The following is a 72,089-nucleotide window of genomic DNA, read 5'->3' on the forward strand; positions in this document are numbered from 1 at the left end:
TTAAATTTTTTTCTTTCTTTCTTTTTTTTTTTTTTTCTTTTTTTTTCAGAAGCTGTTTTTATCCCCTTTCTCCCCCCAACAATTTGGGGTCTCTTCTGATTTGGTTACAGCGCATTTTTCCGGGGTCTTTGCCACCCTTTTAGTAGTTTATTTGATCCTTCATATCCTCTTATCTGGACAAAATGACAAGGCAGAAAAAATCACCACAAACAAAAGAACAAGAGACAGTACCGAAGGCTAGGGACCTAATCAACACAGACATGGGTAATATGTCAGATCAAGAGTTCAGAATGACGATTCTGAACATTCTAGCCGGGCTCGAAAAAGGCATGGAAGATATTAGAGAAACCCTCTCTGGAGATATTAAAGCCCTTTCTGGAGAAATTAAAGAACTAAAATCTAACCAAGTTGAAATCAAAAAAGCTATTAATGAGGTGCAATCAAAAATGGAGGCTCTCACTGCTAGGATCAATGAGGCAGAAGAAAGAATTAGTGATATAGAAGACCAAATGACAGAGAATAAAGAAGCCGAGCAAAAGAGGGACAAACAGCTACTAGACCATGAGGGGAGAATTCGAGAGATAAGTGACAGCATAAGATGAAACAACATTAGAATAATTGGGATTCCAGAAGAAGAAGAAACAGAGAGGGGAGCAGAAGGTCTATTGGAGAGAATCATTGGAGAGAATTTCCCTAATATGGCAAAGGGAACAAGCATCAAAATCCAGGAGATGCAGAGAACCCCCCTCAAAGTCAACAAGAATAGGTCCACACCCCGTCACCTAATAGTAAAATTTACAAGTCTTAGTGACAAAGAGAAAATCCTGAAAGCAGCCCGAGAAAAGAAGTCTGTAACATACAATGGTAAAAATATTAGATTGGCGGCAGACTTATCCACAGAGACCTGGCAGGCCAGAAAGAGCTGGCATGATATATTCAGAGCACTCAACGAGAAAAACATGCAGCCAAGAATACTCTATCCAGCTAGGCTATCATTGAAAATAGAAGGAGAGATCAAAAGCTTCCAGGACAAACAAAAACTGAAAGAATTTGCAAACACCAAACCAGCTCTACAGGAAATATTGAAAGGGGTCCTCTAAGCAAAGAGAGAGCCTAAAAGTAGTAGATCAGAAAGGTACAGAGACAATATACAGTAACAGTCACCTTACAGGCTAATAATGGCACTAAATTCATATCTCTCAATAGTTACCCTGAATGTTAATGGGCTAAATGCCCCAATCAAAAGACACAGGGTATCAGAATGGATAAAAAAACAAAACCCATCAGTATGTTGCCTACAAGAAACTCATTTTAGACGCGAAGACACCTCCAGATTTAAAGTGAGGGGGTGGAAAACAATTTACCATGCTAATGGGCATCAGAAGAAAGCTGGGGTGGCAATCCTTATATCAGATCCATTAGATTTTAAGCCAAAGACTATAATAAGAGATGAGGAAGGACACTATATCCTACTCAAAGGGTCTGTCTAACAAGAAGATCTAACAATTTTAAATATCTATGCCCCTAACGTGGGAGCAGCCAACTATATCAACCAATTAATAACAAAATCAAAGAAACACATCCATAATAATACAATAATAGTAGGGGACTTTAACACTCCCCTCACTGAAATGGACAGATCATCCAAGCAAAAGATCAACAAGGAAATAAAGGCCTTAAATGACACACTGGACCAGATGGACATCACAGATATATTCAGAACATTTCATCCCAAAGCAACAGAATACACATTCTTCTCTAGTGCACATGGAACCTTCTCCAGAATAGATCACATCCTGGGTCACAAATCAGGTCTCAACCGGTATCAAAAGATTAGGATTATTCCCTGCATATTTTCAGACCACAATGCTCTGAAGCTAGAACTCAATCACAAGAGGAAAGCTGGAAAGAACCCAAATACATGGAGACTAAACAGCATCCTTCTAAAGAATGAATGGGTTAACCAGGAAATTAAAGAAGAATTGAAAAAATTCATGGAAACAAATGATAATGAAAACACAACAGTTCAAAATCTGTGGGACACAGCAAAGGCAGTCCTGAGAGGAAAATATATAGCAGTACAAGCCTTTCTCAAGAAACAAGAAAGGTCTCAAGTACACAACCTAACCCTACACGTAAAGGAGCTGGAGAAAGAACAAGAAAGAAACCCTAAACCCAGCAGGAGAAGAGAAATCATAAAGATCAGAGCAGAAATCAATGAAATAGAAACCAAAAAAACAATAGAACAAATCAATGAAACTAGGAGCTGGTTCTTTGAAAGAATCAATAAGATTGATAAACCCCTGGCCAGACTCATCAAAAAGAAAAGAGAAAGGACCCAAATCAATAAAATCATGAATGAAAGAGGAGAGATCACAACTAACACCAAAGAAATACAGACAATTATAAGAACATACTATGAGCAACTCTACGCCAACAAATTGGACAATCTGGAAGAAATGGATGCATTCCTAGAGACATATAAACTACCACAACTGAACCAGGAAGAAATAGAAAACCTGAACAGGCCCATAACCAGTAAGGAGATTGAAACAGTCATCAAAAATCTCCAAACAAACAAAAGCCCAGGGCCAGACGGCTTCCCAGGGGAATTCTACCAAACATTTAAAGAAGAACTAATTCCTATTCTCCTGAAACTGTTCCAAAAAATAGAAACGGAAGGAAAACTTCCAAACTCATTTTATGAGGCCAGCATCACCTTGATCCCAAAACCAGACAAGGATCCCACCAAAAAAGAGAACTACAGACCAATATCCTTGATGAACACAGACGCAAAAATTCTCGCCAAAATACTAGCCAATAGGATTCAACAGTACATTAAAAGGATTATTCACCACGATCAAGTGGGATTTATTCCAGGGCTGCAGGGTTGGTTCAACATCCGCAAATCAATCAATGTGATAGAACACATTAATAAAAGAAAGAACAAGAACCATATGATACTCTCAATAGATGCTGAAAAAGCATTTGACAAAGTACAGCATCCCTTCCTGATCAAAACTCTTCAAAGTGTGGGGATAGGGGGCACATACCTCAATATTATCAAAGCCATCTATGAAAAACCCACCGCAAATATCATTCTCAATGGAGAAAAACTGAAAGCTTTTCCGTTAAGGTCAGGAACACGGCAGGGATGTCCATTATCACCACTGCTATTCAACATAGTACTAGAAGTCCTAGCCTCAGCAATCAGACAACAAAAAGAAATTAAAGGCATCCAAATTGGTAAAGAAGAAGTCAAACTATCACTCTTCGCAGATGATATGATACTATATGTGGAAAACCCAAAAGACTCCACTCCAAAACTGCTAGAACTTGTACAGGAATTCAGTAAAGTGTCAGGATATAAAATCAATGCACAGAAATCAGTTGCATTTCTGTACACCAACAACAAGACTGAAGAAAGAGAAATTAAGGAGTCAATCCCATTTACAACTGTACCCAAAACTATAAGATACCTAGGAATAAACCTAACCAAAGAGACTAAGAATCTATACACAGAAAATTATAAAGTACTCATGAAAGAAATTGAGGAAGACACAAAAAAATGGAAAAATGTTCCATGCTCCTGGATTGGAAGAATAAATATTGTGAAAATGTCTATGCTACCTAAAGCAATCTACACATTTAATGCAATCCCTATCAAAATACCATCCATTTTTTTCAAAGCAATGGAACAAATAATCCTCAAATTTATATGGAACCAGAAAAGACCTCGAATAGCCAAAGGAATATTGAAAAAGAAAGCCAAAGTGGGTGGCATCACAATTCCGGACTTCAAGCTCTATTACAAAGCTGTCATCATCAAGACAGCATAGTACTGGCACAAAAACAGACACATAGATCAGTGGAACAGAATAGAGAGCCCAGAAATCGACCCTCAACTCTATGGTCAACTAATCTTCGACAAAGCAGGAAAGAATGTCCAATGGAAAAAAGACAGCCTCTTCAATAAATGGTGCTGGGAAAATTGGACAGCCACATGCAGAAAAATGAAATTGGACCACTTCCTTACACCACACACGAAAATAGACTCCAAATGGATGAAGGACCTCAATGTGAGAAAGGAATCCATCCAAATCCTTGAGGAGAATGCAGGCAGCAACCTCTTCGACCTCAGCCATAGCAACATCTTCCTAGGAACAACGGCAAAGGCAAGGGAAGCAAGGGCAAAAATGAACTATTGGGATTTCATCAAGATCAAAAGCTTTTGCACAGCAAAGGAAACAGTTAACAAAACCAAAAGACAACTGACAGAATGGGAGAAGATATTTGCAAACAACATATCAGATAAAGGGCTAGTATCCAAAATCTATAAGGAACTTAGCAAACTCAACACCCAAAGAACAAACAATCCAATCAAGAAATGGGCAGAGGACATGAACAGACATTTCTGCAAAGAAGACATCCAGATGGCCAACAGACACATGAAAAAGTGCTCCACGTCACTCGGCATCAGGGAAATACAAATCAAAACCACAATGAGATATCACCTCACACCAGTCAGAATGGCTAAAATTAACAAGTCAGGAAATGACAGATGCTGGCGAGGATGTGGAGAAAGGGGAACCCTCCTCCACTGTTGGTGGGAATGCAAGCTGGTGCAACCACTCTGGAAAACAGCATGGAGGTTCCTCAAAATGTTGAAAATAGAACTACCCTATGACCCAGCAATTGCACTACTGGGTATTTACCCTAAAGATACAAACATAGTGATCCGAAGGGGCACGTGTACCCAAATGTTTATAGCAGCAATGTCTACAATAGCCAGACTATGGAAAGAACCTAGATGTCCATCAACAGATGAATGGATAAAGAAGATGTGGTATATATACACAATGGAATACTATGCAGCCATCAAAAGAAATGAAATCATGCCATTTGCGACGACATGGATGGAACTAGAGCGTATCATGCTTAGTGAAATAAGTCAATCGGAGAAAGACAACTATCATATGATCTCACTGATATGAGGACATGGAGAAGCAACACGGGGGGGTAGGGGGATAGGAGAAGAGTAAATGAAACAAGATGGGATTGGGAGGGAGACAAACCATAAATGACTCTTAATCTCACAAAACAAACTGGGGGTTGCTGGGGGGAGGTGGGATTGGGAGAAGGGGAGTGGGCTATGGACATTGGGGAGGGGAGGCGAACCATAAGAGACTATGGACTCTGAAAAACAACCTGAGGGTTTTGAAGGGTCAGGGGTGGGAGGTTGGGGGAACAGGTGGTGGGTAATGGGGAGGGCACGTTTTGCATGGAGCACTGGGTGTTGTGCAAAAAGAATGAATACTGTTACACTGAAAAAATAAATAAAATGAAAAAAAAAAAGAAAAAAGATATAACCAAAGGTTCTGAAACATATGCAATAAATCAAATAGCACCATCACCATTGATTCTTTTCACACCAAACGTATGAGCTCTTGTTTACACTACTGCATTTATTTTCTGCTTTGAGATTAAAAAAGGTGCATCTGTGAAAATTAGCTGAACAGGTTGCTTTAAAAAAGAATTAGAGAATGACGCCAAGAGAAGATTCCTGGCATTTTTCTCTGCTTGTTAATGCATGTGTTCTGCATATCTACGACAAAACCAAAACCAAAAAGACTCACTTGTTTTCTTCTTCAAGACATTAAGATTCTCTCTACCTCCCTTCTTTCCTCACTCTCTAAGGAAGTCAAGATCTGGGCAGGACTACGAGGCTGGACAAGGGGTGAGGAGAGGGGGATGGTGTGGAGTCCAGGCTCAAACTCTGGCTACCGCTGGATTAACAAATGTTCACCATCTCTGGTAAATGAAATCAAAGATTTTGTATCCTCCCTCTCCCGCCCCCCCCGTGCCCCTCTCTAATTTTCCCTTGAAGATCAGGAACCCTGGAGTGTATTTAAAAAAAGAAACACAGATCAGCTTTTGACAATTAAACAGATATTTTTTTTCTTGGTTTTAAAGACAATTTCATGGGGCACCTGGGTGGCTCAGTCGGTTGGGCATCTGACTCTTGATTTCAACTCAGGTCATGATCTCAGGGTCATGAGATAGAGCCCTGCACTGGGCTCTGAGCTCAAGGCATAGTCAGCTTGAAGATTCTCTCCATTTCCCTCTGCCCCTCTACCCCCAGTGTGTGCTTTCTCTCTCTAAAATAAATAAACAAATCTTTAAAAAAAAAAAAAAAAAAAACTACACACGCAACTACCAGATGACCCAGCAATTGTTCTCTTTGGACTTTATCCAAAAGAAATGAAAACTTACATTCAGACATATACCTGTCTACAAGCATTTGTAGCAGCTTTATTCAGAATAGCCAAAATCCAGAAACAACTCAGTAGGTGACAACTACAGAAACTGGGGTACATCCATACCCGGTAACATTACTCAGCAATGAGAAGAAACAAACCATCAACACATGCGTATTGATACATATTGAAAAAAAAGTCAATCCCAGAAGGTCACATACTGTTAATTTCATACATATGACATTTTTTAAATGACAGACTTACAGAAATGGAGAACGGATGAGTGGTTGCTAGAGGTTAGGGCTAGGTATGGAGGCAACAGGGGCATGGATGTGACCATGAAACTGTTCTGTATCTTGACCATGGTGATGGATACATGATTCTACATAGGTGATAAAACCACAGAGCTAGGGGCACCTGGGTGGCTCAGTCAGTTAAGTGTCTGCCTTCAGATCCAGTCATGATCCTGGGGTCCTGGAATCAAGCCACACATCAGGCTCCCTGCTCAGTGGGGAGTCCGTTTCTCCCTCTCTCTCTCTCTAACCCTCCCCCACTGCTTGTGCTCTCGAACACTCTCCCTCAAATAAATATATAAATAATCTTTAAAAAAACAAAAGAGGGAGGAGCAAGATGGCGGAGGAGTAGGAGACCTAAATATCATCAGGTCCCAGGGGTTCAGCTAGATAGTTACCAAACCATTCTGAACACCTACAAACTCAACAGGAGGTTGAAAAGAAGAAGAACAGAAAATCAACCACTTTCTGGAAGGTAGGACGTGCGGAGAAGTGAATCCAAGACAACATTCAAGAAGATAGACTGTACGGGGAAGGGCCGGCTCCCAGCAAGCAGTGGAGCAGCGGAGCACAAAATCAGAACTTTTAGAAGTCTACCAAGGGACATCACTTCAGAGGCTAAGCGGGGGCTGGAGGCTGTCCCAGGAACAGTGTGGTCTGAGTACCCACAGGGCCACAAAAAGACCAGGGTTGTCTAAGTGTGGCAGAGCTCCCAGGTATCAGAAAGGAGAAGCCAGTTGCAGAGACAGAGCCAAGGAGTGCGCTCTCAGCTCAGAACTACCTTAAACTGTGACCCAAGGCACAGTCGGGCCACTGCTCTTTGAACAGGAACTGACAAGTGACAGATCCAGAGAGACCGCCTCCTTCCTCTTCTGGGAGGAGTGGCGCAGGAGTGCATGGCGGGAATCTCCTGGGTCTGGAGACTCCAAACAGGGCCTTGCACCAGAGACAGAAATGCTCGGTCACAGGATGGGTGAGCTCAGAATGTGGCCAGAGACCAGGGAGACAGGAGTGATTGACTGCTTTTCTCTGAGGGCACTTTGAGGAGTGGGGCCCCAAGCTCCCAGCTTCCACAGGGCCAGAGATTGAGAGGCTGCCATTTTCATTCCTGTCCTCCAAAGCTCTATGGAAAGTGTTCAGGGAACAAAAGGTTCCCAGAGCAAACCCAAGCAGATCACTTAGCCTGGCCCCTGGTATGGTGGTGCAATTCCACCCCAGGCAAAGACATTTCAGAATCACTGCAACAGGGCTCTCCCCCAGAATATCAGCAAGAACATCCAGCCAAGACCAAGTTCACAGATTAATGAGAACTGCAGAACTCCAGAGCTAGGGGAAATCAACACGCAGAATTCATGGCTTTTTTTCCCATGATCCTTTAGTCTTTCAAAGTTAAATTTTTTTAATTTTTATTTTTTCTTATTCTAATTTTTTACATTTTTCCTCTTTCCTATTTTAATATTTTAACTATTTTATCTTATCAATACCTTTTTTAAAATCTTTTTCATTTTTCATTGTTATAGTCATAGTCTATCCCTTCATTGTATTTAACCTTATTTTTTGTATACATATAGGTTTCTCTTTCTTTAAAAATTTGGGATACAGTTTCTTCTAATAGATCAAAATATACCCTAAATCTAATGCATACCTTTGTGCTAGTCTCCAGCCTGATCACACACTTTCCTCTTCTTTCTTTTTCTTTTCTCAACCAACTTCTTATCAACTTCTTTTTTAAAACCTTTTTTAATTTTCATCTTTACAGTCATATTCCACCCCTTCATTGTGCTTACACTTATTTTTGTGTGTATATATATAAGTTTCTCTTTCTTTAACATTATGGGAGGTAGTTTCTTCTAACAGACCAAAATACACCCAAAATCAAGTGTGTGGCTCTGTTCTATTCACCAGTCTAATATATTTTTTTTTCAGTTTTTCCTTTTTTCTTTCTTTCTTCTCCCCCTGGTTTCAGGTCTTTTCTAATTTGGTTAGTGTATATCCCTCAGGGGTCATTGCTACCCTTTTAACATTTTATTCTCTCATTCGCCTATTCTTATCTGGATAAAATGACAAGGTGGAAAAACTCACCACAAAAAAAGAACAAAAGGCAGTACCAACAGCTAGGGACCTAATCAATATGGACATTAGTAATGTGTCAGAACTAGAGTTCAAATGACGATTATCAAGGTGCTAGCTGGGCTCGAAAAAGGCATGGAAGATACTAGAGAATCCCTTTCTGTAGAAATAAAAGAACTAAAATCTAACCAAGTTGAAATCAAAAAAGCTACTAACAAGGTGCAATAAAATTGAGGCTCTTACTGCTAGGCTAAATGAAGCAGAAGAGAGAATTAGTGATACAGAAGACCAAATGATGGAACATAAAGAAGCTGAGACAAACAACTACTGGACGAGGGGAGAATTCAAGAGGTAAGTGATACCATAAGAAGAAACAATATTACAGGGGCGCCTGGGTGGCTCAGTGGATTAAGCCGCTGCCTTCGGCTCAGGTCATGATCTCAGGGTCCTGGGATCGAGTCCCACGTCGGGCTCTCTGCTCAGCGGGGAGCCTGCTTCCCTCTCTCTCTCTGCCTGCCTCTTTGCCTGCTTGTGATCTCTCTCTGTCAAATAAATAAATAAAATCTAAAAAAAAAAAAAAGAAACGATATTACAATAATTGTGATTCCAGAAGAAGAAGAGAGAGAGGGAAAGAAGGTATACTGGAGTGAATTATAGTAGGGAACTTCCATAATATGTCAAAGGGAACAAGCGTCAAAATCCAGGAGGCACAGAGTATCCCCCTTAAAATCAATAAAAATGGGTCCACACCCCATCATCTAATAGTAAAACTTACAAGTCTTAGTGACAAAGAGAAAATCCTGAAAGCAGCTTGGGACAAGAAGTCTGTAACATAAAGTGGTAGAAATATTAGATTGGCAGAAGACCTATCCACAGAGACCGGGCAGGCCAGAAAGGCCTTGCACGATATATTCAGAGCCCTAAAGAAAAATATGCCACCAAGAATACTTATCCAGCTAGGCTGTCATTGAAAAGAAATAAAAGGCATCCAAATCAGCAAAGAAGAAGTCAAACTATCACTCTTTGCAGATGATATGATACTTTATGTGGAAAACCCAAAACTCCACACCAAAACTGTTAGAACTCATACAGGAATTCAGCTGTGTCAGGATATAAAATCAATGTACAGAAATCAGATGCATATCTATACACCAACAGCAAGACAGAAGAAAGAGAAATTAAGGAGTCGATCTCATTTGCAATTACACCCAAAATCATAAGATACCTAGGAATAAACCTAACCAAAGAGGCAAAGAACCTATACCCAGAAAACTATAAAGTATTCATGAAATAAAATGGAAGAAGACACAAAGAAATGGAAAAAGTTCCATGCTGATGGATTGAAAGAACAAATATTATGAAAATGTCCATGCCACCTAAAGCAATCTACACATTTAATGCAATCCCTATCAAAATACCATCATTTTTTTTTTCAAAGAAATGAAACAAATAATCATAAAATTTATATGGGGCCAGAAAAGACACTGAATAGCCAGAGGAATATTGAAAAAGAAAGCCAAAGTGGGTGGCATCACAATTCCAGACTTCAAGCTCTATTACAAAGCTGTCATCATCAAGACTGTATGGTACTGGCACAAAAACAGACATATAGATCAATGGAACAGAATAGAGAGCCCAGACATGGACCCTCAACTCTATGGTCAACTAATCTTCAACAAAGCAGGAAAGAATGTCCAATGGAAAAAAGGCAGTATCTTCAACAAATAGTGTTGAGAAATTGGACAGCCATATGCAGAAAAATGAAACTAGACCATTTTCTTACACCACATACAAAAATAGACTCAAAATGGATGAAGGACCTCAATGTGAGAAAGGAATCCATCAAAAATCCTTGAGAAAAACACAGGTAGCAACCTCTTCAACCTCAGTCACAGCAACTTCTTCCTAGAAACATCACCAAAGGCAAGGGAAGCAAAGCCAAAAATGAACTATTGGGATTTCATCAAGATCAAAACCTTTTGCACAGCAAAGGAAACAGTCAATAAAACCAAAAGACAACTGACAGAATGGGAGAAGATATTTGCAAATGACATATCAGATAAAAGGCTAGTATCCAAAATCTATAAAGAGCTTATCAAACTCAACACCCAAAGAACAAATAATCAAGAAATGGGCAGAAGACATGAACAGACATTTCTTTAAAGAAGACTTTGAAATAGCCAATAGAAACGTGAAAAAATGCTCCACATCACTCGTCATCAGGGAAATACATATCAAAACCACAGAGAGATACCATCTCACATCAGTCAGAATAGCTAAAATTAACAAGTCAGGAAATGACAGATGCTGGCGAGGATGTGGAGAAAGGGGAACCCTCTTACACTCTTGGTGGGAATGCAAGCTGGTGCAGTCTGGAAAACTGTATGGAGGTTCCTCAAAAAGTTGAAAATAGAGCTACCCTATGACCCAGCAATCACACTACTGGGTATTTACCCTAAAGATACAAATGTAGTGATCCAAAGAGGTACGTGAACCTGAATGTTTATAGCAGTAATATTCACAATAGCCAAGCTATGGAAAGAACTTAGATGTCCATCAACAGATGAATGGATAAAGAAGATGTGAGATATAGATAGATAGATAGATAGATAGATAGATAAACACATATATAGTAGAATACTATCCAGGCATGAAAAAATGAAATCTTGGGTGGGGGGAGGATGGTAAGAAAAAGGAAGTGAATGTCTATGGAATACATAGAAAATTCCCAAATAAAATGTCACTGATGGTTAAAAAAGAAAAAATGAAATCTTGCCATTTGCAAGGATGTGGATAGAACTAGAGGGTATTACGCTAAGCGAAATAAGTCAATCAGAGAAAGACAATTATCATATGATCTCCCTGATACGAGGAATTTGAGAGGCATGGTGGGGGGTCATGGCGGGTAGAGAGGGAAAATATGAAACAAGATGGGATCCGGAGGGAGACAAACCATAAGAGACTCTTAATATCAGGAAACAAACTGAGGGTTGTGGGGTGTGTTGGGGGGAGGGATAAGGTGGCTGGATTATGAACATTGGGAAGGGTATGTGCTAGGGTGAGTGCTATGAATTGCGTAAGACTGATGATTCAGAGACCTGTACCCCTGAAGCAAATAATACATTATATATTATATTTTAAAAAATCTTTAGGAAAAATGCACAGAGCTAAATATGCTTGCAAATGCATGCATGCCAACACACATACAAATAAAACTGAACATATCAGAATAAGATCAATGGATTATATCCATATCAATATGCTAGTTGTGAAACTACATTACAATGTTGCAGATATAAACCAAGGGAGGCTGAGTAAAGGGTATACAAGAGCTATTGGCATTACTTCTTACCACTGCATGTGAACTCACAATTATCTCAAAATAAAAGATTTGACTTTTTTTTTAATCACCCAACATATTCTCACATTAAGAATAACATCAGGGTGCCTGGGTGGCTCAGTGGGTTAAGCCACTGGCTTCGGCTCAGGTCATGATCTCAGGGTCCTGGGATCAAGTCCCGCGTTGGGCTCTCTGCTCAGCAGGGAGCCTGCTTCTCTCTCTCTCTCTCTCTCTCTCTCTCTCTGCCTGCCTCTCCATCTACTTGGGATCTCTCTCTGTCAAATAAATAAATAAAATCTTTAAAAAAAAAAAAGAATAACATCAAAAAAAAAAAAGAATAACATCAAAAAAAAAAAAAAAAAGAATAACATCGCACACACCTGGGCAGTGAGGTCGGTTAAGCCTGGGACTCTTGGTTCCACTGAGACTCTGATCTTAGGATCCTAAGATCCAGTGCTCAGAGTGGGTTTCTGCACTCAATGAGGAGTCTGCTTGGGATTCTCTGTCCCTTTCCTTCTGCCCCTCTTACTCATGCACTCTCTCTCCCTCTCTCAAATAAATAAATAAATCTTTTTTTTTTTTTAATAAAAAGAAGGATAACAACATTGCCATGGTGCCTGGATGGCTCAGTCAGTTGGTCTCAATCTCAAGATGGTGTGAGTTCTGCCAGTAATGGGCTCCATGCTGGACATGGAAACTACTTAAAAAAATAATAAAGTAGCATGGAAAGCATGTAGTGGGAGCAGAGAGCTGACCCCAAAGAGTCAGGAAGCCCCACCACCTCTGCAGCAGAACTAGTTACCATCACACCCAGTAGTGAGCCAAGCTGCTCCAGTCACCATCACCTGTAACCAAAGCCAAATTCCAGCAGCCCCCGCCTCAGCCCTGCCCACATCCAGCCCCCCACCACTAGCAGCCGCTCCGGGAGCAGAGTGCTCGTGTGGGTGGTGCCTGCCTCGGGGGACAAAAAAGTCTTGGCAAGGATGTTTCGGGATCTGTAAAGGATGAAAGAGATGTGTTTCCATCAACAGAGATGACACCAGAGAAGACATATTTGTGCGGCAGCCTTCCGGACAGAACCACCTTGACAAGTAGCTTGGCATGCATGTGAAACAGAGACTATGGAGTCTGATGTGGAGGAGAAAAGGTGCAGAAGTGATCAAAGTCATAAGCCCTGGTGGAGTTCAAGGCAGGGCACCAAATATGCTGCAGTCCAGAACTGGTGTCGATGCTGCCCTCCCCCTAACACACATCCTGAGGCCTCCCACACAATCCCGACAGCATTACCCAAAGACCCGGAGAGAAGAGAATGAAAGATCCAAGACAGAGCTCCTGAAGGCCAGGCCCAACTGCAAGGCCCCACCGCACGACCCCAACTTTCTACCTACGGAGACCCCAGGGGCATCACCAGGATTCAAGCCCTCCCCTACAGGGAGGAAGAATGGAGGGGGCTGATAAGCAGGGTGCAGGAGAGCAAGGCAGACCAGTGAGGCAGAGTATGCAGGGTTTGGAAGCTACAGACAACAATGAAGGAGATGAGGACAATGAAGGAGAGGAGACCCAGTGGCAGCAGCCACCTTGGCGTGGGTACCACTACAACTCAACTCCCAACACAGATGCCAGAAAACCCTAAACCTAACCTAAAAGATGGCAGAGACTAGAGCAGCTGATCCACCAGCTGACGATTCATCTACCCCCCAGCCTGCTCACCATCTCTACCATCATCCTGTATAGTCATCCAAACAGAAGAAATGAGCAGGAAATTTCAGCAATAAGAAGCAAAAGATTGCAGCCAGAGACCTTAAGTGCTTGCTTCTTGCCCACTGATCAGACAACCAGAACTACCTGCATTATCTATGCGGCATGTTTTTTTTGTTGTTTTGTTTTTACCTAAAGATACCTTTTTGGGGTAATGACAATCATGGTTTCATTTTTCTTTTAAATCTTTTTTCTTTTTAAATTGTTTTATAGCTGGTCAAGTTGAGGTTTCTAAGGACATCACTTTCATTTGTAATAAAAGTTTGCAACTTGATTTCTTAAAAAAAAAACCGGGGGGCGCCTGGATGGCTCAGTGGGTTAAGCCTCTGCCTTCGGCTCAGGTCATGGTCTCAGGATCCTGGGATCAAGCCCCGCATTGGGCTCTCTGCTCGGCAGGGAGTCTGCTTCCCTCTCTCTCTCTGCCTGCCTCTCTGCCTACTTGTGATCTCTCTCTGTGTGTGTCAAATAAATAAATAAAATCTTTAAAAAAAAAAAAACTACAAATACCTGTTTACAAAGATCTTAAATAATTACATGTAGATAGATAGATAGAGAGATAGATGCCATTGCATTACTTGCCGTGGCCCACAGAGCCCTACCCAACCTGGGCCTGATCTCATCTTGCCATGCCTTTACCCTGCTCCTGAAAACATCCCAAGGACCTTGGCAAGAGTTGTTTAGGAACTCTAACTTCTGAAGGACTAGTTCCTTCCGGTCACTCGGTTCCCAGCATGTTTCCTTCTCAGGGAGGCTCCTCCTAACTACACACTCAGAGCCATCCAGCCAGCCTATTACATCACCCTGATTTTTTTTTAAGATTTTATTTATTTATTTGACAGAGAGAGAGATCACAAGTAGGCAGAGAGGCAGGCAGAGAGAGAGGAGGAAGCAGGCTCCCTGCAGAGCAGAGAGCCCGATGTGGGGCTCGATCCCAGAACCCTGAGATCATGACCTGAGCCGAAGGCAGCGGCTTAATCCACTGAGCCACCCAGGCACTCCTACATCACCCTGATTTAATTATCATTCTGGCATCTCATATTCATTTCCTTTTTCATGTCATTTATGTTTTTTTCCCTTCACTAGAAAGTAAGCTCCTTAAGAGCAGGGATTCTATTTGTTATCTGTGGTTTTCTGCTATATTTCTGTCATCTGAAATAGTATAACATACATAGTAGGTGCTCAATAAATGTTTATGGAGTGGATATAGATATGCATGCATGGTAAGTTGTGGAAAGAGGTCTTGTTTAATACCTAGTCATGTCCCTCTTGGTGTTCAAGATGCCCTCCTATCTCCAAGGAGTTCAAAGTCCCCAACTAAATATTGTACCTTAACAAAGATAAACTCGAAATGGATAAAAGACCTCAACGTGAGACAGGAATCTATCAGAATCCTAGAGAAGAACATAGGCAGTAACCTCTTCGATATCAGCCACAGCAACTTCTTTCAAGATATGTCTGCAAAGGCCAAGGAAACAAAAGCAAAAATGAACTTTTGGGACTTCTTCAAGATCATAAGCTTCTGCACAGCAAAGGAAACAGTCAACAAAACAAAAAGGCAACCCACGGAATGGGAGAAGATATTTGCAAATGACAGTAGAGACAAAAGGTTGATATCCAGGATCTATAAAGAACTTCTCAAACTCAACACACACAAAACAGATAATCATATCAAAAAATGGGCAGAAGATATGAACAGACACTTCTCCAATGAAGACATACAAATGGCTATCAGACACATGAAAAAATGTTCATCATCACTAGCCATCAGGGAGATTCAAATTAAAACCACATTGAGATACCACCTGACACCAGTTAGAATGGCCAAAATTAGCAAGACAGGAAACAACGTGTGTTGGAGAGGATGTGGAGAAAGGGGAACCCTCTTACACTGTTGGTGGGAATGCAAGTTAGTGCAGCCACTTTGGAGAACAGTGTGGAGATTCCTCAAGAAATTAAGAATAGAGCTTCCCTATGACCCTGCAATTGCACTGCTGGGTATTTACCCCAAAGATACAGATGTAGTGAAAAGAAGGGCCATCTGTACCCCAATGTTTATTGCAGCAATGGCTACGGTCGCCAAACTGTGGAAAGAACCAAGATGCCCTTCAACGGATGAATGGATAAGGAAGATGTGGTCCATATACACAATGGAGTATTATGCCTCCATCAGAAAGGATGAATACCCAATTTTTGTAGCAACATGGACGGGACTGGAAGAAATTATGCTGAGCGAAATAAGTCAAGCAGAGAGAGTCAAGTATCATATGGTCTCACTTATTTGTGGAGCATAACATCTGAGTGGCTCAGTCAGTTGGGTTTCAGACTCTTGCTTTCCACTCACGTTGTGATCCCAGGGTCCTTGGATCCACAATCAGGGCAGGACTCTCTCTCCCTCTCCCTCTGTCCCTCCCCTACCCACCCATCTTGCTCTCTCTCTCATAAAATAAACAAATCTTTTTTTTTTTAAATAAAGTCATCTTTCGGGTGACAATCACTGGGCAATAACATAGGAACAAACCCAGAGACACCTACCCTCCCCCTTCAACTGGAACAGGGGCACTTTTACTTATATCGTTCATTGGGCTTCTCTGACCCACACATGACCCCACAGTTCCCACAGTTAAGAAGTATTTGAAGCCACTCTATGTAAGGCAGACCCATATCTGGGACTAGAATTAACAGTAAAAGATTTTGAAAACATTCCATCATTTTAAGACAATATTTGCTTTAAACCTTTTCCACTGCTGTCTTTATGAAATACATAAATAGAAGCAATGTACTGACATTCTCATTTTCAAGTCCCCAGTGGGTTTCATTGTCAGAGTCACCTGGGGTTATCAAGGTGCTTTCTTCATGACTGTCAGCCAGACCAGACCCACAACAGACTATCATATGCTTTGCACATCCCACTCCAATTAAAACAGAGCTGTCTCATTCTTCAGAAGAGAACAAAGGCTGGTATTGATTTCTCTATGAATAACGGTGCTTAACTCTGGTGCTTTTAGCCTGAGGGGCCTTGGAAGCTTCAAGTATTTTTCCTGGAAGAGAGTAAGGCATCCCCCTTTCTCTTGGACGGGAGCTGCTTATTCCCATGGCTTCTCAGATCTGCAGCAGGAAGCACCATTCATGAGCTGAGCAGCCATACTGCAAAAAAAGCAGTGTGCCATGTCTTTACCAAGTTCCCACATTCTCATCTGCCACCATTTGCCTTAGTGCTTACCAGGCCCTGCCATTCTGATTCACTAGTTAACCAGATCAAATTCAGAAAAAAAAAAAAAAAAAAAAAAAAAAGGTTGCCTCTAAGGTAAGTATAGGGTTCCATGGGACACCTAGGTGGCTCAGTCAGTTAAGCATCTGTCAGGGAGATCATCCCAGGTCATGATCTCGGGGTCTTGGGATCGAGCCCCATGTTCAGCTCTCTGCTCAGTGGGAGTCTGCTTCACACTCTCCTTCTGACCTCCCCCTCACTTGTTCTCTCTCTGTCTCTCTCAAATAAATAAATAAAATCTAAAAAAATAAAAAATAAGACAAGTATAGGATTCCGAAGGATAACAAAGAACATTCAGTCTTTTCTCTGATTCAGCCCTGCCAGCAGCCCTATATGTAAGAGTAAAGGCAGTGATTTCCATAACTATTTCACAGATGAGAAAACGGATTCAACAAAGCATTTTAAAAGTTCAGGCAAGAACCTAAGTCTTTGAGTTCTATTCACCCTGTTGTGCTTCTTGCCATAAAAATCATCTGTTTATCCCCCTGAAATGAGTTTTTTGAACTAAACTGATCAAAATGACTGTTTCCTTTAATCAGAGCCAACTTTAACCCATATCTAGTAAAATTAGTCTTGAGATACATATCTAAAATCTCAAATCTCCCCTTTCCCATAGGACCAGCCAGAACAATTAGCCCTTCCATGCCTCTATCAATACTGGAAAACATCTATCCGTTTCTCCTGATGGAGAAGTTACAAAAATAGTTTGCTCAAAAACAGTCTCATATGGTAAAAAGAATAACAATGATGAATAATTTACTTAATATTTGTTGCCCCGAATTTCCACACACACACCCCACATTATTTAACTATTACAACGCAGTGAGGTAAATATTGGGAGCTTATTTTATAGAAGAATAGATGAAGAAATGGAAGAGCACAAAATTAGTGAAGCCACACAAGGTGGCCCACCTCCTGGAGGATAGCAGCTTTACTGGCCCCTAAAATCTGTCCTCACAGCTTCATACCTTCTCAGGCAGAGAAGTTGGGAAGAATGTACCTGTGTGTGTTCAGCAGAAAGGATGCAGTCCAATTTACCCTTCTCTCCACAAACATGTATCAAGTGTCAAATACATGCCACATATCAGTGTGCTCACTGGGGCCACAGCAATGAACAAAACAGTCCCCACCCTCCTAAAGCTGACATCCCAAACATTAATGGTTTATGAATGACTGTTATTCCTTGCCATCTATTCTCCCCACAATCCTTATATACGTATCATAAAATGAGATATTATACCTCTAGTCATAGTGAAATATGAAGGCAATGGTTCTTGGTCTTTTTATTCCAAGGTGCTATTCAAATACATGAGCCACCACTCTCATTCACTACTGTGACACAGACAAAGCAGGCTGGGGTTCTGTACAATTCCCTGCACGTTAGCTGTATCTTAATTGCTTTGGTTCTTTCTCAAGACAGCACAGCAGAATGGAAGAAAGTATTCTGTTATTATAGGATAACTATGAATCCATAAGTAATTACTTACAAACTTCAATACTTTTGAATGCCACAGGGAATGGTAACAAATTACATGTGACCCACCTACCCAGTGAGGTAGATATGGAGATACCATAGTCTGGGCCAAGTTATTATTCTTGGGAATTTTGTAAGATTTCTGCCCTGGAGAGAAGAGCAACGTAGGAAATCATCATAAACCATACATATTATATTGTGGATCAATATATCGTATATGTTGGTGCCAGTCTGGAAATGCATAGCATTCAGGATAATTTTTTTTAAGATTTTATTTATTTATTTGACAGACAGAGATCACAAGTAGGCAGAGAGGCAGGCGGGGGAGGGTGTAAGAAGCAGGTTCCCTGCTGAGCAGAGAACCCGATGCAGGGCTCGATCCCAGGACCCTGAGATGATGACCTGAGCTGAAGGCAGAAGCTAAACCCACTGAGCCACCCAGGTGCCCCAATTTTTTAAATTTCCTCAGCTTAGCACACAGTAACAATGTGAGAGGTCAGAAATGGCCTTCCAGATAGGAAGCTAGAGGAGGGAATCAGGAAACATGCAAAACCTCCCCTAACCTTGTAGATACACCTTCAACCAGCCTTATTATATGATTCAGATCTGAAAGGAACAGTTATGAAGATTGTTGTATGGAATCAAGCGTCTTGGGTAGAAAAGAAAAGTGGTACTTTTATTGGACGTAAAGGATGTTTCCTCAGCTGCATAGTCTTAGAACCCACCTGAATAAACTGGAGTCCCTGCAGGAAACAGAATTCATCCCAGATCACTGAGATGAAGATACTGTAATTTAGGAACTGCTTACAGGAGTATAGGCATAGTTCAGGGAACAAACCAAAGATGATGTTCTTTGTTCTCCAGGAACCCAATGAGAACTGGAGCCATGGAGAAGTCCCAGAGGAAGTGGCAGGAGGCAGTTCTTCCTGAGAGGGCACCAAGGCAGGGAGGAAGTTAGAAGAGACACGCCCTCACTCCTCTCTCCCTCCATACTTCAGAACCCTGCCATTGCAGTCCATTGGTTAAATCCAACAATGAGCCAGTCAGCAAGGAAGTCCGGGTGATACAGTCTGCAAAGTCCACTTTGCAGCGCATAGGAAAGGGCAGAAAAGGGAGAAGAATGGAAGTGGGGATACAAATTAATAAAAAGCACAAGGGGTTGGGGGTCAAATGTACTCATCCTTCCAGCCCCATCCCAGGCCAGCATCATCCTCCCTCTCTGTATCCCTCTCCAGACTTACAGGCCTTCCCACTGGCTGCTCTATTCTCCTCAGAGTCTTTGCACATGCCTCTCCTTCCTTCTCAGATTCCTTCTCGCCTTCCCCTTCCAGGTGCATAGCTTCTCCTCCTCCTTGGAGGTCCCACGTATGCACCATTTCTCAGGGAGACTCTGGGAGACTTCAACACTTCGGAGTCCTATTCTATAAAGGGTTCACTCAAAATGAAATGACACTAAGACAGATTGAATTACCAAACCCCTGTCAAGTATATAATGTGGTACTGAGTAAAATCCAAGGGAACTGATCAGCTAAAACTAGGCAGTTGCTAAATTTCCTTGAAAGAGGGTGGGTATGGTTAAACGCAGGACTTCTATGATGCTGAATGGAGCGTGCAGTTGAGAGCCAGTGTAGAATCACCCAGGATGGGAAAGAAGAGTCTCTGCTCGCCGCCACTGCTCCTCTGCTCAGCCCCTCCTGCTGGTGAAAAATGCTCTCACAAGTATTTATCTGGGGCTTCTACATGACTAAATTGCTCAAATCTCTAAACCCAGCTGGAGATAGGGTATGTTTATTATGTGCTGCTTTAATGCCCCTCACTTGTCCATCGCTAAAATGTATCCACGTGCAACGATACAATCACCATGTACCTGCCCCACCCAACTTCCTCACCCAATACTGTAAGATTCAGCCTTGCTCCTTCTCCTTTGGTACTGTATAGTGTTTAGCTCACTGTTTTGTTTTGTTTTTGTTTTTATTTGACAGAGAGAGAGAGGTCACAAGTAGGCAGAGAGGCAGGCAGAGAGAGAGGGAGAAACAGGCTCCCCACTGAGCAGAGAGCCCGATGCAGGGCTCGATCCCAGGACCCTGAGATCATGACCCGAGCCGAAGGCAGAGGCTTAAACCACTGAGCCACCCAGGTGCCCCTTAGCTCACTGTTGAGAACCTCCTAGGAAAATCTTCAAAAATTGTATCAGATAAATAAAAGAATGAACCCAGGACATTTACTTGGGTGGCTCAGTCAGTTAAGCATCTGCCTTTGGCTCAGGTCATGATCTCAAGATCCTGGGATCCAGCTCCACATCAGGCTCCCTGCTCAGTGGGGAGCCTGCTTCACCCTCTGCCTGCCATTCTCCCTGCTTATGCTTACTTGCTCCCTCTCTATCAAATAAATAAAATCTTTTTTAAAAAATTAAAACTACAGATATAAAGATGTAAACATAGGTATAGATATACACATACACACAGGCTGGATCAAAAAAGATATATTGTATTTTATCCTGTGACAATAAGACACCATTTGCAACTCTGAGTTTGATTCCGGGTATCATCATTTTAGGGAGATCTTGACTAATCACAACATACTGAAGAAAAGTGGGAGCACTTTGAAAGTCCTAGAAGTCATGTGATCACCTTTGTGGAAGACCAAATTGACTTCAAATCTACTTCTGAAATGCTGCTTCTCTTCTAATACTATCAAGTGCCTTTGCACAAAGGAGTTTCTCTTTTAATGGTGGTAGATAGCTTACTCATTTATATATATATATACCATGCCTACCATTTCTTATCCCAATCATGAGATTTTGAGATTGTGCATGTTTGCATGAACTGGCAGGAGAGACTGAGAGATAAGGAAATTTACAGTTTAAAACCAAAAGCTCACTTTTTTACAAGTCTACTTAGAGCAATTCTGCAACCAAAATAACGCATATACTCATCATAAATGTGCAGTTACAACCCAGACATGCTATTAATCCTTTACCTTAAGTAAATAAAGTAAACTCAAGAAAGTAAAAGGAGGCAAGATAATACTTAGCAGTTCATCTTTTTCCAAAGAAAACCTCACTTCCCAAACTAAATTCTAATAAATGCATACAGAGAAAAAAAATTTTTTTTTTAAATTTCAGAGGCATTTTTCCAGTTTTGTGCTGGTGCTATACACTCCTGTTACAAGTCAGCTTCTACCAAAATGAGTTCATATTGATGCGTCTTAAGAGCATGAAGGTATAGCTCTGGTTACATCACTTAGCAGCCAACAGGAAGGCAGGGGGACACAGCGCTAGTGCATTGTAAACATGCGGGGCTGAGGTGTAAAGGTCCTGGGCATGTCACACGGGAGAGGATCCATGCATATCCTTTCTCCCTTCATTTTGGACTGCAGTTAAAGTCCGTGCTAATATCATTTCCCATTTCCTAGGAAAGAAATTAAAAGTCAGAAACAATTTAAATTACTTGAATCCTCCCCCATGAGAGGAATTTGTATACCTCAGAAATGAATGTGGCTCTTTGATGGGGAATGCTTATTTGCTGTTGACAGCTTTTTAGTGAAAAAGATAGAAATCAGATTGAATTTCGACAGTGAGAAATTGAGAGCTTATTCTGCCAGCAGGAGGCTGAGGCCTCTAATTTTACCTCTGCAAAACAAAGATGAACCAAGAATATAATCTACCTACTTTTCAAAAACAAAACATAAAAATTCTTCATGTCGCCTGCTTCAAAGTAAGAAAAATTGCACAGAAGGCCAGCTCTGTTCTATCTATCTTGGTATTAATATAATAGCTGGACTGTATTCAAAACCAGATAAAATAGATTCCAAATTCCATTATACTCTCTATTCTGAACTTTTTATTTGAACAATGAAGTCCACAGTAACCCCATCAAAGTTCCTTAAACCAAAGGTCTGACAATCTCTGAATACCAAAATGTCTCTAACACATAAAATTAAATTCTATTCTACACACAAAATACTGATCGTCAAAGATACATTTTTGCAACAGTAGTGATGTATAGATAGCCTTCGTTAGACTACAGTAAGCTCCTAATTATATATAATAAATCCAAACAGACAATACTTGTTTTGTAGCAGAAATATAATTTGGCTGAGTCTGTCAGATTCTTTAAAGACATTTTGTTTTCTAACAGCCAAATCTGAGACAAAGGAATTCTTATAAATTTCACTTCCCAAATGAAGCTTGAGGAGGAGAAACATCGCAACAATTTGCCAAGTTAGTATACTATGGTGGTGGAAGAGATTTTTGCTAATAAAGATTTTAACATCAAGGAATGTCTGTTTTGATACCCTAACCCAGTGTGTATTATCTTGGGAAAAAACAACGTAGACGTTATTATAGACTCAAAACAGGGTTTTAGGGGCACCTGGGTGGCTCAGTGGGTTAAAGCCTCTGCCTTTGGCTCAGGTCATTATCCCAGAGTCCCAGGATCAAGCCCCACATCGGGCTCTCTGCTCCACAGGGAATCTGCTTCCTTCTCTCTCTCTCTCTCTGCCTGCCTCTCTGCCTAATTGTGATCTCTGTGTGTCAAATAAATAAATAAAATCTTAAAAAAAAACAAACAACAACAACAAAAAACAGGGTTTTATCAAGTAAAATGAGCTCTCCCTTCCCCCGTAACAGAATAAACAGAGAAAAATTTAACAATAATAACACCAACTACTATTACTACAAAGCTGCCAGACAGAAAAGCATGTGATGTTTCAGGAGACAAAATTAATCAAATGCAAAAGTAAATATGATGAAAGGAAGTAGTACAGTATATTAAACAAAAATCCAAAGTAAGCTCAGGGATAGAAGGAGGAAAGGACTACATAAGTACCGAATAATGTAGATGTGATATTTGATTGAGAAATGAAAATAGTGTTACAGAGATATATAGAATATTCTCTTTTAGCAAGTCTCAATTAACTATGTGTTTACAACAGTTTTTTACAATTTTAAAAGAAATTAATTCAGAAAAGAAATGAATACAGAAGTATTAACATTGCATGTCAATTGAGCTAAAGAAAATAACCAAAGTCTACTTGACCTTGTTAGTTCAAAATAATTAATTTTACTAAATTATTGAATTTGCATTAAAAGTAATATCAACATGATATTTTAAAAAATCTGAGGGCTTATCCAGTTCAATATCAGAATTCTAAAATAGAGAAAGTGAGTCCTATGAAAAAAAGCCACTGATTTCCACTTCTGGACCTATAGTTGGTTATACTGAAAGATCTCCTAAAAACAATTAGAAATACTGAAGAAGAAAAAAAAGTAAGCATCTTTTTAAAGTGTGTTGGCTGACCAGAGAGAAAATGATCTTCCAGTACAGGATAGAATGAAGAGCAAAAAAAGGGGGGTTAAAAAAAAGTGGGTGAATCTAAATAAATATTTATTGTGCCAAACAATAATAGTAATACACTGTGGTATTTGATATATGTAGGAAAGTGTGGGATAACAATAACATAGGCAGGAGATAAATAAATTGGAATAAAGCATTCTACAGCCCTATAATTTTTATAGAAGTAGTAAAAGTATCAAATTATATTATAACACAATAAGTTAAAGATGCATGTTTAATTTTTAGAGGAAACACACAAAGAATCGTAAAATTAACAATTTAATAAGTGATGAAAATGGAATAATAACTTTTAAAATGATTAATCAGAAAATGCAAAAAAAAAGATGAAAGAATATTGCCAATGAGATAAATAGAAAACAAATAGTAACCTTACATTTTCATATTAAAAACTCCATACTTCCTGGACTTTCCTCAAAAAGTTAAAAATAGAACTACCCTACAACCCAGAAATTGCACTATTAGGTACTTATCCAAAAGATACAAACATAGTGATTCAAAGCGGCATATGCCCCCCAATATTCACAGCAGCATTATCAACAATAGCCAGTTTTGAAAAGAGCCCAAATGTCCATCAACTGAAGAAGAATGGATAAGACATGGTATATTATATATATGAATATTATACATATATATATGAATACATATATATGTACATATATATATGAATACATATATATGTACATATATATATGAATACATATATATATGTACATATATATATGAATACATATATATGTATATATATATACATATATATTAGAATATGACTTAGCCATCAAAAAAAAAAAGAAATCTTGCCATTTGCAAGGAAGGGATGGAACTAAAGGGTTTGTGCCAAGTGAAATAAGTCAGTCAGGGAAAGAGTGATTTCACTCATATGTAGAACTTAAGAAAGAAAACAGATGAACATAGAGGAAGCAAAGGAAAAATAAAATAAGATAAAAACAGGGAGACAAACCATAAGAGACTCTTTTTTTAATTTTTAAAAAAGATTTAATTTATTTATTTCATAGAGAGAGCACAAGCAAGGGGAGCAGCAGGCAGAGGGAGAGGGGGAAGCAGTCTCTTTGCGAGCAAGGAGCTCAATGTGGGGTTTGATTCCAGGACCTTGGGATCATGACCTGAGCCAAAGGCAGATGCTTAACTGACTGAACCACCCAGGCAACCCCATAAGAGACTCTTAAGTGAGGAGAACAAAGTGAGGGTTGACAGAGGGAGGTGGGTAGGGGATGGACTAACTGGGTGATGGGCATTAAGGAGGGCACTTGTGATGAGCACTGGGTGTTATATGTAAATAATAAATCATTAATTTCTACTCCTAAAACCAATACTACACTATTTGTTAACTAACTTTAATTTAAATTTTAAAAAAAGTAAAAGAAAAAGAAAAAAAGAAAAGATGATTTTTTAAAAAAAAACAACTCCATACTTCAAGGTAAAATAGTAAAATACTTCCCCAAGATCAAGACTCATAAAACAATACCAATTCTTACGAATTCTATCCAACATTTAATAATGAGGGGTGTGGGAAGGTATTCAATAATAGAATGGGGTCCAGCCAAGGCTTTAAGGGTTTTTTTTTTAAGACAAAGAAAAGAAAAACTAAATATGTCTTTATTTACCAACAACATAGTTGTATACATAGAAAGTTCAATACTCTATGGACAATGTATCAGATATAAATGGATTTGGCAGAAATTGCCAGAGACAAGGTCAACATGCAAAAACCATTTACACTGCTGAACACCAAAAAGAAAAAGAAGAGGAGACAAGATGGCAGAGGAGTAGAAAACTGAGATGAGATGACATCAGGTCGCAGATCAGCTAGATAGTTATCAAACCATTCCAAACACCTACAAACCCAACAGAAGATCGAAGAGAAGAAGAGCAGCAATTCTAGAAACAGAAAATCACCACTTTCTGAAAGGTAGGACGTGCGGAGAAGTGAATCCAAAGGGACAGAAGATAGACCGCGGCAGGGAAGGGCCGGCTCCTGGCAAGTGGCGGAGCAACAGAGCACAAAATCCAAACTTTTAGAAGTCTGCCCCACAGAGGGACATCACTCAGAGGCTAAGCGGGGGTGGCACCCTCGTGAAGACAGTGTGGTCTCAGGCCCCGCAGGGTCACAGGAGGATCAGGGGTGTCTGAGTGTAGCAGAGCTCACAGGTATCAGAGCAGGGAAGCTGACTACAGAGACAGAGCGCCAAGAAGTGAGCTCTCAGCTTGGGGTTACCTTAAACTGTGATCTGCAGCACAGTTGGGCCACTGCTCTTTGAGCAGGGACACCAAAAGTGGCAGATCTGGGAAGACCCATCTTCCTCTGCTGGAAGAGCAGCACAGCAGGAATCTGCTGGATTTGGAGATTCCAAACAGGGCTGTGTGTCAGAGATAGAAACCCTCGGTCACTGGCCAGGTGAGCTCAGAGCAGGGCCAGAGACCAGGGACACAAGAGTGATTGATAGCTTTCCTCCAAGGGTCCACCAAGGAGTGTCACTCCAAGCTCTCAGCTCCTCCAGGCCGGAAATTGGGAGGCCGCCATTTTCATTACCATCCTTCAGAGCTCTACGGAAAGTGTTCAGGGAACAAAAGCTCCTGACAGCTAACACCAGTGGATTACTTAGCCTGGCCACTGGCAAGGGAGGCACAATTCCACCTCGGGCAAAGACATTTGAGAATCATTACAACAGGCCTCTCCCCCAGAAGATCAGCAAGAACATCCAGCCAAGACCAAGCTCACCCATCAAAGAGAACAGCAGAATTCCAGAGGAGGGGAAGCAAAGCATAGAATTCATGGCTTTCTCCCCATGATTCTTTAGTCTGGCAAGATTAATTAATTTTTTTAATTTTATTTTTTTCTTATTCTAATTTTTTAACTTTTCCTCTTTCCTCTTTTAACATTTTAACACATTTATCTTAACAATACCTTTCTTAAAAAAAAGAAAACTTTTTAAACCTTCATTATTATAGTCATATTTTATCCTTCATTGTATCTAACTTTATTTTTTGAATATATATACGGTTTTTTCTTCTAAAACACTTTGGGATATTTTTTCTTCTAATAGATCAAAATATACCCTAAATCTTGCATAGGGCTTTGTTCAAGTCTCCAGCCTGAGCAAATTTTCTCCACTTTCTTTTTCTTTCTTTTTCCAACCAACTTATCTTATCAATTCCTTTTTTAGAATTTTTTTTAGATTTTCATCTTTACAGACATATTCCATCCCTTCATCATGTTTACCCTTATTTTTGTATACATATAAGTTTTTCTTTCTTTAAAATTTTGGGAGGTAGTTTCTTCTAAGAGACTAAATTACACCCAAAATCAAGTGGGTGGCTCTGTTTTATTCACCTGTCTAATATATATATTTTTTTAATTTTTAAAATTTCTTTTTCTCCCTGTTCTTCTCCCCCAAATTTGGGGTCTCTTCTGATTTCATCAGCATACATTTTTCTGGAGTCTTTGCCACCCTTGTAGTATTTTATTCTCTCATTCATATATTTTTATCTGGATGAAATGACAAGGCAGAAAAACTCACCACCAAAAAAAAAAAAAAAAGAACAAGAGACAGTACTGAAGGCTAGGGACCTAATCAATATGCACATTGGTAATATATCAGATCTAGAGTTCAGAATGACCTTATCAAGGTGATAGCTGGGCTTGAAAAAGGCATGGATAATATTAGAGAAACCCTGTCTGGAGAAATAAAAGCCCTTTTTGGAGAAATAAAAGAACTTAAATCTAACCAAGTTGAAATCAAAAAAGCTATTAATGAGGTGCAATCAAAAATGGAGGTTCTTACTGCTAGGATAAATGAGGCAGAAGAGAGAATTGGTGATATAGAAGACCAAATGATGGAGCATAAAGAAGCTGAGAAAAAGAGAGACAAACAACTACTGGGCCATGAGGGGAGAATTCAAGAGATAAGTGATACCATAAGATGAAACAATATTAGAATAATTGGGATTCCAGAAGAAGAAGAAAGAGAGGGGGGAAGAAGGTATATTGGAGTGAATTATAGTAGAGAATTTCCCAAATATGGCAAAGGGAACAAGCATCAAAATCCAGGAGGCGCAGAGAGTCCCCCTCAAAATCAATAAAAATAGGTCCACACCCCATCATCTAATAGTAAAACTTACAAGTCTTAGTGACAAAGAGAAAATCCTGAAAGCAGGTCAGGACAGGAAGTCTGTAACATACAGTGGTAAAAATATTAGATTGGCAGCAGACTTATTCACAGAGACCTGGCAGGCCAGAAAGAACTGGGATGATATATTCAGAGCAATAAATGAGAAAAACATGCAGCCAAGAATACTCTATCCAGCTAGGCTATCACAGAAAATAGGAGGAGAGATAAAAAGCTTCCAGGACAAACAAAAACTAAAAGAATTTGTAAACACCAAACCAGCTCTACAGGAAATATTGAAAGGGGTCCTCTAAGCAAAAGGAGAACCTAAAAGTAATAGATCAGAAAGGAACAGAGACATTGTACAGTAACAGTCACCTTACAGGCAATATAATGGCACTAAATTCATATCTTTCAATAGATACCCTGAATGTAAATGAACTAAATGCCCCAATCAAAAGATACAGGGTATCAGAATGGATAAAAAAACAAGACCCATCAATATACTGTCTATAAGAAACTCATTTTAGACCCAAAGACACGTCCAGATTTAAATTGAGGAGGTGTAAAATGATTTGCCATGCTAATGGACATCAAAAGAAAGCTGGGGTGACAATCCTTATATCAGATAAATGAGATTTTAAGCCAAAGACTAAAATAAGATATGAGAAAGGATACTATATCATACTCAAAGAGTCTGTCCAACAAGAAGATCTAATAATTTTAAATATCTATGCCCCTAACATGGGAGCAGCCAACTATATAAACCAATTAATAACAAAATCAAAGAAACACATCAACAATAATACAATAAGAGTAGGACTATTAACACCCCCCCTCACCGAAATGGACAGATCATCCAAGCAAAAGATCAACAAGGAAATAAAGGCCTTAGAAGACATACTAGACCAGATGGACGTCACAGATATATTCAGAACATTCCATCGCAGAGCAACAGAATACACATTCTTCTCTAGTGCACATGGAACATTGTCCAGAATCAATCACATCCTGGGTCACAAATCAGGTCTCAACCGGTACCAAAAGATTGGGATCACTCCCTGCATATTTTCAGACCACAATGCTCTGAAGCTAGAACTTAATCACAAGAGGAAAGTTGGAAAGAACTCAAATACATGGAGGCTAAAGAGTAGCCTACCAAAGAATGAATGGGTCAACCAGGAAATTAAAGAAGAATTTTAAAAATTCATGGAAACAAATGATAATGAAAACATAACTCTTCAAAATCTGTGGAACATTGCAAAGGCAGTACTGAGAGGAAAGTATATAGCGATACAAGCCTTTCTCAAAAAACAGGCAAGTTCTCACGTATACAATCTAACCCTACACCTAAAGGAGTTGGAGAAAGAGCAGCAAAGAAAGCCTAAACCCAGCAGGAGAAGAGAAATAATAAAGATCACAGCAGAAATCAATGAAATAGAAACCAAAATAACAGTAGAACAAATCAACAAAACTAGAAGCTGGTTCTTTGAAAGAATTAATAAAATTGATAACCCCCTGGCCAGACTTATCAAAAAGAAAAGAGAAAGGAGGAGTGCCTGGGTGGCTCAGTGGGTTAAAGCCTCTGCCTTCAGCTCAGGTCATGGTCTCAGGGTCCTGGGACTGGGCCCCACATCAGGCTCTCTGCTTAGCGGGGAGCCAGCTTCCCCTTCTCTCTCTGCCTACTTGTGATCTCTCTCTCTCAAAATAAATAAATAAAATTTTTTAAAAAAATAGAAAGGACCCAAATTAATAAAATCATGAATGAAAGAGGAGAGATCACAACCAACACCAAAGAAATACAAAAAATTATAAGAACATATGAGCAACTGTACTCCAGCAAATTTGACAATCTGGAAGAAATAGATGCATTCCTAGAGACATATAAACTACTAAAACCGAACCAGGAAGAATAGAAAACCTGAACAAACCCATAACCAGTAAGGAGTTTGAAGCAGTCATCCAAAATCTCCCAAAAAACAAGAGCCCAGGGGTGCCTGGGTGGCTCAGCGGGTTAAAGCCTCTGCCTTCGGCTCAGGTCATGATCTCAGGGTCCTGGGATCGAGCCGTGCATCGGGGTCTCTGCTCAGCAGGGAGCCTGCTTCCCTTCCTCTCTCTCTGCCTCCTTTACTCTCTCTCTGTCAAATAAACAAAATTAAAAAAAAAAAAAAAAAAAAAAAAAAAAACAAGAGCCCAGGGCCAGAAAGCTTCCCAGGGGAATTCTACCAAACATTTAAAGAAGAGTTAATACCTATTCTACTGAAACTGTTCCTAAAAACAGAAATGGAAGTAAAGCTTCCAAACTCATTTTATGAGGCCAGTATTACCTTGATCCCAAAACCAGACAAAGACCTCATCAAATAGGAGAAATACAGACCAATATCCTTGATGAACACAGATGCAAAAATTCTCACCAAAATAGTAGCCAGTTGGATCCAACAGTACATTAAAAGGATTATTCACCATGATCAAGTGGGATTTATTCCAGGGCTGCAAGGTTGGTTCAACATCTGATAATCAATATTTTACAATACATTAATGAAAGAAAGAACAAGAACCATATGATACCCAATAGATGCTGAAAAAGCATTTGACAAAGTACAGCATCCTTTCTTGGTCAAATTCTTCAAAGTGTAGGGATAGAGGGTACATACCTCAATATCATCAAAGCCATCCAGGAAAAACCCACAGAGAATATCACTCTCAATGGAGAAAAACTGAGAGCTTTTCTACTAAAGTCAGGAACATGGCAGGGATATTCATTATCACCACTACTATTCAACATAGTACTAGAAGTCCTAGCCTCAGCAATCAGACAACAAAAAGAAATTAAATGCATCTAAATCATCAAAGAAGAAGCCAAACTATCACTCTTTGAAGATGATATGATACTTTATGTGGAAAACCCAAAAGACTCCACACCAAAACTGCTAGAACTTGTACAGGAATTCAGTAAAGTGTCTGGATATAAAATCAATGCACAGAAATCAGTTGCATTTCTATACACCAACTGCAAGACAGAAGAAAGAGAAATTAAGGGGTCAATCTCATTTACAATTGCACCCAAAACTATAAGATACCTAGGAATAAACCTAACCAAAGAGGCAAAGAATCTGTACTCAGAAAACTATAAAGTATTCATGAAAAAAACTGAGAAAGACACAAAGAAATGGAAAAATGTTCCATGCTCATGGATTAGAACAACAAATATTGTGAAAATGTCTATGCTACCTAAAGCAATCTACATGTTTAATGCAATCCCTATCAAAATGTCATCAATTTTTTTCAAAGAAATGGAACAAATAATCCTAAAATTTATATAGAACCAGAAAAGACCTCAAAATCTATAAAGAACTTATCAAACTTAATACCCAAAGAACAAATAATCCAATCAAGAAATGGGCAGAGGACATGAACAGATTTTTCTGCAAAAAAGACATCCAGATGGCCAACAGACACATGAAAAAGTGCTCCACATCACTCGGCATCAGGGAAATACAAACCAAAACCACAGTGAGATACCACTTCACACCAGTAAGAATGGCTAAAATTAATAAGTCAGGAAATGACAGATACTGGAGAGGATGCAGAGAAAGGGGAACCCTCCTACACTGTTGGTGGGAATGCAAGCTGATGCAGCCACTCTGGAAAACTGTATGGAGGTTCCTCAAAAAGTTGAAAATAGAGCTACCCTATGACCCAGCAATTGCACTACTGGGCATTTACCCTAAAGATACAAATGTAGTGATCCAAAGGGGCAGGTGCACCCAAATGTTTATATCAGCAATGTCCACAATAGCCAAACTATGAAAGAACCTAGATGTCTATCAACAGATTGGATAAAGAAGATGTGGTATATATATATACACAATGGAATACTATGCAGCCATCAAAAGAAATGAAATCTTGCCATTTGCAATGATGTGGATGGAATTAGAGGGTATTGTGCTGAGCGAAATAAGTCAATCAGAGAAAGACAATTATCATATGATCTCCCTGATATGAGGAATTTGAGAGGTAAACTGGGGTATTTGGGGGGTAGGGAGGGAAAAAAATGAAACAAGATGGGATCAGGAGGGAGACAAACCATAAGAGACTCAATCTCACAAAACAAACCGAGGGTTGCCAGAGGAGGTGGGTATGGAGAGGGTGGTTGGATTATGGACATTGGGGAGGGTATGTGCTATGGTGAGTGCTATGAAGTGTGTAACCCTTATGATTCATAGACCTGTACCCCTGGGGCAAATAATACATTATATATTAATTTTTAAAAAAGAAAAAAATTATTTTCCAAAAAATATTAATTAAAATACCATTAAAGGGGCACCTGGGTGACTCAGTTGGTTAATCTGCCTTCCACTCCGGTCATGATCCCAGCATCCTGGGATCAAGCCTCGTGTCAGGCTCCTTATTCTGTGGGAAGCCTGCTTCTCCCTCTCCCACTCCCCCTGTTTGTGTTCTTTCTCTCACTGTTTCTCTCTGTCAAATAAATAAATAAAATATTTTTAAAGAATTAAAATAAAATAAAATACCATCAGAAAAGTCAAATACCTGTTGACAGATGGTAGCTACATTTGTGGCGTGCATAGAGGAACACAGAGACTACGTTGTGCACCTGAAATCAACATAATATTGTGTGTCAACTGTGCTTCAATTTTTTTAAATGCCCAAGAATATATCTAAGAACATGTAAGATTTTTGCATTAATTAATTAATGTACTGTACTGAGGAAATTAATTAATACTGTACTGAGAAAAAAATTTAAAGAACTAAAAGATGAAAAGAAAAAAAGAAAGTCACATGTTGTGATGAGCACTGGGTATTATATGCAACTAATGAATCATGAACACTACATTAAAACCTAATGACATCGGGCACCTGGGTGGCTCAGTGGGTTAAAGCCTCTGCCTTCGGGTCAGGTCATGATCCCAGGGTTCTGGGATCAAGGCTCTCTGTTCAGCAGGGAGCCTGCTTCCTCTTCTCTCTGCCTGCCTCTCTGCCTACTTGTGATCTCTGTCTGTCAAATAAATAAAATCTTTAAAAAAACAACTAATGGCATACTATACAGCGGCCAACTGAACATAATAAAAAAAAATTTTTTAATAACTAGCCTCAGGCTCCTGGAGCAAAGCTCCCCCCCAAAGAAGAGAAAAGAAAATGGAAAGAAGAGTCATATTCATGGATGCAAAACTCTCTAAAATTATGAATTCCCCTAAATTGATCTATAGATCTGATGCAATTTCAAAAAAATTTTCAGGTGTGCGCATGTGTGCATTTCTAGAAATGCAAAGAATAGATGAAACTTTGTGTGGAAGAACAAAGCTATGTATTTACACCACTAGATATCAAAACTTATTTATGAAATTATAGCAATTTAGATGGTTGGATATTGGTACATGGAAAGATTAAAGAACCAATGAAAGCTTTTTGTTTTAAATCTATGTGAAATGATGGATGTTAACTTGCTGTAACCATGATATATCAAATCATTGTGCTATATAGCTTAAACATACAGAGTGCTGTATGTTAATTATCTCTCATGAAAATCAGGGGGAGGGAGCAGATTGGTATCCAGAATTGAAATTACAGTACAATGAGAAAAACACAGTCTTTGTAATAAGTGATGCTGGGTCAATTGGATATGCAAATTTTAAAAGTGACCCCTACTTCACACCATACACAAAATTCAATTTTGTATGAATCATGGATCTAAAAGTCCATGATTAAACAGTATGCTCCTAAAAAAATAAATAAATAAGAAAATATCTTCATAACCTTGAAGTAAAAATATTATAAATGGGATGCAAAAATTGCTAGTCTTAGAAATAATTTCTGCCTTGGGGCATCTGGGTGGCTCAGTGGGTTAAGTGCCCAACTCTTGATTTCAGCTCAGATTATGATCTCAGGTTGTGGGATCGAGTCCCAGGTCAGGCTCCATGCTGGGGGTGGAGCCTACTTAATATTCTCTCTCTCCCTCTCCCTCAGCCCATCCCCCTGTCTCCCACCCCCCTCAAAAAAAAATGTAATTTCTGCCTTATCATATCACACTGGGCCCAGTTAAAATGCCACACCAAATGGTACAGGACATGGCTTCCATACCACCCACCAACAGCAATAAAAGAAGCAAGGAGAAGCAAGAGGAATAATTTCCAGTGAGACAAACTTTGACCAATAAGAGAAAGGAGATGGAAAATAAGAAGGAGCCAGGAAATAAATTATCTTATCCTTTATCTTTCCAAGGTACTATTCCAAGGAACAGCTTCTCTGTCCCAAAGCACCCTATGATCTCAATCAGCTGGAACTGCTGGGCAATCAGACTGCTGTCTATTATGGCTTATTGCAAAGCAGCGACTACCTTCCTTTGAATGCTTCTCAATCTTCCCCATTTGAATGCTTCCCAGTCTTCCCCATCTCACTTTCTTTTCCCCATAGCACTGCCAATTGAATGCAGGCTGATTACTTCAGCACTAATCCTTGCCTCAGGCTCTGTTTTGGCATAGACCTATGACAAATGCACTGATGGATGGATAAATAAATAAAACAAATATTTATTATTATACCAAGTGTGTGAATAACTATGACAAGCATTATTGTAAAAACCACATGCAGCTCCCTAACTTTGAATCCAGTGATCATAACTGTGAAATTCTTTTAAATATGTATCTATTTGACCCTTTTAAAAAAATGTTTGGCAGTTTATTAAGATATAATTGACATATAACAATGTTAATTTTTAAGGTATACAAGGTGATGATTTTATATATATATATATACATATAATAAATACATATACAAAATAAATGTATAATATATACATATCTATAAAATATATACATATATACACATATATTGTTAATATAATCAACTAAACTTATTGTGCTATATAGTATATTTGTCTATATTATAAAATAATCACTACAATAAGGTTAATTAACACACTCATCACCTAACATGGTTACCTTTTGTTGTGGTGAGAACATTTAAAATTTACTCTCTTCTAACTTCCAAGTATATAAAATGGTATTATTAACTACAGTGTCCTTGCTGTACATGAGCTCCCCAGAACTAATTCCTCTTGTAACTGAAAGTTTGTACCTTTGACCATCTTCACCTATTTCCCCCAGCTCCTCCATTACCCCCCATCCCCATCCCCTCCCCAGGTTCTAGAGGCCGGGAAATCTCAGATCAAGGCCCCAGAAGATCTGGCATCTGGTGAGAGCTACCTTCCTGGTTCAGAGGGGTTGCCTCACTGAGTCTTCACGTGATAGAAAAGGTAACGGAGCTCTCTAGATGTACTGTGTAAAGGTACTAATTCCATTTGTGAGACTCTGCCCTCGTGACACAATCCCCTCCCACAGGCCCCACTCCAAATTCCATTACATTAGGGATTAGGTTTCAACATACTAACTTGGGAGAGACCCAAACATTCCATCTACAGCAGGGTTGAAGCAAAAACAAAACAGAAAAAAAAAAGAAAAAATTCCTGTGTAAATTGCAGGGTCTCTGAAATAGGATGGTAAAACCTGGTGAAGCCTTCAATAATATCTGTATCTAGAGAAAGGTGAAATCCATAAAATCGCTTTTTTTTTGTTGTTTTTTTGCAAATCTTACCTGCTTGTCTGGATCATTTGTGCACTGGCCCAACTTAAAAAAAATAAACTTTAGGCTAAAAGAAGGCTTTACTGACCCTGTATCATGAAAAACAAAAAGCAGACAAAAGTCAACCAAATATGCTTCCAAGAGAAGCTTATGAGTATGCTTCCTTCTCTCCTCAGAAACAAGGCTTAGGGAAAATGTTAGGAAGACCACACCAGAGAGACACTACATAAATCTGGCAGGAGCAGCTAAAGGTAAGGCTATGACAGTGGGAACAGGAATAAGCTTTTTTTCTAGTTACCCTGCAACTTCTATTATCCTGCAAACCGACTGAAGAAAACCATCTGATGGAAGAAATAAAAAAATGCATTCCTCCCCACCATATTCCTATGAGCAGTAATCTACAGGGACATCCATTTAGGAAACAATTCTCAGAATGTCGATTTTAGAAGGGAAAAAATCACAAGAAGTGAGTAAGTTGTTGTTTAGTGACTGGAGTTTGATTTTTTTTTTAATTTAATCCACTGGATTCAGGTTTGGAATTTGTATTTGATTTAGATTAGGTCCTGTGCTGAATTTGCCATTCAGAAAGTTATATGTAATTTTAATATACGTATAAAACTAGAATATATATGTGTTTGTATGTTTACATATATGATTTGTCTATTTTTATAAGATTTAGGAATTAAGGGATTCAATGTTCTTGTTCATTTTTTGAAGCAAAGATAATAGAGTTGAGAGAGCAAAGGCATTTGGATTCTGAGTCTCTTCTTGAAAGACAAGAATAAACAAAATAAGATATTTTTGAAAACCACATTGCGTCTGGCTTTTTCTCATTTCCAATTCTCTACCCGCTTACCAAAAGGCTTCAAGCAATTTTTGGAGTGGCAGGATTAAACAAAAGGCAAGCATGTTTCTCTGTAGACTTCCCCATGTTCTCTCACCTCAACTTTTAATTAAAATATTGTCAGTTGGGGATAAGGGGAGCAAAATACAAAGGCAATTATGTACAGAAAACAAACCCAAAAAAGCATATTTCACCAGAGCACTAGCTATTAGCACTTTCTTAGCTATCTGATCATCTGAATTTAAAATCACATGCTGAGCTCCTATGGGACATGAGGGACAAACTCATGAGCACAAAGAGAAGTCAACACCAAAGCAGGAAAAAGGAAAAAGGAATAGGGTGCTCTTGTGAATGCACAAAGGCCACAGCTAAGGAGAGTGTGTCAGGCAGCCTACAGTAAATCCACACACGCCCAAGCTGCATCATGAAGGGCACAAACAGCTATTTGGATCCCAAGGTACACATAACAGAAGAGTACTAGAGAAGCAGAAGTTCTGGTTTTGTATAAGAAAAAGAGAAATTAACTTTGGCCAGTGAGTCCACTGGTTGTAGTTCTCACCGTGTGGTTTGGATGCCATAATTCAAGCAGTAACGTAAAGAGATGATAAATTCAAATGGAGCAAGGGTCAGGTTTGCCTCTCCCCTCATCACTGACACTGATGCTTTCTACAGAACCTTAAACTCTCCATTTTGGAAGTCACCAATCTGAACCTAACTGTTCTCAGTGCTTAATTATCTCTACCAAGCCTGACAGATTTAACTTTCGGTCAGTACTGCTGCCCATACTCTGCAAATGGGTGACCAGATTTCATATGGCTGAAGATTTCCACCTTTTTTCAATCAACAAAATTTATAGGCATGTATTTTGTTTGTCTTTGATTTCCTAGTTTGGTTGACTTTGTAATGTTACATCAGAAATACGGAGGTGCATAAAGGTAGTGGCAACGGAGGTCTCTGAATGAATATTTTTAATATCTACTATGTGAAAAGTGCTTCAGACAAATGGGTCAATTAATAGTCTAAATGAGATGAGCATTGTGTCTGTCATTCACATGGGTAAACTAATCTGGATCATGCTGCTTGACCTCTCTAAGCTTCAAACAGTTAATTTAGAAAAAAACTGAGATCTGAAATCATGAACACACACACACACCACTATTTCCTCAACAAATGATGACCCACAAGGTCAGTAGGGAACAAGAGTAACTTTCTTTAGATCTTTTTAAGCAGGTTGTTACTACTGATGTTCATCACAAAAAGAAGAAATGAATTTGAACTGATGACTGGGTGTAGGCTTTGTTTTAAAAAGGATCTGATTCCTGTATTGGAGGGTTTAGTGGCAAGCAAAATTGACTCCTCTAGGTCTAATCATAAAATCTGTGTACTCATCTCCACCATCTACTAGATCTTTGGCAACTCACTCAACTCCATTGACACTCAGCTATAAAGTCACAGAGATTCCACGTAGGGTGGACTGGAGCTTTGGATTTAATAACAGATATAAAACACCTAACACAATGCCCAATAAATGAGTTCCTCTGCCTGCCCATCGTCAACAAAGAAATGCTGACCTTGAAGAGGGAGAGGAAAGTAAGTAAGGTTTTAAGGGTACACGATTTTAGTGGGATCAGAAAGTGGTTTCAGATAATGGGCCCCATCTATAGACAACCCAAGATGTAGAGTAACAAGCATCTCAGTACCTTTAACATTATTCTTCCATCATGTTAAAGACAAGTGACACCAGCAGATGCAGAAGCCATCTTATCGGCTCTTCTCACAAAATGCCCTGGGCAAGCACAACAGTCTCCCAGGTAATGCAAAGTGATGTCAGTGAACAAGTTAAGTATAGCCCACTGTTCCAAGATGCAGCCTGGACTCCAAGCCCACTCCAGTATAAATACATGGGGTTAAGGGGGGCAATTAGTGGAGGACAGAGCATTGCACAAGAATTCAAATGAGTTCCCTTGACTCAGGGTTGGATGCCATCAGGAAAGCCTGAAAAGTGAAGGAGAGACATCTAAAATATTTGTGCTGGAGGATTTCCAGAGGTACACTGGCCCATGAAGATTTTATGATTCTAGGGAACTGCTGAGTCTACATAACGAGCAGCCATGCAGGTAAGTAGAGAAGCTGCAAACACAGAGTGTACCATCCCTTGGCCATGTGTTAATGCAGTTTCTAATTAACGATCTCCAGTTGCCATTCAGTGTTCAGACAATCATGTGGGAAAATGCTAATGTTGGACTAAAATCTTCTCCACTGTAATCAGAATCCATTGTTTCTGGTCTTACTTTTTTTTTTTTAAAGATTTTATTTATTTATTTGACAGAAAGAGATCACAAGGAGGCAGAGAGGCAGGCAGAGAGAGAGAGGAGGAAGCAGGCTCCCTGCTGAGCAGAGATCCCGATGTGGGGCTCGATCCCAGGACCCTGAGATCATGATCCGAGCCGAAGGCAGAGGTTTTAACCCACTGAGCCACCCAGGCGCCCCTCTGGTCTTACTTCTAAGGGCAACATGAATCAAGACTCACTCTCCACAGGACAACTCTCTGATATCTTGGATCCTCATCCCTGCAAGTATCCTAGCTTGTCAACCTTTTACCTACAGGACCCCTGAAATACTTCAAGTAGAGAAGAAGGATGGAGGAACAGTGCAATTTTGCAATTTTCACTTCCTTTGCTTTTAATATTTTACTTCTATTAAATCACTCTGATAAATCACATATCAGATTGGTGATAAATACATTCATCAATGAAGTGGGCCAGAATTTACTGAGCTCTTGATATATGCTTCAGGTGCTTTACTTTGTTATTATTCCTTTACTTCATCCTCTATTCTATTCTGGAAAGTGTTGTACAAACCACTTGTGAGTGAACAAATTAAAGCCAGCCTAAGGTCACAGAGCTAGAAGAAGTTACAGCTTTTCAGGATCAAATCCAGGTCTATCCATTCTACAGTTCACGCCCAAGCCCACCAGTTTCTACTGTGGTCCCTGTACAGATGAGCTGCAAACCCAGACATAGGAATCTCTAACACAAGGTTACACAAGATTGGTTTAATTATCTGTTAATCAACAAAGCACTCTGACATTGATCAATTAATGAAAAACAAGTATTTTCTGACCTTCGAACCTGTGGTGTGCTCAGTTTCATACATTGTTCCATCTTGGAGAAAGGAAAAGCAGAAAAATGAAAGTGGGAGAGTGGGAGAGGGAATGTGTCTTTGAGGGACTTTTGATGGAATTAGGAATCTGTAATAAATTAACTTAATTCCGTTAGAAAAATTACCGGGTATGACATGATAAAATGTGAAGAACTATAGTGCCACATAAATTCAAAGAGCACAAAATCAACACAAAACTGAAGCACTCTTAGAGGGCTCCATCTAGAGCTGGAATGTAAGGTTATTTTTTTTTTCTTTTTTCTTTTTTTTTTTAAGTAGGCTCCATATCTGGTGTGGAGCCCCACATGGGGCTTGAACTCACAACCCTGAGATCAAGACCTGAGCTGAGATGAAGAGTCAGATACTTAACCAAGTGAGCCACCCAGGCACCCCAGTTCTTAAAGGATAAGTCAAGTCAGGATAGGCAGATAAGCACATCTAGAAACTGCTGCTATTTGGACTACCAGTCGGTTTTCTCGATTACATGGCTCAGAAACCAAATTTTAACTTACACATGAGAAAGAACTTACTGGAAGGATATATACCTCATAAGATCAACAGAAAGCAGAGAACAGAGGTAGGTAAAGGCACAAGAAGCAAGGGAGCCCACATATCAATAAAACACAGACAAGATCATTTGTAGAATTAGCCTGAAGACTGCACCACTGACACGTAACCAGAATAGTCTCCAGAGAGCTGACGCCACGAGCAATGATTCTTCCCTCTGCTGCTGTAATTATGAGTTTCTGAACTATTCTTCAAAACTTGTATAATTCCCTCAAGATTACAAACAAAAGAGAAGTTGGAGGAGGGATAGAGGAGAAAGGGAAGGAAAAGGAGAAGGGAGGAGGGGAGGAAAAAATGAGAAAGAAAGGCAAGGAGGAGGAGGAAAAGTCCTTGTTAGTAGATTCCGTAAAACACCTGGATACCCGGGTGGGGAAAAGAAAGAAAGAGAGATCCCCCACACCCCATCTCCCAGCAACTCCTTAACTGTAACCACCTTCTGCTTCCAAAGCATGAGGCACTCCTACATTATATACAATAGGGAGCTTATTCTAAACAGAAAGTTTTAATTCTGGGTAGCCTCAAAGTTTAAACTCCCTCTTCCCTTTAAAGAAAAAAAAAAAAAAGGAGGGTGCCTTGGGTTGCTCAGTTGTTTGGGTTACTGCCTTCGACTTAGGTCATGATCAAGAGTTGCAGGATCAAGTCCCACATCAGGCTTCCAGCTCCATGGGGAATCTGCTTCTCCCTCTGACCTTCTCCCCTCTCATGCTCTCTCTCTCTCAAATAAATAAGTAAAATCTTAAAAAAAAAAAAAAAGGAAAGAAAAGAAAGTTCCAAAAGGCCTCAAGACTTCAACAAGTGCTGAACTCTTATTTAGTTCAAGAAATTGTGTGTTTTATGTATGGTTAAACAATATATAAAACAAGACATACAAAATTTAAATTATCTTACATTTGATGTTAGTGTTGGAAGGATTCTATCCACAGATTCTGTAAAAATTTCCAGGATCTTTTTTTTTTAATATTTTATTTATTTATTTGACACAGAGAGAGGTCACAAGTAGGCAGAGAGGCAGGCAGAGAGAGAGGGAGAAACAGGCTCCCCACTGAGCAGAGAGCCCAATGCGGGGCTCGATCCCAGGACCCTGAGATCATGACCTGAGCCAAAGGCAGAGGCTTAAACCACTGAGCCACCCAGGCGCCCCAAATTTCCAAGATCTTTTAATGCTTCAAGAACCAGCATCATGATTCCCAAGGATAAGCAAGCAATGCTGGAAATTCTGAGTTCCTTCAAGTTAGCAGTTTTATCTTTTCCAAGAACTTTGAACTACCACATGGAATGCATCCATGGGAACACTAGAAAACAGAGATGTCAGGAAAGCAAGTTCCCTAACATAAATGAATTCTCTGTCAGTGGCTGCTGAAATTATCATGGAGATTGTAACACAGAAACCAAAAAGAAAGTAAGTCACTAAAGACTGCCAAAAAAGTTAGAAAATAGTATGGAGTTTCCTCAAAAAAGTTAAAATACAATTACCGTATGATCCAGTAATCACATTACTGGGTATTTACCCCAAAAATATGAAAACATTAATTGAAAAAGATATATGCCCCCCTAGGTTTATTGCAGCATTACTGACAATAGCCAAGATATGGAAGCAACCCAAGTATCCATCCATCGATGATGGATAGATAAGATGTTGTATTTACATGCCATGGACTATTACTCTACCCATAAAAAAAGAATGAAATCTTGCCACTTGCAAAAATGGTAATAATGCTAAGTGAAATAAGTTTGTCATGGAAAGACTCTGCAATTTAATATGTGTAATTTAAGAAACAAAACAAAGAAAAAGAGAGACCAAAAAATACAAAACTCTTAAATATAGAGAACCAACTGGTGGATACCAGAGGGGAAGTGTTTGGGGGGATGGGCAAAATAAAGGGGATTAAGAGTACAATTATCATGATGGGCACTGAATATGTACAGAAGTGCTGAATTACTATATTTTGCACCTGAAACTAATATGACACTGTATGTTAATTATACTGGAATTTTTTCAAAATAAAAAACTAATATTTTTAAAACACTGCATATATATATGTACATAGATATGTATATATATGTGTATATACATATATACATGCACACATGACTCACATATAAATATATATAGTGTGTCAAATATGGTAAAGAGACTAAAATTACTGAGGCCCTACTCTGTGCCTATCACTGTATAAAGAATTTTACATGTATCATTTTAGTCAGCAAATTTATGGATGTCCCTTAATTTCTGGCCATTTACTTCACCTCTTTAAGCCAAATATTCTTGCCCCAATTATCACACTGGATTATTAAACAGAGCAAATGAATGCATAAATGTAAGAAGTGTTTTGGAAACCCAAATGCAAGGGACTGTGATGATGACAGTTACATCTGATGGCTGAGCCCCCGTGTGAGCTCTCCAAACATTCAGGGCAACGTTCTGTTCTTTGCTTTGCTGCTCCTCTGAGAATCTCAAGCTGGAAGCTAGCATACTTTTAAATGTAGCTCTGCTGGCTCCAGGACACAAATCCACTCTGTAAAAGATAAATTGAAGCTTGTTCCTAAAAGTACACTGGAAGCTACCAAGGGAGAAGACTTATCAAAGAGAGGACATCAAGATGTCACTCATTCTTCCCAACTGCACCTGTGATTGAGAAAAATGTTTGCTTTAACACAACTTGATATTTGAAAAGAAAATGACAAAATGAGATCCCCTCCCTTCATCATTTACATTATGCCATAGGGGTATATATTTGATCTAAGACATTATGAATTATGCCAGTCGGTGGAATGTGCCCAATAACAGAAAGGAGTCTATTTCCAGGAAGGGAGTGTGTGTGTGTGTGTGTGTGTAGAAATATATACACATATATACAGATGTATGTGTGTCTGTTAGATCAGGTAACTCCCTTGCTCAAAAGTACCTGAATGGCTCAGTCCATTGGGTGTCCCACTCTTAATTTTGGCTCTGGTCCTCAGTCAAGCCCCACATGGGATTCCACATCTCAGTGGGGAGTCTGCTTGAGGATTCTTTCCCCCTTCCTCTACCCCTCTCCCCAATCCACTTGCTCTCCCTCTATAATAAATAAATCAGTTTTTAAAATAAAAAGAAATAAAATCTTTACCAAGATCTACAAAGTGGCCCAAGAACGTCACTCCAACTGCATTTCTGTGGCATTCCCCATAACTCACACTGCCCAAACACACTAGCTTCCTTGTTCCTGAAGCACACTCAGAATACACCTATCTTGGAGGCTTTGCTTTGAGTGTTCCTTTGGCGTAAAATATTGATCTCCCTGTATTGCATGGTTCATTCCTAGCCTTCTTTCAGATCTATCCTTCAGTGTCACCTTCTCAGATGTGCTACCCACACATCCTATCAAAATAACACTCTTGGGGGCACCTGCGTGGCTCAGTCAGCTATGCAAATGGCTCTTAGTTTCAGCTCAGGTCATGATCTCAGGGTCGTGGCATTGAGCCCCAAGTTGGGCTCCATGCTCAGCAGGAAGTCTGCTTGAGGATTCTTTTTCCCTCTCCCTTAGCTCCTCTCCCCACTCACTTTCTTCTCCTCACCCCCGCCAAAATAATAAATAAATCTTTTTTTATTAAAGATTTTATTTATTTATTTGACAGACAGAGATCACAAGTAGGCAGAGAAGCAGGCAGAGAGAGAGGAGGAAGTAGGCTCCTTGCCAAGCAGAGAGCCCAATGTGGGGCTCGATCCCAGGACCCTGGGATCATGACCTGAGCCAAAGGCAGAGGCTTTACCCCACTGAGCCACCCAGGCGCCCCATAAATAAATAAATCTTTAGGGGGAAAAAAAAAAGAAGCCTTGGTTACCCTTCCCCTTACTTTCCTTACTTTCCTTCATCTCATTTATCATCATCTGAAAACATGTCATCTATCAGTTTATCTGCCTGTTGTCCATCTCCTCCACTGGAATGCAAGTTATACAAATGCATGACTTTAACTACTGGGTGCCTGACATTATTCTAGGTGCTAAATGTAAATATAGTGAACAAAATAGACAGCTAATGAGTATGGTGAACAAAAGAAAGGAGAAAGAATTCCAGATAAGGAAAGTGTGAATGCGCACCTCCACGTCTTCCCCCATCTCAGGTTACTTAAGCATGGGCTCTCAAGAAACCACATCCTTTTCTTTCAAATAACTCGGTCTGTATGCATTTACGAATTTATTAGTACATGAGTGCCTATCTCCCCACCAGAGCTACAAGCTCCATGAGAACAGAAGTCACATCTCTTTTTTATTTATATTTGTTTTCCCAGCTCCTTATAGCATGGGTTGCATACAACAAACATTTGCTGATTGAGCAAATGTGTGCACTGATGAATGGATGTTGGCCATCCAGTTATGGCCAACAGCTGAACATTTGCCCTCCACTATTTAACAATGCAAAAGGCTTTCCCATGAAACACTTGCTCTGTTACTTAAAACAATTATTCATTTTCATAATAAAAATACCCTCTTTTGGAATTGAGGTGTCTGGGAAGCATGATATGGAGAAGAGTAGGGATTGGTATTTAGAAAGCCCTGGATTCCAAAACCTGATCTCCTCACCTAATAATCTCACCTAATAATTTCTATCTAACTCCCAGAATTTAAATACACAAAATGATATACTAATACCTCCATTTTAACACCATGAAGTCAAAATAAGTTCATGCATATTTATTCAGAAGATAAACTATGGCCCCTCTGGTCTAGTCTCTGTGCTGCCCAACCCTAAAACTGAACTTGGAGATTATGAAGGGAATCCATTCTCCACATGAATCTCTAAAAATACATATTTAAAGGATCAAATTCCTAGTTCACAGTCACCTCTCCAACTTCCCACCCCCACTTTCTATTCTCGGGAATCTTGTGGCCACACTAGACCCCTCATGGGACTTTCTCAAACTTTCTGCCAGTCCTGTAACTCTTTCTCCTCTTTTTCTTTCACCTCTTCATTATTCCACTTTATTTAGGCCTTTTATTGAACTCTTCTGTTCCCCTCCCCAGGTTCCCCCTCCCTGTCTTAATCCAGGCCTCTCAATTACCAAGGGAGGTCCAACAACCAAGAACAAAATAAATCAAGCGTGGGGTGGGGTGAGGGGGGAACTCATCCAGTTGTGAGGGACTGGGGGAGAGTAACACTAAAAATATAATAGATCTTGGGACTCTTGGGTGGCTCAGTGGGTTAAGCATTGCCTTCAGCTCAGGTCATGATCCCAGGGTCCTAGGATCAAGTCCCACATCTGGCTCCTCGCTCAGCAGGGAACCTGCTTCTCATTCTGCCTGCCACTCCCCCCAACTTGTGCATGCGCGAGCACTCTCTCTCTCTCTCTCTCCCCTCTGATAAATAAATAAAATCTTTTTAAAAATATATAATAGATCTTACCCCTCAAACTAAAAACCAGGGAAGAAAGGCACCTGCTTAGATTCCTTGGTTCATAAACAATGGAGCTAAGATGAAAACTCAGGTTTGATTCTGAGTGCACTCTGGACCTTATTGGGAGAATCTGAAGCCCCAAATCTGCCTAAATATTACCTTACCTTGAAACCCAATTGATGAAGCAGGAGGGAGCAAGTTTAAGCTGCCTGGTTCCTCTTTGGCCCCTTTTAGTGGAGGAATCTAAGTAAAGGAACATGAGACACATTCACATATGTATTTATATTTACTCCTTTTGACTGGTGGCCTCCAGAAAGAGAGCTCAGTGGCAGGGTTTGATTTAGCTGCAATCAGCTTGTTGCCACGTTCGCTGTATAAAAAGGGCAAGCTATGTCTATGTGCTCCAGCCCATTGCGTGGTGAGCCAATTTGGTGAGGTTTATCATCTGTCTCTAATAGCAGTGGGCCCCAGAAATGGCACAGGGCAATTTTCTGCTTTCATTTCCTCAGCACTTGAGAAAAATCTGGGGGCAATTTTTTAGTCTGAGGCAATATTTCTTAATGTTTTTATTTCTAAGAATTGCTACTTAATTCTCTCCTTGACTCACTTTCCAAGTTTAAGGCAGAGTTGACTATCTGGTGGTTCATTTCTGACCAGAAGGAATAAAAGAGGGATTGCAGGGGATAATGGACAAGACATTCAAGACGGGGGAAACTGAGAAAGTGAGTCAGCCCAATCACACAGTGATTTCTGGCTGAGCTTCCCCCATCCTTCGATCGGACACAAATTTGTCTGCAGAATTATTTCCTTGACTTACATATGTTCAGTGCCTCAGAGTCTGGCATTTCTTTTATTTCATCTTTGTCATAAATGTGAACATTTCTATCCATCTTTTTAAATTTATAAGCTTATGGACTGAAGGCATAAAAACTAGTTTGTTCAAGCTCCCACCATTGAGAACCCCCAGAACTTTCCATTGCTTTCAGTCTCGTATCCAGATACATTCTTAACTGACACAAAGGGACATATACTATTCAACTTGTTAGCATCACACAATATAACACCATTATCCTTCAAAGTAACTTAATTTTCTTTATTTTCTTTCTATGGATCTTTTTTTTTTTTTTCCCTACTGCCTACTTTTTAATGGCTCTGCAAACCTGGTGGTTTATTTAATTAACCATCTGTGATTGTCCACACACTTTGGCTATAAATCATTCACTTAGACGTGATATTCCAGTCAATACCCTCGTAGCTTAATACTAAGATGCCACTGAGTAACAAGACAGTTTTTTCCTAGTCCTCCTAATGGTGGAAAGCTAATGTTTACCCTTTGGATGGCAACCAAAATTGACCTCAGGACTTGGAACTCCACTTAAAGTTCCCCGCGGAATCAACAATTCCCTCAGGGCTCAGCCCTCAAGCAAACCCAGGTGTCCCGACTTGATTCCGTTAAACCAGATGGTTGTTGCTTTCCTAATGTCTACCAGTAAAGGGGGTTCCAGGCACAACGTGGAGGTGTGTAGCTTGGTAACAAGGGGTTACTGAGTAAGTTCTCTTAGGAGGTTGATTTTCTCTTCTGACTCTTTTTTTTTTTAAGATTTTATTTATTTATTTAACCGGGTGAGAGAAAGCACAGGTAGGCAGAGCGGCAGGCAGAGTGAGAGGGAGAAGCAGGCTCCCCAGTGAGCAGGTAGCCTGATGCAGGACTTGATCCCAGGACCCTAGGATCATGACCTGAGCCGAAGGCAGTCGCCCAACCAACTGCGCCACCCAGGCACCCTCTTCCAACGCCATCCGTGTTGGGGTGATACGTTAAAAAGAGGAGAGGCATGTAACATGAGGGTAGCAAGAAGGAGCAAGAGCGGGGAGCGGGGGAGGTGAAGGTAAGAAAGAGAGAGAAAGAGGGAGAGTCAGGGGAAAAGCGCGTTCCGTGTCTCTCACTCTCTCACAGAATGAGGTTCAGTCACTGCTGTGGCTCTTACAACCCTTCCCATTCAAACCCTCCCTGCCATTGGTCAGAAAACTGGAGGCCACCGAGAAATTAGATGAATTTTAGAGCCGACTTTCCCAAATCCCCCCCTTGTGCTCTTCTCACTCAGCCTTGCTCCCTTTTACCAAAATTTTAAACTTGCACTTATAAAGAACTTATTAACACTGAGCAAAAACACTCTGCATACAGTATTTGATTTAATACCAAAGCATTCGTCTGAAACAGCCACTGGTACCATCCGAGGAAGGCCACTTACCGGCCCTCAGGTCTCCCAGAACCCGCGGGTGAGGAAGCTGGAGCCAAATGCAATCACACGCTCTCAGATACTTTCTCACACGCTGTGACTGGAGCTCAAACTTTCTCATTGGCTCTGCTGAGAGCGAAACCGCAGCTGTTCCCGCTCTGACACAATAAATAACGTGCTTTTCTCGGGGATATATTTTAAAAACAAGCCCCAAAGAGAGCTTCACAGAAGATGCAACCCTTTCTGAAATAAAAGGTATTTTCAGCAAAACGGAAAATCTCCCATGTATATTATAAGTAGTTTGGTGTGTGAAGACAAAATGTTGGCAGGAAAAATTTGGCTCATTATATATCCATAATTTAAGAGTTGTACCCAGCAACAGACAAGAGTTAGAAAAAAGAAACCATTTACAGGACTTTATCAACAATGTAGATCTATTAGACTTTGACTGGAAATGATGTATTTATAGCACACAAATGTGTCCTATCTTCTTGACTATTTGATGTTCCCATTTAGGAACTTTGAAAAAAGAGTGCTATAATAGTGACTGCGAATAGTCTGATTATCTTGGCAACCGCCATACAGCCTCTTCAACCACCCAGTGAAATTCAGAGTATCGCTTGGTCCGGCTCCCTACGGGGAAGTGCTGTTCCTGTCAGCAGTTAACCTGTGGCTGGTGAAGCCGACAAGACAAACGTTATCCAATCAAGTCTGTAAGCATCTCAGGCAGGTGCCTCTCTCCCTCAACCTAGTTCACCCTGAATAATTCATTAATATGTTTCTCTAAGCAAACATACCTGAGGAGAAGAATATCATGCTATAGCACTTTTTATGTGGAAAAAGTAAGGGCTTTAGTATCCTCAAATTCTCACAGGAAACATCACAAAACCCTTTTTTACCCCACCCCACCCCCCACTTCAAAAAAAAAAAATTCGGTATTAGGGAAATGGCAGGCCTTACCCCTCCATAACCAACTTACTAGCTGATTCCACATCCATACTTTGGCTCTATCCTGCTTCTAAGATAATGCCCTCCGTTGGTTTATACCTGTTTCTAAGTCAACATCCTCTCCAGGCAGACATGAACAGGCTCAATTTGTAGCTCCTGGGGATGGTGCGTCAGATCCTTTCCCTGCCCACACTAGGGGGGAGAGCAGACAGTTTCCCAGCTCCCCTTCTGGTCCAGCCTCTCTGCTCCCAGCCTTACCCTCACTTCCCACTGTCACAACTGGAAGTTGGTTTGCTTTTGCTTTAACCTTTCAGATCTCAGACCAGAGTGCCTTGGGATATGCTCCCATCGCCCGACACCCCAACACTGGCTGTCTCCTTTTATCAGGGATTCTCAAATGTCAACGCACACCCGAGAGCATATGGATTCACAGATGGCAGGGCCCCGCCCCAAAGTTTCTGATTCAGTAGTTCTGGAAGGGATCAGAAAAGATGTATTTCTAACAGTTCTCACATGAGGCTACTGGGGATCACCTTTTTAAGAACCCTGAGTTACACTGACGTTTCCCTCACGGGCTTGTTCTTAAGTAACACCTGAGAGTGCATGGGGTGGCGGGGGAGGTGGAAGGGACAAGAAATGCAAGGTTTCAGACTCCCTCTCCCGTGGATGCCCATTCTCAGGCTCTAGTTTTCACAAGCTCTCTGGGTGCTTATTACAAACAGGCACGTTGGAGTTTTTGAGTTGTCAAGAGCACAGAGTAGTTCTGAACCGACAGGTTTCACATCATCATGATTTGGGGAAACAAGCGAAGAATATCTGCTACAGTAGATCACTGGCATTCTCGCACTGATCATTTACATATCTCACTATTCAGTAGCAACCGCACAAAACTGCAAGTTCTTTGAGGGCAAGGCTTTGTGTCTCCTCCCAGGAGTAAAAAGAAGGAAGATAGGGAAGAAGGGAGGGAAGGAAGGGGGCGGCAACTTTAAAACATACATAAGCACAGACCCAACCTTATAGTAATTCTGATTTAATTGGGCTGGTGTGGGATCCAGGCATTGGTAGTTTGAGGATTGAGATCCATAGCCAAAACTGAGTACCCCTATGATCTCTTGTTCTTAGAATCAGCATCTCTGTTTTGTGTTAACATGAAAAGAGCAGAAAGCAACTAAGGTTCCAACTGAGTCTTATCATGCCACATGCATTGCACTGTGCGGGTCGCTTAATCTCTCCAAATTTTAGTGTCATCATGTATAACATGAGGATAAAATCTCTACTGCATTCAGTTACTTATGAAGAGTAAATGAAATGAGAGCATCCATTCGCCCATTCACTCTTCCCTTCACTTCTTCATTCACTTAACAAGTATTTATTGATCACCCATCACATGCCAGGCAGTGTTAGGGGCCATGTGGGTAGAGCTCTGCCCTGGTAGGAGCTAGCCCAGTCCCCCAAACACAGTTCACATTCCACAGAGGCTTCTCACAACCATTATCCGAACTGGACATAATGCTCTTACCTACTCAACACAAAATGATAGAACAGAAAGCAACATGCTTTATCTAATTCCAAGGAATATTCAAATTAACACAATTGTAGTTATGGTTATAGCTGATGTTGTATTAATGCGGCCAGTATTATACGCGTGAGATTCACTTATATTTTTTTCTCCTTTTCTGTCCACAACCCAAAGGGTGATATGGCCATGGAATCACAGAACAGAAGACCTGAAGAGGATAGTAGACAGAATTCAATAAAACTCCTTCACGGGGGGCGCCTGAGTGGTTCAGTGGGTTAAAGCCTCTGCCTTCAACTCAGGTCAGGATCCCAGGGTGCTGGGATCGAGCCCGCATTGGGCTCTCTACTCAGCAGGGAGCCTGCTTCCTCCTCTCTCTCTGCCTGCCTCTCTGCCTACTTGTGATCTCTGTCTGTCAAATAAATAAATAAAAATATTTTAAAATAAATAAATAAGTAAATAAAAATATTTTTTAAAACTCTCATGGTTCAAATGAGAAGTCCACAGCCCTCTGAAGCAAAGCCCCTCCCACTGGACTGGTTAACTCTCTCAAGCCAGGCCTGGAGTGTTTTTCATCAGCAAATACTCCACAAGCGCCTGGTCAGTGTCTCACAGAATATAGGTTCTGAATAAATAGTTTGTTGCCTAAGAGAATGAATGAGAAATGTATAAAGGTCAGTGGTAATCTTTGTGTAAGAGTTGTACCTTGAACATGTGGCAGCCAAGTGGGCAGCTTCTCAATTTGGTATTTTAAAACATGAGAAAAAGCTTATAAATATCTCATCTTCTCTGAAATAGCACCATAGGTAAGCATGTGATAGTATTAAATAAATTTTATAAAAATAAGCCTCTTTTCAGTGTAAATTAATAAATTTCCTTTTCACATTATTTTTAGCTATCTAGGTCCTTAGCCTTTACTTAATGATGATGCACTTGATTAAATAAAATGAAAGAAAAATGAAAGTTCTCTCAGACATTAAAATGAATAATGAGTTTAGACTTAATCCAAAAGCAATTTAACTTTAAACATTCATATGAAATTAAATGAGCCATTGAATTTGCTATATAAGCAAGCATTAATCTTATCAAGCTATGAAAACTAGAAAGTTATACAGTGACCCATTAATTTCAGAGCCTAATACAAGGTCTGTTTAATGCCTGTACTCCATTAAAAAGTCTTATTCCACAATATAAGTGCTTTTTCATAAAAGTTTAAACCCCAATTCATTTTTTTTACTGCTCCAATCATGTGATAATCGACTCTGACAAGATTACGGCTGCAAATCTGAATATGGTATGTAATGTCATGTGAAACAAATTTTGTTCGTGGCCTGCTTCCATCAAAAGAGAGGACATTTATATCATTGGCAGGAATGTGAGCATAAATTACTATAGCCCACTCTCCCTCCATTGCAGGGTTTTTCCTCTGAATCGTTTATAATCCTCCTATCACATGGATGGCTATCCCTGAGATGTAGAAGCAAAATTCTTTCATAGAATTACATGAGCCAAAAACAGCATTCCAGTACACAGGGATCATACGCCCCAAGCGGATACAGTTCAATGTTGAGATCAAACAAAATATGTTTATTTTTACACACTGAAAATATTTCTCCACATTTAAAAAAAAAATCATAATTTCATCAGAAATTTTCATATCTCCAAAAAAAAAAAAAGAAATTTTCATATCTCAACTTGAGGCTCCATGTGCAACAAACCCATTTTGCAGTTGAAACCAGAGCTGAATAAAGGGTCAAGAGAAAAGCAGCTGACTATGCAGCTACATGACAAGTCTAGACTGACAGCCCACAGGACGTTTCACGAATGTTGGAAGTTGGTTGTGGGGGGAGAGAAGAAAACAAGTAGAGAAAAGTGAAATATATGTATTTTGCTAGCAGGAGGGGTCACAGTCAATTTTATTATATGTCATATGACAAACTGATTATTTCATAGTAATAAAGAGGGGACAAAGGAAGTAGAATGTGTCAAGAATACAATCAAAGTAGTGTGGACTCAACGTGTTTTACTTATTTCATTACATTGAGATTAGATTAAGGAATTACATAGTTTATTTATTTTAAACCTTCATTAATAAATATTAGTTCTCATTATTTAGAGAATGGCTAATAATTCACCAGTGACCTGATATTTGATATCTGAAATTCACAGCATAAGTTTAAATAATGAAGTCTATTATTCATGAAGAAGGATTTTGCAGTATAAGAGAACAAATCATTGCAGAATTTTTTAACAAAATAAGCATGGTTTACAGTATAAATTTTTTCAACCTTGGGCTGGCATTCGAGGTCTCTATGAGCTTGCCTCCTAAATAGAGAATATGGCAGTGGGGGGTAGTGTCCTGTGTTGCTCATTCAGCCTTAGAGATTTAGCAGTTTAACCCCATCTTGGCATTTAATCGCCTCTCCAATCCAGCACATAACTGGCTGCCAAAATAAGGCCACTCAAGACCTGCTCCCACCAATCTAGGGGCTTAAGCCAGTCCAAGTGCTGCCTGCCCAGCCCAGCACACCTGTCCTCAAGGGAAGCTTGAGAGACTTAGCAAAAGTATGCTTTATTTCCTTGTACTCACCAAAAACCTTAAGCTAAAGTGTTCACTGACCCTTCATGATGAATACCCTAACATTTTTGGTTCTTCTAAAAAGAGAAAGGAAGATTCATAACTCTTCACTTTGAAAATTGATAGACATAAGTTTTGGAGTTTAATTTTTTTTTTTTAAGAGAGAGAATCCCCAGCAGACTCCATGCCCAGTGCACAGCCCAGCGTGGGGATCAATCTCACAACTCTGAGATCATAACCTGAACCAAAACCAAGATTTGATGATTAACCGAGTAAGCCACTCAGGCACCCCTGGAATTTCAAATTTAAATAAAAAGGAGAGCCGAGTGTCAAACATGCTTCTATCTATGATGGAAGCAAGTTATCACTGTTGTAAATATTTCCTAATTTGAGAACCAAAACCCCTTTGTACAGGGATGCCGGGTGGCTCAGTTGGCTAAGTATCTACCTTGCTCAGGTCATGATCCCAGGGTCCTGGAACTGAGGCCCATGTGGGGCTCACTGCTTGGCAGGGGACCTACTTCTCCCTCTGCCTGCTGCTGTCCCTGCTCTCTCTCTCTCTCTCTCAAATAAATAAATTAAATAAATAAATAAATAAAATCTTTACAAACAACAAATAAAACCCCTTCATACTTTAAAGGCCCCTCCTTTCATGGGTCTTAGTGAGACACAGAACTTCCCAGTATCCTGCCAATAAGTTATCATTTTTTTAAGATTTTATTTATTTATTTGACAGACAGAGATCACAAGTAGGCAGAGAGGCAGGCAGAGAGAGGAGGAAGCAGGCTCCCTGCTGAGCAGAGAGCCCGATGCGGGACTTGATTCCAGGACCCTGAGATCATGACCTGAGCTGAAGACAGAAGCTCAACCCACTGAGCCACCCAGGCGCCCCAAGTTATCATTTTTTTATAAATTAAATAGAGTTGTTCCCCATCATCTGGAACCAAGAACTCTGAGTGACAAATTATGTCCTTAATACTCCATTTCCCTGTCTCTGATATTGGAGATATTATGACCTATGCTGCCTACCTCGTGAAATTGAGGGGGTTAAAATGACATAACAGAAATGAAATTACCCACAGAACTGACAAAATTGTTGGTCTTCCACAAGATTCTGTGCTTTCCTCTTAACAGTTTCTAAAAATACTGAGAAAATGTATTTCACAAAAATCTCCTAGTTTTTGTAAAAACGGAAATGATTTCTTCTTGAATGGTTATTGTCAAGATCAAGAGAGATCATATACGTAAAAATAACAAACCATTGTCTAGCATGTCATAAGCACTCAAAAACATTTTTCTTCTTTCCTCTTAGTGAGAGGAGAATGATCCACTTTCAAACTCTGTGATAATTATCAGCCATCCAAAGCCACAGAATGTCTAGCTGAATATACTTTGCAAGCACAATCAAAGAAGTATCAAAAAACAGAAGTAATGTGAATTGATAAGAATATGAAAATATAATCACACCTTCCTGGTTTATGCTCTCTTACTAGCTGTAGGATCTTTTTAACTCATTTAACCTCTTTTATCATCAGCTCTTTTATTTGTAAAATAGGGATAATTACATCTACCTCTCAGAGTTACAATTAGGATCAAAACACAGAATGTGTGTGGGCATGGTTTATAAACTCATACATACTGTTCAGAGACTATTTATCATCATTACCATCAACTTAACATTTACTGAGAGGCATCTGCTCTAAGAACCATCACATGTACACACGCAAACACACATTAATTTTACTTAACCGTCATAAATATACTAAGCAAAATATTGAAAATACAAGTATAACAATATGGATATTAATTTTTTTCCTGAAAAAATTCCCAGCAATGAGAGATGTTGCCAGCAATGTACTGGCCCCTTGTTTAAGATCGACAGGATGGTGTTGCTAGGACTCCAGCAAAAACCAGGAATTAAACCAACACAGCCATGTTAATTTCAAGCTTCATTAGAACTTGGGCAAGCATGTCTATGAAGACCACCTGAGAAAAGGAAACACCTAGCCAAGTACTCACTCACCATTAACCACACTCTGTGTTTACCACAGCTAAATATACCCCCATGATCCTGCAGACTTCTTGTTAGGAATAAGTCAGATTTTCTTTTGCATTTGTCTTGACTCTAATTGTAAATTAAGACCACCAACTGAAGGTATCACATTTGCTGGACTGTATCAAATCAAAACTTTAAAATAATAAACTAATGATTGATAATAGATAGATACTGATCTATCATACCTGATAGCTATGATTGATCGGTCATACCTGACAGGGTTTTAGCTACTTGATTCTATGTGAAGTAAGCTATGAAGAATTTCATTCTTTAGTTTGCTCCAAATCAAAATAATTTCTCAAAAACATGGCCTCTGAGAAAATGAACTTGCAGCCAATGAAATTTAAACAGAACAGTCCTTGAAGGCAACTCATTAAACTTAACAAATGTAGGGTGAAACAACTTCCTTTAATGTGGAAAATTGTTGCTAAATAATAGGGCAAAACCACAAGGAAAATTGAAGTGTTTTTCATTAGTCTTTCTTAAAGGCATCATAAATTATATATTTTTTAAATAAAATTATTAAAAGCACTTTTTCAGAAGTCTTCTTAAACATTCAGGTTAAAGGTGCTCTATATAAAGACCATCACTTTAAAAGGGTGTGTTCATGCAAGATTAAGCATGCAAGAGTGTTATCAGAGAAAACACCTATGTGAGAGAAAAAAGAGAGGGGGCAGAAAAGGATGGGCAAACCATGCGAGTACAAAGCACTCTGGTCCCAAATGGAGGAAAAAAGGAGGCATCTTGGGCTGTCTCTCATGCAGTCATAGGAAGCTTTGGCAAGACCATCACGGAGTCCTGAAGCCAAAGTTGCTATCTGAAGAGTCCACATCTCCTTGGAAGAGGCCCACCTTACTGTCCCTGCCACCCTCATTCACTGCCTGGGAGCAGCTGGTGGGAAACATCCCCCAAACACACAAGCCTGGATTTCAGAATGCAGCAGCTGAGGCTTTTGGTCAATTACACTTGCAAGCACAATCTCATGGCTGCCACTAGGGCATTCCTAATTAAATATATATTTAAATATACTACATAGAGTATTTCCAGTTAAACATACATTTCATATATATATGTAATATATATTACATATACATACACATACTATATGTGTCATATGTATGTATCCTTTTTATTTATTTCATTAATATGATGATCAATGTGGAAAACAATTTCACCACAGTTAATAAGTACACTAGGGGGGAAAGATCTTTATTTGCTCTATATTTTCATCTACTGTATTTGATATGAGACCATTCTTTGAAAATAACGGTTTGGTGACTGACTGAAATATACTCTCCCCGTCTCTCCCCTAGCCTCATAAAGAAAAAGAGCTGTTAAAATATTTTGTTGACAGGCACCTGGGTAGTTCAGTCATTAATCATCTGCCTTTGGCTCAGGTCATGAGTCCAGGATCCTGGGATCAAGCCCCACATCTGGCTCCCTGCTCAGTGGGGAGCCTGCTTCTCCTTCTCCCTCTGCCACTCACCCTGCTTGTGCTTGCACTCTCTCTTTCTGTCAAATAAATAAAATCTTTTAAGAAAATATTTTGTTTATGTCTGGAACAAAAATCGTTCTTTTTTTTAATCGGCAGAATAACTACTGCATTAAACACTAACATCTATGGGTATAGCTCACTCTCATCTTTCATTTCCTCACTCAGTGTGGCTGGATTGGTAAATGAAGAATCTGAAACCTCAGGGTTCCTTCATCATTTTTTTTATTCTCCTACATATTTCAGCAACCCATAGGGCAATAAGGTCCTAGGTCTAGATCTGAGATTTGAGGAAACTGGCAGCCTAATGTAAGCCTTAAGCCTAAGACATGTGCTCCAAATGTGCTTCCTCAAAATGCTGCCCTAAGGAGCAATGAGCCCTGGTCCAACTAACCATGCACTTTGCTTCCATTTCCTATGACTCCTTGTGTTCACCTCTTCTTGCAGGAACCTCGGAGAGGAGATACTTGGGTCTTGGGATACAATTCCATTCTAATACTAACCAAACTACAACTTAATATTATACAAAGATCCATTTATAAATAATATAACAAAAATGGCATCAGCAAGATAGCAGACTAAGAGATCCCAACCCTCACCCACATCTACACACAATGATCAAGTCAACTACCCATGGATGAGGATAGCTTTGGGAGGACCCTGGAGAATAGCTCAAAGGCGGCAGTGACACAGAGGAGCACGGAGACTGGGAGTGGCAACATATAAAAGGGGTAAGAAGCCTTCTGCCTGGATTGCCCTATCCCCAGATTGGCATATCACCATGAGGAATCCTAATATCCATGAGTTCCTTCCACAGGAGGAGAGATCAAGCAGAGGACCTCGGCAGTCTTTGCCACTGAGGATCACAGCAGCCCTAGCTTCTCCTGCAGAGAACCCCCCAAGTCTTCATGCAGACCCCATGCTGCTGGACCTGCCTAGAGCCAGAGGCAATGCATCCCCTCAAGCTGGAGCTGCCAAGAACTACTTCTCCCCTTTATGGAGTCAGAAATACGTCTTCTCCTACCCCAGTCCCAATGAAGCCACATTCCCGGTGCCTGGAAAGTAACACTGTGAAGCATGTGCCTGCACATTGGTCCTGGCACCCACTAGTGCCACCACACATGCACCCATGTGCTTCCTAGACCAGGCTTCCATTGCAGCGGCACATCTGCACCCCCAGGACCAGGTGCTGGCTACAGCTATGTGTACTTCTACATGCCCACCAGACCACACATGCATGCCCCCTTCAGATGGTACCACTGTACACCCCCAGAACTGGCATCCCCATATATCCCCTAACACAGATCTGGATATGGAGCCAATACTCACCTCACTCAGCTGACATACTTACATCCTTACACCAACCTGTGGGAGGTCTTTCCTACCAAGCCCAGTGCATAACATTTAGAAGGGATGACTGCTTCTTCAAATGTGAAGACAACAAAGCAAGACCACCAGGAACAGGAGAAACCAAGGACCTGTGACACCACCAAAGGAATATAATAATTTGCCATAACCAACCTTAAAGAAATGGAGATCTACAGATTGTCTGACAAATAATTCAAAATCATTTTTTTAAAGATCAGTGGGCTACAAAAGAAGAGAGACATCTGTCTCTTTATGTCTGGAACAAACTCAAACAAACTCAATGAAATTAGGAAAACAATACCTGAACAAAACAAGAAGATCAACAAAAAGAAAAATCATTAAAAAAGTATCACAAAAATTGTGGAGCTGAAGACTATAGTGTCTGAAATGAAAAATATAATTGAGAGCTTCAACAGTGACTTGATCAAGCAAAAAATAAGAAAACTCAAAGATAGGGCATTTGAATCTATGCAGACAGAAGAGAAAAAGAAAATAAATGAACAAAAATGAGTGGGGAAAAAAGCCTAATGAATGTATGGGATGCATTATGGGAAGAAGAGACAAGGTCAGAAAGCTTATCTAAAGGAAGAATGGCTAAAAATTCCCAAGTTTTAAGAGCTAAATCACATCTGGGTTCATGAAGCCCAAAAGACCCAACCAGGGTCAACCTACCAACTTCACCAAGACACATGATAATCAAATTGCCCAAAGTCATGGACAAGAAGAGAATTTTGAAAACAGCAGAGAAAAGTGACCTGTCACACATAAGGGAAGCCCCATAGAATTATCAGTGGATTTCCCAGCAAAAACCTTTCAGGTCAGGAGACAGTGTGATGATATATTCCAAGTTCTAAAAGGAAAAAGCTGCCAAACAAGAATTCTATACCTGACAAAATTACTCCTCAAAAATGAAGGAGGGAGGAAAAAATGAATGATAGGTAAAGTCTTTCCTAGACAAAAACTGAGGGAATTGGTCATCACTGGACCTGCCTTACCAAAAAGGCTTAAACGAGTTCTTCAAATTAAAACACTAAACAGTGCCATGAATGGCATATGAAAACATAAATCTCATGGGTAAATCTGAATATACAAATACAGACCACATAATACTGTAATGGTAGTGTATAAATTACTTTGAACTCTAATATAAAACTTAAAAAACAAAAAATATTAAGAATAATTATAGTCAGAAAATTTTATTAATAGACACAGAATATAAAAAGAAGTAAACTCTGAGTAAAGAAAACAAGGAGGGGTGGAGTTTTGTAAGCAACTAAAGTCAAGTTGTTTCCAACTTAAAATATACAATTATGCCTACTAGATATCCTGTGAAGTCCTTCTGGTAACCACAGAGGGAAAACCTACAACAGATACTCAAAAAATAAAAAGAAAAGTATCAAATAAGTCATTACAGAAAACCATCAAATAACAAAAACAGGAAGAGAGGAAGAAGGTATCAAAACAACAGCAAAACAAATGACAGTATTAAAAAATGGCAATAGTAAGTCCTCACCTATCAACAATTTAAATGTTAACAGATTAACCTCCCCACTAAAAAGGCTTAAAGTGGCTGAACTGATATTAAAAACAAACTCCAGCGATGTCTGTCTATAAGATACTCGCTTTAGATTTAAGGACACACATAGGCTGAACAGGAAGGGATGCAGAAAAATATTCCATGCAAATGATACCCAAGAAAAAGTCAGGGTAACTATACTTATATCAGAAAAATACACTTTCAGTCAAAAGCTGTCTCTACAAGTGAAGAAGGTCATTACACCATGATAAAAGGACCAATATATTCATAGGAAACATAAAAATTATAAAAATATATGTGCCAACACCAGAATACCTAAATATATAAAGCAAATATTTAGAGATTTGAAAGGGAAAATTGGCAAAGGGATAATACCCAAAACACATACAACTCAATAGCAAAAAAACCCAATAGTCCAATTTTAAGATGAGTAAAAGACCTAAATAGATATTTTTCCAAAGGAGAAATACAAATGATCAACAAGTGCACAAAAAGGTGCTCAACATCACCAGCCTTCAGAGAAATGCACATCAAAACCACAGTGAAATATCCCACACTTGTTTGGATGACAATTATCAAAATTAGTCACCTGGGTGGCCCAGTCAGTTAAGCAACCAACTCTTGATTTCAGCTCAGGTCATGATCTCAAGTCATGGGATCAAGCCCTGCATCAGGCTCCGAGTTCAGTGGAGAGTCTCCTTGAGATTCTTTCCTTTTGCCCTCCCTCAAATAAATAAATAAATCTCTCAAAAAATAAATCTTTTAAAAAAAAAAAAGAAAGAAAGAAAGAGGGGCACCTGGGTGGCTCAGGGGGTTAAAGCCTAAGCCTTCGGCTCAGGTCACGATCCCCGGGTCCTGGGGAGAGCTCACGTCGGGCTCTCTGCTCAGTGGGGAACCTGCTTCCCTTCCTCTCTCTCTCTTGCCTGCCTCTCTGCCTACTTGTGATCTCTCTCTGTCAAATAAATAAATAAAATCTTTTTTAAAAAAAGAAAGAAAGAAAGACAGGAGATAACAAGTGTTAACAAGGATATAGAGAAAAGCAAACCTTTCCACGCCATTGGTAGATAATGTAAATTGGTACAGTCACAGTAGAAAACAGTAGGGGAGTTCCTAAAAAGAAAAATAAAAATAGAACTACTGTATGATCCAGCAACCTCACTTCTGGGTACATATCCAAAAAAATGATATGAAGTTCGGATCTTGAAGAGATAACCCACATTCTTGTGTTTGTTGCAGCATTATTCACAATAGTCAAGATGTGGGAACAAACTAAGTGTCCAATGCATATGAATAGATAAACAAATTTTGAGAGAAATATGTAATGCAATATTATTCAGCCTTTAAAAAGAAGGAAATCCTGCTATTTGCAACAAGATGGATGAACCTAGAGAATAAGACAGACATAAAAAATGATTTCACTTATATTTGGGGGAAAAAGGGGGCAATATTTGAGATGATGGACATATTAATTAACCTTACCACAGGAATCATTTCACAATGTATGTGTATGTCAAAACACCACAACATATACCTTAAATATATATAATTTTTATTAAAAACAAACTAATTCATTAGTAAGAGTAAAGAGCTATTTCTAAAGCAACTAATTATAAGGAGATTAAAGCCTTAAATGGATATAATAAAAAAGAAAGGATAAAATTAAAAACCAAGCATTTGAATAAAGACGAGTTATTTAGAAAACAGCAGAATAAAAACAGAGGAAATGAATGGAAGGAAATAAAAGTGTAAAATAACAAAATAAAGAAATTAATGAGAATAAGAACCCCATTGTGCCTTCACTGACATCCTTAAAAGACAATGTGTTCAAGAAAATACTATGCACACAAAATTTTCAATAAATACATAGCTTCTTTAGGAAAAAAATTAACATACAAATACAAAGTAGGAATTATTTATACAACATAAGTATCCCAATCCGTATTTAGTATCTAAATGTTATTACGTACTCAAACCATCTGACACCCAGGTCAGTTTGATCTCAAGTTTTGATTCTTACCATTTTAATGAATGAGTGAGTTGAGAATTAATTATATAACTCATTTTGATGTCTTCTCTTTTAGAAGTTATGGTTTTAAATATCTATGTCTAATCAGCAGAACTCTCAAAACCTATCAGAGTAAAAGGTAAATGTTTAAGTATGTTTATCCTCTGAGGCAGGTGTTCTCACTGACATACGATACCCTGATTCACAAATACAAGGTCAATATCAAACTGCATGTCTTCAGGAGGGGAGAATTTCAGGAAAGAAATGTACCTGACAGATTAAAATACAACATTAACATATTTAAGCTCAGCATTACCATCAGCTTTCTTCACAGGATATCCCTAAATCTAGTTTTGTAGAGGGGATTCATGAATTTTCATTAAGTGACTATATACATGAACACATTATATATAGGCGAGTGTTTACTTATTTATTTATTTCAAGTATTTCACACTAATGTCCTAGAAAGCAATCATTTCAACGGCTAAGCTGTCCTTCTTGACAAAGCTCTAAATGCCTACCAATATCCATGGTCTTCACAACACAACTAAACTGGATTCCTCACACCTGCACCTCTAGGTAAAGCTATACAACTGAGTTCTGGTCAGTGGAATACACGTTGAAGTGATATTTGCCACTTCCAAGCCTACCAGTATCATGCTGGTAAATATTTAAAAACCGCCTCCTGGGGAGGGTGAGGGGGGAGTCCTAGATTGTGGTATTTGCCAATTTCTATGGTATAAATACTCCCACCACACCTAATTTCAAAGTATCAACAAAATGTCACCAAAGCTGGGAAAGATGTATTATACCGTATTTCTGCCATACAAATGGTATGTATAGTAATAGTAATATTATACATAGTAATATATCTAATATAGTACTAATATATCTAAATAACCTCAAGAGCACAGATAATAGTAAAATGTAATGATACAATCAGGGAATGATGAGTTTTATTTTTAATATAAATTATTTGAACTGTAAGTGTATATAATTTAATTTTGAATAACAGCCATATTTAAAAACCAAGTCACAAAATTCCTGAAAATTGAGCCATTGGTTCTCGCAAGTCAGTATGAGCCAGCTCCAGCAGAACGCTACTGAAATCTCCCATGTGATTCTTCATACTCTCATTCTCTCCTTGTGCCCTAGCCAAATAAATGCTTGAGATTCAGTAGAAGTTTGGGGGTCCACAGAACCACTAGAGTGACCCTGTGTCCCCGAACTGCAAGGAGCAGATTCCCATCTCTCCTGACCCCGCTCACCACACTGGATTAAGAGTCAGACATAAAGTCTTGGTGTGTTAAGATATGTGGGGTAACATGTTGCAACAGCTGATACGGACCACCCTAACTATATGCACATTAGGAAAACAAGTGAGTTCTCTCATTCATCAATTCCCACATCTGGGGAATCATCAAACCCAGCTGAGAATGTATAATAAAATACAGATCGCTGAGCCTCTGGAGATTAAGAATTTTCAGGTGTAAGGTCCAAGGCTTTTGGAAAAGTCTTAGCCAGGTTTGGGAACCACTGGTGCAGTTGAACCTATTTCTCCCCAACTATATTTTTTCTCCCAAACTATTTTTACTAAAGCATCCTTGCAGCTTTGCAGAAGGAAAATAGCATCTAAGATAAATGGGGGCATAACTAGAATAAGTCTATCTCAACTTTGAAATTAGGTTGAAGTTTTTCTTCTTTCATCTTAAAAATGTATTCAAATTCTATATTTTGTTCCATAATAAATCTGTGCTTTTGATATTATAAAGATGTTTCGAATTACTTACACCACTTAGGTCTTTTGACTCCCTCCCCCTTTTCACTCTGCAAAAATTGTTAGGTAAAATTTAGGGGTCATATGACCCAGTACTACGTTTGGGAACCCTATCAGTAGTTCAGTAAACTAATCCTCGTGGGAGAACCCCTAAGAGGCAGTTGGCCAGACTCTGCTTGAGTACCTCCAGATACGGGGCACTTATTACTACTCAAACAGGATGACTTCTCCATCACTGGAATACGTCTGAATATTTAAGAGCTCTTCCTCATAATGTTCTAGAATTCAGATCTGTATTTCAAGGCTTTAGGTTTGTTCCTTTTCCCAAAAAACAAAACTCCTACCCTTGTGATAGTCCTCTAGTCATACAGGACAGCTATCATGTTCTTACTCCCCCTGATTTTTCCATTCCACAAGCCTAATAGAGTTTATAGAGAAACAAAACAAGAAGCTACTCCATTTTCCAAGGGAAAACAGAAAAGGATTTACCGAAAACGCTTAGATTTAGTCTTAAAATAAAAGCAGGAGTCTGACAGGCGAGGAGGGAAGAAGGTACCAGGGGAGGAAACCAAGCAAAGAGGTTGAAGTTTGATATATTCAAGATCAACCAGAAATTAAACTAGGGCATGTAGTAGAGGATGATGTGAGGCTGAGGGGAAAGTTGGAAAGATAGGATGGTCTATCTCTTGGCTGACATAGCAGTACTAGGATCTCCTGGGAAGTATTAGAAATGCAAGGTAGGAGTGAAATTAGAAGCAAAAGAAGGTAGTGGGTGAAAGGCAGGATGTGGAATAAAGACAGAGGGAAGGGGACGGGTGCCGTCATTTTTACTATACATAAAGGAGCCTTGGGATACTAACTAGAGGGGAGGAAGTATGAAACAGGAATAATAGCAAAACTAATATCAAACTATCAAACACTGGAGAGAAAACAGGGTGGAGTTAAAGAGGAGGTCAGGTAAACAAAATTTTCACATTTCATAAAAGGGAATAAATAATGTCTTAAGTTGATAAAAGAAAAGAGTTATAAACATATAACTTAAAGTTATGGAATAACCACCACCAGAAGACCCAAAATCAAAAGGACTTCCTCTAGGCTGTGGGATTGGAAGTAAAGGAGATTTAAAAAAATAAAACAAAATCCTACAGACCCCACCCCAGACTTACAGAATCAGAATACGTATTTTAGTAAGATTCCCATGTGATGAGCATGCACATTAAAGTTTGAGAAACACAGATATAACAGACAAGTTAGAGTCTTGGCAAACATGTTAGCATTCAGGAGGGAGGAGAGAAAAAGAAAATTTGATATTCCAAATGCAAAATCCGTATGTAATGATCACAGGGAAAAATCATAACTTTTTTAGTTTAGTATTGTTTTCATCTTTTATTACATAGGAATTATATGCTATAATATTTTCAGTGCTTACTATTTCTAAAGGTTATAGCCTATCTCTTTTGCTATGGCTAAGACTTTGAATTTTCTGTCATTGGGAAGCAGAATCACTGAGCCAGAGAATGATGGGCAAACCTGAGTTCTAGGACCCTCCCTCAGGTGTCTATGGGATGTCTGAGAGAGAACGAGAGTGCTTCCAGAGTAGTCCTAATTTGGGGTCATTTTGTGTGATTCCCCAATTGCTTGCAAGTACAGGATGGTATAAAACTCCTTAACGCTGTTATAAAAAACATATTCCTTCTTGAAACAATTTAAATAATCTCATCTGGTATTATGAGGGCAGTCTCCTTTCCTCTGACTCTAGAATTTCTCTGTCCCTCTGACTGTATCCAGGGTTACAATGACAATCCTTATTTCAAATTCAAATAGGCCTTTGTTTCTAGCAAAGATGTCACTGACGTGGTCCACTCTATGTCTGAGAGAGATGTTAACTCGTCTTAAATGAGGATTCTGGGTCTGATGAGTGTATTTTGCTCCCCCTATGGCGTCTTGAACCCGAGAGTGTTAGAAATAGTGCAGAGCTACTTATTTCAGAATAAAGGATTCATACCCACTTGTATCAGTTAAGAGAAGCAGACAAGAGGAACACCTGGGTGGCTCAGCTGGCTAAGCCTCTGTCTTCACCTCAGGTCATGATCCCAGGGTCCTGGGATTGAGCCCCACATCAGTTTCCCTGCTCAGAGGGGAGTCTGCTTCTCCCTCTCTGTTTGCCACCCCATTTGTGCTCTTTCTCTCATTCTCTTTCTTTCCCTCAACATAAATAAATAAAATCTTAAAAAAGAGAGAGAGAAGCAGACAAGGGAAAAAGTTCAGAAGAAACACCATGATGGATCTACCTTACTACTCATGCTTGCCCAGTATGTTGTGGGGCCACCCTCTTCCCATCCTCAAACCCTATGGCCTGGGAGGAGCTCCCCCACCCACCATTAGAGTGGGGGACAGAGGAGAGGAGGTCATCTCTGCCAATCAGAGCACAGCATCAATCATTCCACCCAGTGATTGACGGGTTCAGGGTAGGCAGGCACCAAGCCTAACCAGTGAGAACCGCACTTAGGACCTTCATAGAAGTCATCGGGAAATAAATTGTCTTCTACTTTACATTGGAATTTCAAAATCCCAAGCATATATCCCTAGAGCTGCTGAGAGCCATCTTTGCTCCACTGCGCTCCCAGAGCCCACCTGACAATGAATGACCCACAGAAGGAAGCAGAACTTTAGCATGAAAAGACAGACTGTTGATGATGTTATGAAGTTCTGTCTACTTAGGTCATGCATGAAGGCTGTCTTAGACTTGGACTCGGCTGTTTGTGAGCCAGTAATTTCCTCTTAGCTTAAGCATGGTAGAAGTTAATGGGTGATATTTGCCATCAAACAAGAGCTTTACTGGGGCACCTGAGTGTCTCAGTGGGTTAAACCTCTGCCTTCAGCTCAGGTCATAATCTCAGGGTCCTGGGATCAAGCCTCACATCTGGCTCTCTGCTCAGCAGGGGGCCTGCTTCCCCCTCTCTCTCTGCCTGCTGCTCTGCATACTTGTGGTCTCTCTCTGTCAAATAAATAAACAAAAAATCTTAAAAAAAAAAAAATAAGAGCTTTACTGACCTAGGAAGATACAAAGGGAAAGAAATCTATTCAGACCAATAACATGGATTGAGTTCAAGACTGACCCAGGTCACAACACACACACTTACTGGACACAGCACAAGGCCAAAATACACAACATAAAAGGTGATCAAAGTCTGGCCTCTAGAGCCGCACTGCCTGAGCTGAGTTTGGCTCATTTGTAAGCTGAGTGATGCTGGGCAAGTCATCGTCACTTCTGTCTCTGCTTTCTCATCTGTAACCTGGAGTGAGTGATAGAACCGACTCTAGAAGGTTGAGAAACACATTCAGTGAGGTAAAACATGAGGCACCTAGAAGAGTGATTGGCACTGAGAAGACATATTTGTGAAGGCTACTTTGTTGTTGTTGTTGTTTTTGAGAGAGAGAGAGCACACACATGAGTGGGAGGAGGAACAGAGGGAGAGAGAACCCCAAGCAGAATCTACCCTGAGCACAGAGCCCAGTGCGGACTCAATCTCACGACCCTGAGATAATGACCTTTGCCAAAATCAAGAGTCAGACCAACTAAGAGTCAACCAACTAAGCCACGCAGGTGCCCCAGGCTATTTTTGGCTTAAATCCTTCCTTCTCTTCTTCCCTCCTTTCCTGAGTCCATGACTTCCTCTTCTAAATCGGAGACTATACAGCGCTCAGGAACCAGAGACAGAGACACCTCCGTCTGGCCCTCAGGAATCCCATGTTCTGTTGGAGAAGACCTCGTGCCCGCTATGTGTTTGCATTTATGTTCCATGTGTGTGTGCAGTGACTACGGTAGAGGATCTACAGACGCACAGAGAAGGGATTCCTTCCCCATCATCATGGTAGTCAAGGAAAAGGATCACTTGGAGCATACTCCGCAGTCACTCCAGGCACAGAGCTGATGCTGTGGGCAAAGAGCCCCTGAAGGAGAGTTATAGGAACATCCCATAGCGATGACCTCCCTACTAATACACGAAGAATGTCCGGGTGGGCCTAGTACAAAGCTGTGGAGGTAGTGTGAGCAGAAACCGATGCTCAAATTAACAAGACTTATCATTCCTGAGAAAATGCATTTAAACTGGGTTGGGGAGGGTTAAAAAAAGATCTTAAATGGCTGCCAATGCTCTAACTGTCCTTGGGAAGTATGAAAGTCAGGGCGTGTGAGTCTATATAAAGGCTAAACTGGGATCCTGGTGGTTCTATTCTTAGGGTGTGAAAAAACCAAGTCAAAAAAGCAGAGTTAAGGCTGTGATTAATGTGAAACAATAAGATCTCAGGAGTGTTTCAATCCACAAAGGTGGGTCATGTCACATGCCTCCAGACAGTTGTGGGAATTCTCCCCAAAGCCCCACCTCCAGCAGCACTCCAGCACTCCCTGACAGAGTATGCTGCCAATTTGCATACAGCTGCAATCACGGAGGCCAAATGCTTTTGTTTATGGGGACTATTCTGAGCTATAATTCTATAGCATTTGAGCAATGCATGGTGCACACAGATATATATTCATACTCACAAGCCCACAAGTCTATCAAAAATACATACATATGGCGCACTCACCCACAATGACACACAATGTATACCACAGGAATACTCACAGTCACAATACTATATTCACACACACACCCCCTCCACACATTCATACCAAACACACATGCCACTTGCATACACCTTGACCACACTCACACACCCAAGACACAGCCACGACATGTGTTAGACCAGATCCGTCATTCCGAATGTACGTATCAGCCCCACATCCCAGGTACTCATCCCAAAAAAGCACATTAGCACAGACACACTCTCTCTCTCTCTCTTTCTCTCTCTCTCTTTATCTCCCTCTCTCAAATTACGCCCCAAACTTAACAGACTGCCTTTTTTTTCTTTCAAGAGATAGTTTCATTTCTAATGAAGAGAGGCAATAGAGAGGAACAGACAAAAGAAATTTTTTTTTAATTTTTAAGTGATCAAGAAGTCCCAGGAGAACCATGGTGGCTCAGTCAGTTAAGCATCCAACTCTTGATTTCAGCTCAGGTCATGATCTCGGGGTCATGAGATTGCGTCTGCGTCACGTCCATGCCAGTTGTGGAGTCTGCTTAAGATTCTCTCTCTCCTTCATCCTCTGTGCTGCCCCCCAACAGGCACGTGCACTCTCTCTCGAAACAAAAGGAGTCCCAGGCCCTCAGGACTTAACAGGTTTTGCACAACCAAGCTAAAGGCATCCTAGGAGATGTTTATCACATTCAACTCACCCTACGTCCAGGGATGAAGATGGAGGGTCTCATGAAGCAGCCTCCACAGAGCTCTGCAAAAGGCAAGCCATCTGAACGTGGAGCTGCTGTGACAGTGACAGTGAGAAGACTATTCTGGGTCTTCTCTTGGCTCTACCTTTACACCTTTTCCGGGAATCCACAGCTGTCTGTGTGGAGTCCCCAGGGGTGAAATCAGGGCTGGTGAGAGGTGAAAGCATTCAATTCCTACCCTAATAGTGACAGCAGCAATACCCTGGATAAAGGCCACAACCATTTAAAGTGGACCCCCTGTGTGCCTGTCCCAAAGCAAGTTGTAAGAGGAAGAGGGGATTCCACCAAGTGAGGAACTACTGTGCAGTAACCCTGGGCTAAGCGCCCCAACCACCTTAACTCGTTTACTCACAGCATTCCAAGTTCCCCACTGTAGACCCATTCTACACGTCCTGTACATTAGACTCAGTAGCTTGTCAGGAAGCACATGCTTCAGGACTGGTTTTGAACTCGGGTCTTCCCAGCTCCAGAGACTTGGCTTGTCCATGTACTTGTCCAGCCCATCCATGTACTTGTCCAGCCCGTCAGGCCTGTGCTGGGATCCTGCTCAGACACAGAGACTCAGGAGGAGGCCCAGGGGATACTGCCATGGAAAACAATAAAAGGAAAATGATAATACCTCTTCATTCATGTTAGAACAAAAATATAATTAATACTTACTGATTTTTAAGTTGTTGGGAATTGGTGGGTGGTTTGGCCATGTGAATGTGTTATTTTGGCAGAGGGAGTCAGCTGGTGTGGGAAGGACCTCTTGGGAGGACTGGTACATCAAGGTCACTTCAGAAGAAAAAGTGTAAAGCATCCACTTTCCCCACCACACTACAACCTTCGCCCTCATTTGTCTCCCTTGAGAGAAATGTGTCTCATCAGTCTTTAGCCCCTAGTGCTGGGCACAACGTTCAGGCCTGTGGAGTAAAGGATTGAAAGAATGATGAAGAAAAGGTACTGTTTGGGGGCACCTGGGTGGCTCAGTGGGTTAGGCCGCTGCCTTCGGCTCAGGTCATGATCTCAGGGTCCTGGGATCGAGTCCCGCGTCGGGCTCTCCGCTCGGCGGGGAGCCTGCTTCCCTCTCTCTCTGCCTGCCTTTCTGTCTACTTGTGATCTCTCTCTGTCAAATAAATAAATAAAATCTTAAAAAAAAAAAAAAAGAAAAGGTACTGTTTGACATAAAACAATGGACCCCCAAAACATGGCAGCAAGATCATTTGCATGAAAAGCCACATGCTGGGCTTGGGAATGAAACCACACTATAGAGACAGAAATGCCAAGGCTGATATTGCTAACTCGTCCTGCAAAAGCATGGGTCCTTTGAAGTCCAAGCATCCTCCCTGAGGACCAAGACCACAGATTTCTTCCCAGGAAGCCTGTTTCTGATACCTGGGGGAAATCTGCCATCCTTTTTAGTTCAGTAGTCCTACCTGGGTTTATAGGTTTTCTTTGCACAGGTACCACAATAGTTAACAAGAGCACAAATACTTGATCCTACCAAAGCACTGAATTTCTGAGGGGAAAGGTGTTTCGATTTCTCAAAATGATAGACAATTCTCTGATACATTGATCCTCTAATCTGTCACTGCGAAATGAAAGAATAGTTGAATTCATTAATTAAAATTAGGAGAGACAGTAGGAAAGAAGTAAGATGAGAGGGAGAGAGAAAGGAAGGAAAGGATAAAAAAATGAAATCAAGGAATACATGTTAGGTATTACCACAAGCCAAGCACTCTGCTGCACTCATTTCATGCATTGTCTCATGGGATCTGAAAAACAGTTACTATCATTACCCCCATTTTTAAGATGGGTAAACTAAGACTCAGAGAAAACAAATTGCTCATGCAAGCCTTACACAGCTAACAGGTTAGGGAGCTAGTTAGGTGACACAGAGGTTTTGACCCAATGCCCAGTCTATGGAGCTTAAGTTTTCTCTTGAAGGCAACAGAAAGAAACTTCAATTTTTGCTTATTTGGATTGCTTTTGTTCAGAGCAAAGGAAAAATTAGGGTTTTGGGAACATATGATCTGCAAGCCTTTTTCGGAGACCAGGCCAGCTGCTACAGGAATCCATGCAAGGCGCATAGAGTCTCTGCCTAAAAATACTTGGTAAAAATCAGGAAGTCAGTTGAAGAAATACCAAATGCACAGTTAAAGCTGTGTAGACTGAATGAGAATGGGGACACGAGAAAAAGGTTTGAGTCAGTACAAATTCCAAAAAGGGAAGGCATTTCTTGGTGTCCCTACACATTTGTTAATTCACAGAGCACCTGTGATGTGGACAGGTATAAAGGGGGGAAATAATCAGCGAAATTGGACCCCAGCTGTGAGCATCACACAGCCTACATGGGAGGCTAACAAAATAAAGTTTTTGACATGAGACACAATAGTGATCCGTGCAGGATATTCCAAATGGAAGGAAGAGGGACCCCAGTTCTGACCAAGAGATGACCCAGGAATTCTCCACACAGGAAGAGATCCCTTACTAAGTTCTGAAAACCCAGAAGTCCTCAGGTGAGGGAGTGAAACTGGGGAGAAAGGAAAGGAACTTTCTAAAGTTTAGAAAGCCATGAACAAGTAAACAGGTGGAACCTCCCTTCCCACCCTCATCCCTTCGCACTCAGGACCAGGCATTGGCCCAATCTACCCAGAAGCCTCTACCCTGTGGTGAACAACTACTTTCTGCTTACAGGGAATTCACAAATGCCATTTGAGGCTATGGTCTGTTATGGCGACTGCCTTCCTATGGCCTCAAAGTATATTAATTTCATTGTTATCTGAAAAGATGAAATATAGGAGAATCATTTAAATAAAGGTGAGATCCAGGAGTATCTCACTTTGCCACTGAGCAAATGTTCCACCTGCCACTTTTATTAACGCTATCAGAAAAGGATTTTGCTGGCCACAAGTGGGAAGCTGAAGGGTCTTTTCTGGAGTTATTGTTTGGCTGTGGGAAATTGCGTTTGCTCTCTGGGGTTCCTGCATTGATGGAATGTATTTGTTTCCTCCTGGAATAAAAGCAAAGAATTCTGGAGGGAAACCAAAATGTTCGGGCTTCCAGGACCACCCTTGTTTATTGCCTAGATGCACAGAGAATCCATCACTTCGGAAACTGGCCAGCTGTGAGTTGTGTAGGTGATTGTTTAGTAGTAACGGTCCATGCGGTCTCCGCCCCTGATGGCTACCACGTAATGCATACAGCTGTCAGGACTGGCATATAGCATAACACACGAGGAAGTCACAACCCAGAGCTATGCAATCTGGCAGCCCTGGACATAATGTCTACTGTCTTTCTTGCTAATCTAACACAAAGTCTTGTTTTAAATCTAAAAAAAAAAAAAAAAAGTCAACAAAAATATCTGCGTGCCTGTGTGTATGCCTGTGGGTATATTTAGGTATAAATAGCTACGCTGATAGAGATCACTTTCTTTGAATTATTCTAGGCTCACACATCCTACCTCCCCTACTTTCTCAAGATGAATCCAATCTTAAAAGATACAACTGTTTTATGCGCCATTTATGTGGAAAATCTGACCTGCAGGCCATTCGTGCCAGTTAATTAATTTTCCTTTGCTCGCCAGGCAGCTGTCACAGAAGTGGAGGATGCTCTCATTTTATGCCTAGATTGTGTGGGGAAGAGCTCCTCAAATTAGAATGCAAGAAGCCACTCAGGGCTAGCCCCGAAGAGAAAAAACTGTGAGGCTGGAAAATATTCTCAGCCTTCGGTCTCCCTTCCACCCCATTTGTTCTACATTGTCCTCTCTCACACAATC

Source organism: Meles meles, chromosome 19 (genome assembly GCF_922984935.1).
Source record: "Meles meles chromosome 19, mMelMel3.1 paternal haplotype, whole genome shotgun sequence".
NCBI classification, from domain to species: Eukaryota; Metazoa; Chordata; class Mammalia; order Carnivora; family Mustelidae; genus Meles; species Meles meles.